The following is a 72,089-nucleotide window of genomic DNA, read 5'->3' as shown; positions in this document are numbered from 1 at the left end:
CTTACGACCAAGCGGCCGCAACGACCGACTCTGAATGAGGCCCACTGTGCTTCTCATACACACTGATGTACACTCTGTGCCTCTCATACACACTGATGTACACTCTGTGCCTCTCATACACACTGATGTACACTCTGTGCCTCTCATACACACTGATGTACACTCTGGGCCTGATTCAGAGCCGGACGCTATTTGCGCTCGATCAGTCAGAAAAAGGGGCCGGCTATTTAAATTGAGCGCTCGCTCTTTGCGGTCTGTTGACGCCTTTATGTCTGAGCGCGCGAACGAAACATGCGCTCGCTATTTTGTAAAGACACCCCCTGGCCGCTCGCATCCTACGTCATCTCCGCTATTTATTAGATTAATCGAGTACATCGAAAGGCACCTGAACTACTCGCAGTGCTTGTGGTAGGTTTATCCTACCGCAATCATGCGAACAGTTCAGGCTAAGAGACAACCAAGTGACATGGTCGATGACGCTTCTTTGTTAATTATGCACACCCTTAAAAAACCCGTTTTGACCGTTTGGCACGCCTGCGTTCGGATCTCCACTCCCCGTTTTCAAGCACCTTCCCCTGTTACCACCCACAAACGCCTCATCCTGTCACTCAAATTAGCAGGCACTCGCTATTTGGCGAGCGCTTGATTTCCGATGGCACTGACTGGTTGGCGCATGTGCATTACGACCCATATGCATGCGCAGTTGTGCGAACATCGCTCGGAGCAAACGAGCAGCCGCTTACGAGCGGCTCTGAATCAGGCCCTCTGTGCCTCTCATACACACTGATGTACACACTGGGCCTGATTCAGACCCTGTCGCAAGCGCTGAGCGCTCGTAACCGGGTTGATGGTGGCCCAGAGCACATGTACACGACGGAGCCGGCTCTGTTGCGCGCATGCGCGAGACCCGGATAGCGACGGGCACTCCAGGGGAGTGGCTGACTAAACGGAGGCATTCCCATGTGAACGCCTCCGTTTGGGGGCGGCCCCACTGACATCACGAGTGATGTCAGTGGGAGAGATTTCGGCTCTTTTAGAGCTGAAATCTCTCTGGGGCTTGCGGCCATGAGTCCCTACCACAAGGTCCAATGGTCGCGATGGTCTTGACCATCGTGACCATCATCCTGGCCGCTCGCAATAGCTGTGGGTTATACCTAGTTTGTTATCCCCGTCTTTTCTAACCACCATAAATATATTAATTTGGAAAGAGGATGACCACAGCAGTTTGGGATCTTCTGCCCCACATTTGCCTTTGTGGAATGGTATTGAAATGATGGCCACCGGTTCAAATACAGACTACGGAAGCCCGACAAGATGAAGATCCTGACTGGGGCAGGTAAGTACTATTACCCTCAACTTGTCCCCCCCTAATCCTCCCTTAGGGGTGCTTACCCCTAAAACTCCCAGGGTTTTCCTAACCCTAAATCCCCCCCAGGATGCCTAATTCTAAACCCCCCTTCCCGCTCCATAAACCTAACCCTCCCAGGGGGAGTCTAACCCTAACCTCCCCCCTGTGGTGCCTAACCCTCCCTTCCCCTAGCCTAACCCTCCCTGGGGGGGTGCCAAACCCCAAGTCCCCCAGGGATGCCTAAAGCTAACACCCCCCCCCCAACGGCTAACACTAAGGGCACCCTGGACTTACCTCGTTCGGTCCGGCGTCCTTCTGAGTTACGGCATCAGGATTAAGATATTCGTCAGCATTTCAACGCCTATCTTAAATCCCCCATCGGGCATTAGCCGTTGAGATTTTGACCAGCGGCATCACGGCTGCCGGTCATTTAACTACGTCCCGCCTGTGTAATACGGTACTGACATGTACTACATTCCCTTCTGCTGCAGATCATGCCATGAACACAAGTCCCTTATTATATCCCTCTATGTAGGTGGGTCATGACATGTCTTCATTTTCCCAGTACAAGTATCTTTGTAATATGGTAGATTGCTGGAATTAATTTTCTAGAATCGATTGAATACACTGTATGGTTGGAAGCAGTTGGCCCTGCATTTATATAGGAGCAGTTTTGAGTCTCTCTTTACAATGCCCATACAGACAAATTAGACTATCGATGCCGTGGGCAGGAGCACTGAGTGGGTGGGGGTACAAAGTATCCAGACCTGAGCTTGTCTCTGTGCCCAAAAGAGAGACGTTACCATTCTCAGGGGTATATATACCGAAGTGCGGGTTTTTAAAAGTGGAGTTGTTGCCCATAGCAACCGATCAGATTCAACTTATCATTTATCTAGCCCTTCTAGAAGATAATAGCTAGAATCTGATTGGTTGCTATGGGCAACAACTCTACTTCTAAAAACCCGCACTTTAGTAAATATACCTGCCAGAGGGTGGCGCGGTCACGCACCCCTCTGCAACATGCATTGGCCACGTTCCGCAATTTTTACCTATGGTGTGTGAGGATGTGCTCAGGTGTACTGGGAAATCACCAAACTTTTGCGTTTTCTTTGTTCTTTTATGTTATGTAGCTAAATTATTTTCTGATGCATGTGTAATCATATACACATTTCAGTTTCTTATTGTACTCCAGAAGTTGTTAAAAATCTTACAAAGAAATAATGTATTAATTTCAAATACAAAATAATTGATGCTGTTAGAGGTTGTTGTTTTTTTTTGCAAGTTAATGGGACATAATTAAGTATGGATTAATTACATTTATTACATTTAAATGTGATATATGATAAAATAGTAATTATCTTTGAAAAGTCAATTGAGATACATAAAGTGTAGCCATTAACCAGCATTATGGTTTATTCACATCTGTAATAATGATGTACATAATTTATTTATAGTTCTAATGCCGCGTATCCACTTGCAGATAGTGGAACGACAGTATGATTACAACATCGTAATCGTACAGTCGTTCCTCATCCCCTGCAGTGTCTATACTGTATAATATGTCATTCAGCGCAGACACCCCCCTCATCCCTGAACATGGCCGATCGGCAGCTTGACCGGCATGTTCAGGCGATAACTGATGTCGGAAACGACCAGCGGGAGCGCGCATCAAAGGTGGTTTCCAACATTAAACCGCCCGATATATGTACGATTAATGAGCAATTGAGCGATAACAATGTTGTTATCGCTCAATCACTCATTTATATATGCAAGTGGATACGCGGCTTTACACCAGCAGTTACATCTTTAATGACAATGTTGCTTTTGGATAATTAGATATTTGCTGTGATATTTGCTATGAGTTTCTACACGTTCATATCCTGCGCAACAGTTTTCATAAATATTACAGTGTACAGAAAACAATATTTTACTTACAGCTTCCAGATATCCCAAATATATTCTTTTTTTAAAACCTTCATTTGCTTAGCGCCAGTATACTCTGCATCTCTTTATAATTGAAAACAAACAGTAATAAAACATACCATGTATTACCAAACAGATATTGGAACAGTGGGCCTGATTCAGAGCCGGACGCTATTTGCGGACGGTCGTTCCTAAAAAGGGGCCGGCTATTTAAATTGAGTGCTCGCTCTTTGCGGTTTGTTGAAGCCTCTATTTCTGAGCGAGCGAACAAAAAATGCGCTCGCTATTTTGTAAAGACGCCCCTTTGCCATTCGCATCACACGTAATCTCCGGTATTTATTTGATTAATCGGGTACATCGAAAGGCGTCTGAACTGCTCGCAGTGCTTGTGGTAGGTTCATCCTACCGCAATCACTGCGAGCAGTTCAGGCTAAAAGACAACCGAGTGACGTGGCCGATGACGCTCCTTTACTAATTATAAATTCCCATTAAACGCCCGTTTTGACCGTTTGGCACGCCTGCGTTCGGATCTCCACTCCCCCGTTTTCAAGCACCTTCCCCTGTTACCACCCACAAACGGTACATTCATCACTCAAATTAGCAGCCCCTCGCTGTTTTGCGAGCGCTCGATTTCCGACCGCAATGACTGGTTTGCGCATGCGCATTATGACCCGTACTCATGCGCAGTTGTGCGAACATCGCTCAGAGCGAACGAGCGGCCGCTTACGAGCGGCCGCTTACGAGCGGCTCTGAATCAGGCCCAGTGCTCGAAGTCAGCCAGTATATGGCAGTATGCTTTACCGCCACCTCAGCCAGTGTCCTGCTTAGCAGTCGGCGCTGGGACAAAGTATAGGATCACAGCAACAAAAGAGCAGCGGCAGCATTGTGAGGAGATATGTCCTGCGAGCATCTGGTCCTGGCCCCGACGCAGATACGGCGACAGTAAACATAGTAACAGCGTGAATTAATCGTTGACTCTCGGCCAATCAAAAAGTGGCAGCGATAGCCTATTAAATTTGGCATCGGGCTGCTAGCCAATCATGGCTAGCAGACCAGCAGCTGTGCAACTGCTTCTGATTGGCTGCCAGTCCACGAGCCGTGATAGGTTCGCTGCCGTCGCCAAGTTTAAACTGCCTCCGCATCTGCCTTGGCGCTGGGACATGATGCTCTTACCCAGTGCCGATCAGAGACGTGTCTCTGCTGGTGCTGGAGCCTGAAGGATGCTGAGCCATCTGTGGAGTGCCCACTGCCGGCCAGGGATGGGGAGGAGGAGAAGCCGGTCTCTGTCAGTGCCAACTCTGGACATAGAGTGCGAGGTACAGGGGGTGAGAGTGGGAAGCAGTCAGTGAAAAGTGTAGGGAGTGAGAGAGGGAAGCAGACAGTGTGAGGTGCAGGAGGTGGGAGATGGAAGCAGGCAGTGTGAGGTGCAGGAGGTGGGAGAGGGAAGCAGGGAGTGTGAGGTGCAGGAGGTGGGAGAGGGAAGCAGGGAGTGTGAAGTGCAGGAGGTGGGAGAGGGAAGCAGACAGTGTGAGGTGCAGGAGGTGGGAGAGGGAAGCAGGCAGTGTGAGGTGCAGGAGGTGGGAGAGGGAAGCAGGGAGTGTGAGGTGCAGAAGGTGGGAGAGGGAAGCAGGGAGTGTGAGGTGCAGGAGGTGGGAGAGGGAAGCAGGCAGTGTGAGGTGCTGGAGGTGGGAGAGGGAAGCATGGAGTGTGAGGTGCAGGAGGTGGGAGAGGGAAGCAGGCAGTGTGAGGTGCAGGAGGTGGGAGAGGGAAGCAGGCAGTGTGAGGTGCAGGAGGTGGGAGAGGGAAGCATGGAGTGTGAGGTGCAGGAGGTGGGAGAGGGAAGCATGGAGTGTGAGGTGCAGGAGGTGGGAGAGGGAAGCATGGAGTGTGAGGTGCAGGAGGTGGGAGAGGGAAGCAGGCAATGTGAGGTGCAGGAGGTGGGAGAGGGAAGCATGGAGTGTGAGGTGCAGGAGGTGGGAGAGGGAAGCATGGAGTGTGAGGTGCAGGAGGTAGGAGAGGGAAGCAGGGAGTGTGAGGTGCAGGAAGTGGGAAAGGGAAGCATGGAGTGTGAGGTGCAGGAGGTGGGAGAGGGAAGCATTGAGTGTGAGGTGCAGGAGGTGGGAGAGGGAAGCAGGCAGTGTGAGGTGCAGGAGGTGGGAGAGGGAAGCAGGGAGTGTGAGGTGCAGGAGGTGGGAGAGGGAAGCAGGCAGTGTGAGGTGCAGGAGGTGTTAGAGGGAAGCAGGCAGTGTGAGGTGCAGGAGGTTGGAGAGGGAAGCATGGAGTGTGAGGTGCAGGCAGGACCATCCTTCCATTGGGCTTGTTGGGCAGTTGCCCAAGGGCCCGAAGTTTGTAGGGGCCCGGCAACCCGCCCCCAGCAGCCATGGCCATTTGGTAGATTCGTGACGTTTTTAGAAGCCAGCCGCCGGTGTACTGTATTCTGATCTACAGGAATATACAATAAAACAATTGCGATTCCGGTATTTTTTCTGTCAAATCTTTGGATGTAATCAAATGTAAATGGCCTCAAAGTCGCCAGAAACGCACAGCATGAAACATGTCTGGCCAGAAGTCGCCATCTCAAATTTCTCTAGTGTTAGACATACAATTTGTCGGAAATACTCCAGGAAAAGGCACCAACACCAATATATCTAATACTTAACATTTTAAAGTTGAAGTTTTTTAAGCTGCATAAAACAATTTCTGGCAAAATGTCCCCAAATGTCCCCAAAATCGTCGATTACTTTTTAAAATCATGCCGTCTGCGATTAGGCCTCGCCCCTCCTTCCCCCGGGCCCGGCACGGCACTTGGTGCCCCTGGACATTGCAACGCTATGCTGGTTATTGTGAAGCTCCAGGGTCGGATTAAAGGGAGTGACAGGGGCAGTCGCCCCCACACACTGAGGGGTCCTCACATGGTCAGCGTGAGGAGCATAGAGGGTAACAGGTGACTGTATTACACTCCCTTTATATTTGGGCATATCTCTCACTATCGTTGCTATCGACAGAGGATTTAGGACCTGATTCAGACCTGCTCGCTAGCAAGCGATCGCTCTTTGCTGGCGATGTTTGCAAATGTGCGCATACGTATGGTTCACAGTGCACGTGCACAAACTAGTATGAGCGAGCGGGATGCGCTCGCTAGCCCTGCAAAGACAGCCCAGTGGAATGAGTGACAGGAGAGGCCGTTTGTGGGTGGTAACAGGGGCAGGGCAGTAGTAAAGGGGGAGTGGAGGTGCGGACGCAGGTGTGCCTGGGTGTTTAAACGTCGTTTCAGAGGCATGCATAATTATCAGACTGCGTCATAGTACTCGTCACCTAGTTGAATTATACACTGAAGGGATCGCAGTGCTTACAGGCAGGTATAGTCAACCTTAAGTGCTGCGAGCACATCCGATGGTGCTCGATGTACCAATGTTTTCATGCACTTCCCGGAGATGACGTGCGCAAGTGGGCATCTTATGAATGGCTGGTGGGCGTCTACTTACGCAAAGTGATCGCTCGCCAAGACATAGTGGGCATGCTAATGCCTTGCCGAGCGATCGCCTGCCTTGCTGGGCATGTGCTAGATTTGCATACACTGGTAGCGAGCGAGCACATCTAGCGAGCGGCTCTGAATCAGGCCCTTAATCTTTATAACCCGAGGATATTCATTTCAGGGAGTGGACGATATAGTAGAGCCTGTTCTTAAGGACACATATACTGTAGGAGAGGGACCTATTCAGAGGTTCCGTATTCAGTATCATTGTGCTCCTTCATATCCGCATATACTGTATATTGTATCCATCTCATGAGTTAAAAGTGTATCCATGTGTTGCTAATGCATTTTATTTGACTCAATGTTATTTTAATAAATATTTCTACATTGGAAACATTGTGGTCACTTGATCAAACTAGCGCTCCTCATTTCTTTCTATCTTAATTGGTATAGCAGGTGCAGGTCCTGCTGTGTGAGCAGCCTGTTTGTTCAGGATATACAATCTGGCTAACCAGCGCACCTGATTTATTTCAGTGTGACCCTGACAACAATAGATGTGCAGTGACACCTGTTCTCAGCTGGGGGCTCAGTTGCCGCCGCTCTGTCTGAATGCAGAAGAAAAGGCAGCATTGCTGCATACAGCGCAGAGCGGCTCCCAAGTCCCCTCATCAGCGTCACGCGACACATCATGTCCGTGACACTGATCCTGATGGACCTCAGGAGCCACTCTGCGCTGACTGTGCTGCTGCATTCAGAAGATCACAGAGCCAGCCCAGAAGGTAAGAAATCAGGGGGGGTGGTAGGTGGGGGTAGGCTTCGTGTGGCTGGGGGGGGGGACTGTGGCTGGGTTTTAGTCCCCCACAATTTAGTTGCCCCAGGGCCCCCACAAGCTGCTGTTCTTTGATGCGCACGGTATGATCCTACAGCACTGGGTTCCCGGTGGACAGACAATTAATCGTGACAACTAAGCAAACGTCCTGAAAACCCATTTGAGTGGAGCCATGAGGAAGAAAAGACATTTGCTGAAGAAACAGTGGTTTTTGCTCCAAGACAATACCGACCACATGTTGCTGCTGTTGCATTGGCAGCACTGTCTGAAATTAATGGGACAGCACTGGAACACCATCCATATAGCCCGGACTTAGCGCCCTGTGAATCCTGGGCATTCCCAACCCTAAAAAAACAACTGCATGGAAATAAGGGCCTGATTCAGACACGGTCACAAGCGCTGAGCGCTCGCAACTGGGTCGATGGTGGCCCACAGCGCATGCGCACGACGGAGCCGGCTCCGTCGTGCGCATGCACGATACCCGGATAGCGACGGGCAATCCGTCGTTCCGGGTCTCGCACCAAAGGAGGTGAGCTGTCGATGTTGAGTGACAGCTCGCCCCCTTTGGTGGGCGGGCCGGGGGGGTGGCTGCCCAAACGGAGGCGTTCCCATCAGAACGCCTGCTGTTTGGGGGCGGCCCCACTGACATCACGAGTGATGTCAGTGGAGAGATTCCGGCTCTGTTAGAGCCGAAATCTTTCTGGGGCTTGCGGCCATGAGACCCTCCCACAAGGGTCTCGTCGTATGCCCGATGGTCGCTATGGTCTTGACCATCGCGACCATCATCATGGCCGCTCGCAATAGCAGTGGGTGGTCACCCTCAGCTATGCAACTGGTCAAGAGGCCGATCCAAAAAAAAAAAGCCGGGCCCTGATTCAGAGCGAGAGCTCTGTCAGAGCGAGCGGCTCTGAATCAGGCACTAAGGCCCTCATTCAGAGCCGCTCGTTAGCGGCAGTACGCTCGTTCCGAGCGATGTTTGCACATCTGCGCATGCGTACGGTTTTTAGTATGCATGCGCGAACCAGTCAGTGCGGCCAAAAATCGTTGGTACGCAATATAGCGAGTGCCTGCTATTTTGAATGACAGAATGAGGCGTATGTGGGTGGTAACAGGGGAAGGTGCTTGAAAATGGGGAGTGGAGATCCGAACGCAGGCGTGCTTAAAGGTCAAAACGGGCGTTTTATGGGTGTGTATATTTAAAACAGCAGCGTCATTGTTCACGTCACTGGGTTATTTTATAGCCAGAACTGCTCGCAAATTTGTGGTAGCAAACACCAACCACAAGAATAGCGAGCAGTTCATACGCTGGTCGATGTACTCGATTAATCTAATAAATAGCGGACATGACGTAGGATGCGAGCGGCCAGGGGGCGTTTTTAACAAATAAACGAGCGTATGTTTTGCTCGCTCGTTCAGACTTAGAGGTGTGAACAGACTACAATGTGCGTACGGATCATTTGAATAGCCACCCCTTGTTTTTAAACGAACGACCGCAAATAGCGAACGGCTCTGAATGAGGGCCTAAGTTCTCAAAAGATGATGAAGCGAAAATGCCAAAGCTGCAACTCTAAAGTGATGTCACAAAACCGTCTACTGCACGTCTTTGAATCATTGTTGAAACGCTGCTAAAAATTTATTGAATGTGAAGGACGCTACTTTGAAAAAGAAAACTGTTCAGATCCTGGTGAGCTGATTCTGAATAAAAAAATCAGTCTCATTACTTTTCAATCAGCCCTCATAGTTACATTTTATTGACAAATCTGCATATTTGTTGACAAAAAATTATACTTTATGACGTATAAATAGCTATTACTTACACAACTTGATCATTTAAAAAAATCGTAAATTTTTGGGGGAGTTTTTGGAAAAAATATATTAGCCAGTTAAGTGGTTAAGGAGGTAATGAAGTTGGTTTGGGAATTGGATATGGTTGTTTGCGAGGAAGTAGCTTTTTGTAAATAAAGAACATGATGGAGGATTATTAATGGGCTAGTATACTGAACCCGGGATTCAGCGGGTCGAGAGGTACCTCTTCCCCAACCCCATTCTCCCCCAACTTACCCCAAAAGCACCTTCCCATTGTAGAATGGGAGAGGTATTTCTGGGGATTAACATAGGATTTGTCACTTGTTCCTGCTGTATCCCCTGAATGCTGGATCTCAGGTACTGTACATAGACTTTGGGAAACAGAGCAAAAGCCATTCCACCCCAAACCAGAAGCATGGGTACAAGCATTTTCACTGTACACCAACAATTTATTATGTAGTAATAAGAACAATTGAAACACAAGCACAGATCATTCGATTATTTAGAATATTCCGTTTACAGAAAAAGTCATAACTAAACAGCAGATTCAACAGAGAGAGATGTGGCGTACTCAGAATAATGTTACATCTCACAACAAGTATCAGCCACTCAGAGGAGGGGACTGAGGGCCTGATTCAGAGCCAGACGCTATTTGCGCTCGCTCGATCAGAAAAAGGGACCGGATATTTAAATTGAGCGCTCGCTCTTTGCGGTCTGTTGACGCCTCTATGTCTGAGCGAGAGAACGAAACATGCGCTCGCTATTTTGTAAAGACGCCCCCTGGCCGCTCGCATCCTACGTCATCTCCGCTATTTATTAGATTAATCGAGTACATCGAAAGGCGTATGAACTGCTCGCTATTCTTGTGGTAGCATTTTCCTACCGCAATCATGCGAGCAGTTCAGGCTAAAAGACAACCAAGTGACGTGATCGATGACGCTGCTTTGTTAATTATGCACACCCTTAAAACGCCCGTTTTGACCGTTTGGCACGCCTGCGTTCGGATCTCCACTCCCCGTTTTCAAGCACCTTCCCCTGTTACCACCCACAAACGCCTCATCCTGTCTCTCAAATTAGCAGGCACTCGCTATCTTGCGAGCACACGATTTCCGACCACACTGACTGGTTGGCGCATGCGCATTATGACCCATATGCATGCGCAGATGTGTGAACATCGCTCGAAGCAAACGAGCAGCCGCTTACGAGCAGCTCTGAATCAGGCCCTGAGGACCTTATTTATCAACAAGTTTTATCATTCACAATGACCCGTTGCGTATGATAATGGTGATCCAGCCAATCAGTTCCTAACTGTCATATGTTTGAAAAATGACAGTTCAGAGCTGATTGGCTGGAGCACCATTTATCATTCGCAACAAGTTTTATCACTCATTGTGAACGATAAAACTCGTTGATAAATTAGGCCCTGAATTCTTAACGAATATACTGCAGTTCTATATCGGATAAAAGCATGCACAAGTTTACACTGGTGAAAGGAGAATGTAATTTGCAACATACAGTAATAATACTGATTATAGTGACATGGACAACCAGGACCTGAATAAGGAATGAGGCAAAGGATACAAAAATCAGAAAACTATTAAGGAAAAATATAGATTCACTGTGGTATATGAAAATGGTCTTCCTTAAAGAAAACTACATGACTTTGGAAGAAACATATACTATGCTAGCCTCAACAAATTTACAGTTGATACTGTAAATACTTAGTAATTTAGACAACCATGCATTATAAATCCCTTAATGCGAACCTGTCAAGCCCTGTCTTCCATTTGGGTGAGAAATGCAGTAAATGATTTATAGCAGCCTATTAGCACAGCACTTAGTCACCTAAAGATAAATGTGTAGGCTGTATGTTAGGATAATCTACAAATCTTCAGATAAAGAATCTCCATGGCAAAAAGTTGTCTGTTTGGAAAATTCAGGGCTGCTCTGTCCAAGCTGCTAACTTTGTCTAAGGAAGCCCAACTTAGATGCCCCTTACCTGGGACTGTATCTGTTTGGACCTCTCTATACATTTGTGTCCTCATACACATACAGTAGCCTCAATCTGCTATGTAGCACGAGACAGGTGTGATTGAGCTGCGCCGAGTGGTGTAGAGTATTTTTTGCATCTTTTTTTCGCTGGAATGTGCATCTTAGTCTCAACATGATGCAACAAATCTGATTCACTAGACTGTACTGATTCATTTGCTATGTAACACTTGTATATCTGTGTGCAACTGAGTCTGAATCTGTACAATGGAACCGGACGTGAAACAAAGCCGCGGCCACTGCATCATAGCGCTTAGTACATAGATTCAGAGTCGCACGCAGATATACAAGTGTTGCATATCAAATTATTAAGTGCAGTCTTCATAAAGTAGTTTTGTTGCATTGCATTGCAACTACGATGCGAAAGGCACAAAAAAGTCGCACGGGACATGAGTGCCAAGAAGGGCTGTTTGGCACAACTGTGGCAGTAGTGTATGAGGACACATCTGTATAGGGGATGTAGTCTGGAACCCGATGGTCTAAATGCCGACCGCCGGCTTCCAGACTGCTTTATCCCGACTAGGGACGAATGACAAGCATCTAAATCTAGACACCTGTCATTTGCCGATGTAGGGAGACCGGCGCCCGGCATCTCTATCTAGCGGATGCCGGTTCCGCAGGGGACAGCCGCGGGGGGAGGGTTAGGTTTAGGGCTCCCGGGGGGTACTTAGGGTTAGGCACCCCCCCGGGAGGTTAGGGTTAGGCTAGGGGGAGGGAGGGTTAGGGTTAGGCAGCAGGGAAGGGGGGGTAGGTTTAGACACTTAGAGGAGGTTAGGGTTAGGCACCCCTAAGGAGGGTTAGGGTTAGGATGGTTAGGTTAGGTTAGTAAATACTTACCATTAGGACGATCGGGATATCCTCCTTTGTCGGGCAGCCGCTGTCGGGAATTGAACCGCCGGCCATGCAGCCAACCATCAATCTGACTTGTTCCAACACATACCACAGATGCGCAATTGTATTCAAATTTGCTGAATTTGCATGCCAGCGCAACATCTTGAACAATCCATGCAGTGCAGCAGGGCGCATTATCGGAATTGGATTTTATTGTAATGTCCACATCATTGACCCAGGATAGCCTTCAATGGGCAGTATTAAAATTGTTTTTGCAGTCCGGATCAAGTGACAGGAGATTGCAGGGAGCTATTCAATTGATGTCAATTTTCGCACCCATAGTGGTCTGGTTTAGCCGCGTAAAATGGCTACCTCCGACCAAAGTGCTGGGCCCAATCATGAAAAGTGCTGTTTGGGCGCCCAGACAGGTCACTTTTCGCCCATTTCAGCTCGCATCCCATTGGGGCTGCGAGCTGAAATGGTACGCCGGCATCTGATCACGCCCGACAGGAGAAACGATTGAATAGCTCCTGTGGGGCGCATAAGGGGGCGAAATAAAGCAGCTTGTGGTTTTTTAGCCTCGTGCCACTATCATTAGGCACTCACCACGGCTGACAATGAGCACTGCACAAGCCCCGTGTTTAAAAAATACCCAGTTTTTCTGGCCATAACGATTTGGCTCTTATCAAAGTCACTTAGGTCTAGACACTTGCCCATATCTTCTGTATACTATGAGTACCTAATGTCAACTTACCATCTAATATAGCCCTGACCTTGACATCCACCATTGTTATGACATTGGTGATGTCATTTGCTTAGTGGTCATGATGTTTTAGCTCATCAGTGTATATTGCAAGCTCCATAGGGACAGTGCCAAAAAAATCTGATCAAAAAAATATTCAGTGTACAGTTCTGAATAATATGTCAGTGCCATACAAATGACAGATAATAATAGTAATACATCTATTATCAATCTTTAAATTTTTTGTTACTTCTCCTTTAACATTTATTGAAGTACAGTATACTCTATAAAAAGGCAATTTGAAGATTTTTGTTGTTTACCCTGTCTTTCTGGAATACATCTAGATTAGAGTAGCAAAGTGTCCTTGAACATTTTGGCAACTATATTGAAGTGCCTAAGTGATGATAGATGATTTAGTATATTTTATTTATTAACAGTTTCTTATATAGCTCAGCATATTCCGTTGCACTTTACAATTGGAAACATAAATAGAACAAAACTGGGTAATAACAGACAGACATATAGGTAGGAAGGCCCTGCTCATAATCTTACAATCTATAGGGAAATAGGCATTGATACACAAGGATAGGTGCTATATATTGCAATTTTGGTCCAGCCAGAATGGAGAGTTTCTTGGTGGGCTGCATGATCCAGTCACACAGGAATGTTGGCCAAATATCAGGAGGATGTAAGAGAAAGACAATGTGTGAGGTAATGTGTGGACTGTGAAAGGGGATGTAATTAGATATGGAAGCTATGAATGTTATGTGGGCGGTTCTGGAATCTGATAAGCTTGCCTGAAGAGGTGAGTTTTTAGGGAACGCTTGAAGGATTGGAGACTAGAGGAAAGTCTTATTGTGCGTAGATGATATAGATGATAGATGATCCTAAGGTTTATAACTTTGTGCCGCATGCAATAGAATACTGCAGACTAATTATTGGTTATATGTTGTGGTGGTAGTTTCAGGCTCCACACAGTGGGTTCTACATAGAGACCAAGTTAATAGTATACGCTATAGGCTTTTATGAATGTGACTATGGAAATGAAACTCAAATTTAAATTTGATTTAAGGTTTTACTTTTTATACTGCATTATAGGTTGTGGTTGGTATTGTCATTGTTTTGCTTGCTTGCTTATTTCATAGCTAAAATCTCATAAATCTATTTTCATTTGATCAGTGATTGATCAGTACTATTATTTTTCTCCATTACATACTCTACAAGATACACTAAAAAAGAAAAATAGGCATATAATCGTATTATACTCATAGATTAATCATATTTGCTGTCAAACACTGTTCAGCATAGGAATAGATTATAAATTTGGTTTGGTTTGTTTGATCTGATGATCTAGATGTGCTTAAATGGATATTCACAATTACAGGCAGGTACTCATATGGCATATAGAAACATGCAATCTGGGATAGAAAAACTAGCTCCGATATAAAGTTTACTGTATCTTATTAGAGTTTTAACTTCCTAAGTTGTTAAGGCAGTAAGTGATAATAAACTCCAGATCATATTCTGGAATATCAGTTTACTCTAGGGCCAAATCATAGGATTGCATGTTTTTACAGCCATACATTTGGTGACCAGAATCAATTATTTTCATTCCCAAGATACACACATTCTTACTAGCCAAGGCAGGGGGATTTATGGATGTGCTGCAATTGTAGGATGTCAATGGAAGTATACCATTAATAACCATTGTAAAAAATATCTTTACAGATCGGCAGGGCTTATTCCTTTATGGCACTTATGCTGCATCAGCTCTCGTATTGAAATACAATGGTATAATGAAAGATGAACTGCGTAATAAGATAATGTGGTGGTTTATGGAAGCACGAAAAAATGAATGAAAATATGAATGTCAGCTTGTTGTGACATTAAGGGACAGGTAAGTAATTGGATAGATATGGCCAGGCTGTTTGGAAATCAGGTGCCATTAGTAGTAGAGATAAGCGGTTCGGTTTTACTAGGTTATGCTTGGATCTCAAAAAGGGCATTTTATTGGCTATCCAGCTCTCACGTGTTTTGGATAGCGAATAAAATAAATCCGGAACTTGTGCTAATTTGGCGAAAAATTACAAGGAGGCATGAGCAAGGATTTAGGGCATGGTCTCGCCTCATTGGGAATACCGGAGCCCTATTTACATGCTATGTTGCCAGCTGAAGTAGTTGTGGTCTTGCTTTTGTGGGGGGCATCGCTGTGCTTCATCAGCAGCCCACGCCAATGACTGTATCCCTTTCCCTCTCAATGCCCCTTTAAATGACTTTAGCCTTAGACATCCAAGCTGCACTCACTTCAACACTAGTTCAACAAATTTTTAGATGAGTCTATACATTAAGCACAGGGGCGTAGAGAGCCACGCGGGGCCCTGGTAAAGAGGGGGCTTGGCCTAATCACGGGAGGCGTGACCACACCCCCTTGAAAAAATGAGCCCCTCAGCCCGGTGCAAAGCTAGAAGGGGGCGCGATCAGTGTGATCGCTCCCCCCTTCAGGCATAGGAGATTGCTGTGGCTGCTGCTTAGGGCTGCTTGCAGAGGGAGGGAGGAGGGAGGAAGTGAGGGGGGCGGCACCGGGCCCCTCTGGAAGCCCTGGCCTGGGTAAACTGTGCCCGCTCCCCCCCCCTCTCGGCGCCCCTGATTATGCAGGGGATGTAGTTACCAGACTAGTGGAAGGCATGCTGCCGGTCTGAATCCCGACGGTGGAAGCCCGACATCATCGAAATACCGACGCCTATCTTAACCCCATCGCCGGAATACAGGCAAGACACCAGCCCGAACGAGGTAAGCCATATACCTGAAGTTCATTGTACTACTACGACAGCTACTGAAAACACTAATGTAATCAGGTCCAGTGCTGCCTACTCCGTAAAGTAGTGTTTATTGCTATGGGGCGTGAGGCATGGTCTGTACCATTTTACAAATGGATTTGGTTTTTGCACCAGCTCTCAGCAGGTGAAGATTGTGTCTTGATGACAATTCATCTTGCACTTTCCAAATGCCTCTGGACAGAGACACATGATAAATGGGGCTAAACTGCACAATATTTTAGAAGACTAAGGGTCGTATTCAATTAGAAGCGAAAAGTCAGTTGCCGTCTTTGCCGCTTTTCTGCGCGAAAAAGTATCGCGCTCGTCCCCGCATATCCCTGTATTCAATTCCAAATCGGCGAGAAACAGGACCTGGCAAAGAGCAAATGAGAGAAAAAGTGCTGTCCTTTTTGGGAAAATCAGCCTGACACCCCCCCAAAAGATGCTCTGGCATTGGGGATCACTATGGGTACCCCCGAACTGCCCTGCTGAAGGTATTTGGGTTTTTTAAATGGGCTCAATAGGTGCTAAATAGCGTCTTTGCATAAGTGGTGAAGAATAGCATTTTGGAGTTTTTTTTGGTGAAAATAACAACTCCCATCAAATTTGGGGTACATGAAAATGGGTGCAAGCATGTTTTTAATTGGCTAAAGTGAAGTGTTAAAAACGCACCTTCAGCAATCAGCTAAAACAATAAATAAACCTGGGGCATACTTGGGGACCCCCCCAGATTCAAATTTTTTAATTTGTACCCCCACTTTGATTTTTTTTTTGCCCACTTTTTCAAAGTGCTTTTTTGGGGTGTCCTTTGTGGGGTTTTTTGCATTTTTTGATGCAGTTAGCGTCAGGGGGGTGTCCAAAGGGTGCAGGGTGGTTCCCGCAACATTGCACCCCAAAACCCCATTTCTGCACTTTTTTCCGCCGGGTCTTCATAGGCGAAACTATTTCTACTTGTCACAAGGCGCAAACTTTTCGCAGCGGCGAAAAGTCAGACTAATTGAATACGGGAAAAAGTGAAATCGGTGAAAATTACGTCACTGGCGAAAAAGTATCGCTGAAACTGACTTTTCGCTTCTAATTGAATATGGCCCCAATTAGGAAGATTAGACATGTGCACTGACCCCCCATGTTTTGGTTTTGGATCTGGATTAATCTTTGTGTTTTAGTTTTGGTTTTGCAAAACCACCCTCAAGTGTTTGGTTTTGATTTTGGATCTGTTTTTTTTTTTTTTTTTTTAAATGGTAAAATTTAAAATAAAACAGCTAAAATCATGTAATTTTTGCAAACCAAAACCCGAAATTCCCATTTAAAATCTGAACCACAGGAAGATCAGAACCGCAACTTGGATCTGTCTAGATCTCTTCAGGAGATTAGAACCGCGACTCTGGCCCTCATTCAGAGCCGTACGCTCTGAGCAGAGCGCACGCTCTGAATGAGGGCCGCCCTCCATAAAAATGGAACGTCCTCCTGGACGCTCGTATAGCTGTGGGTCACCACCCACAGCCTATACCAGCGTGCAGTTTGATGGCCGCGATGGTCGTGACCATCGCGACCATCGAAACTGCGAGCCGGAGCCTGCGGTTGAGGTTTTCAACCGCAAGCTCCGGAGTGATTTTAGCTCTATCAGAGCCCAAATCACTCCCACTGACATCACTAGTGATGTCAGTGGGCCGGCTTCTGACAGGAGGCGTTCCCGTGGGAACGCCCCCGTCAGGGAGGCACGCCCCCGGCACGCCCACCAAAGGGGGCGTGCTGTCAATCAACATCGACAGCACGCCCCCTTTGATCAGACACAACGAGCGAAGGACTTTCCTTCGCTCGTCGCGTCTGGCGCATGCGCACGACGGAGCTCCCTCCGTCGTGCGCATGCTCAGTGCAGAACATCGACCCACTTGCGAGCGGACAGCCGCTCGCGAGTGGGTCTGAATCAGGGCCTCTGTCCGGATTCATGAAATTCAAGTGGATTCGGATTTCTGGAGAACCAAACCGCACATCTCTAAAAAAAGGTTACTGTATATTTAATGATAGCGGTGGTTCTAAGGCCCTCATTCAGACTAACTCACGAGCGGCTGTCCGCTCGCAAGTGGGTCGATGGTCTGCACTGCGCATGCGCACGACGGAGGGAGCTCCGTCGTGCGCATGGGCGAGATGCGCCGAGCGAAGGACTTTCCTTCGCTCGGAGTGTCTCATCAAAGGGGGCGTGCTGTCGATGTTGACTGACAGCATGCCCCCTTTGGAGGGCGTGCCGGGGGCGTGCCTGCCAGACGGAGGCGTTCCCAAGGGAACGCCTACCGTCTGAAGCCGGCCCCACTGACATCACTAGTGATGTCAGTGGGAGTGATTTTGGCTCTGATAGAGCCAAAATCACTCCTGGCCTTGCGGTTGAAAACCTCAACCGCAGGCTGTTGCTCGCAGTGGCGATGGTCGCGATGGTCAAGACCATCGCGACCATCATCCTGCACGCTCGTATATGCTGTGGGACCCACAGCTATACGAGCGTCCAGGAGGACGCTCCATTTTAATGGAGGTGGGCCCTGATTCAGAGCGAGCGCTCTGGTCAGAGCGTCCGGCTCTGAATCAGGGCCTAAATTTGTTGGTAATTTGAGACAGGAGGTTGGATTTTTGAAGTGATTTTCAATTTAGACTTTATGGACAAGCACCTTAAAAAAGACCATTATAGAAAGACAGATTGAATGGGCCCCACATTATTTGAATCATAAAGCAGAAAGGAGGGACTCATTTCATAATTTAGTCATTTAGTAACTTAACCAATACCTGAAGGTGCTGATGAATGCTCTGCTGCAACTAACACTAAAGTCACAAGACAATTTATAGAATTCAGACCTGTTAGGTCCAACATTTATAGCGGAAGTGTAATCACCTAAAAAGCCCAGTAGGTTTTTTGCAGATCTGAAAATGGATAATAAACCATCCAGGAATGACGAATGTATGAAGAGTTTCATCATTATCAGCGCACAATTACACATGCCCTATAGCTGGTGCAAGAGAGGTGTCTGACACCAGATGGACCTCTGTGTATATACAGCTCTATATAGCCCACAAATACATCTACACCAGCATTTTTCAACCATTGTGCTGGGAGTAGTGTACAAATGTGCCGCAACACAACTGGTTCTGGACACAAGCTAGATCCACCCGCCATGCACCTCAGCACATACATATACTGGTCGTGTTGTGCGACGCATATATGCATACTTGTGCAGAGTTCATCAGCTGATAATGCACAGTCCGTACACACACAGTTGGACAGTAAGGGCTATATTTACTAAAATGAGAGTTTTTAGAAGTGAAGATGTTGCCCATAGCAACCAATCAGATTCTACTTAACATTTAACAAACACCTTCTAGGAGATAATAGCTAGAATCTAATTGGTTGCTATGGGCAACATCTCCACTTCTAAAAACTCTGACTTTAGTAAATATACCCCTAAGGCTCCGCGCAATTGAGGAGCACCAGTACAAGCTGCAGGAACCTACCAAAGCATGGCGGCCATTTACCCACTACACGTGCACAAATTGCCAGGAAAATGGCCGCCACTCCATTTATATAGTGATTTCTGCAGCGCTGTTGCTTCTGATGCAGGACTCCGGAGAGATAAGTATTTAGGAACATGGGTGCAGGGGTCTCACAACCAGCACCCATTATACAGTAGATACGCCACTGTGTCCTGAGAAAAACAGCATCAAAATTTTACTATTTGAAAGACATTCATTAAAAAAATAACAGGGAATTTCATAGCTACAGTATGGCATGGAGGTTTGTAATACCAATGTTTTATACTATACAAAATAATATGAATGTGAGTATAATATAGTTAAATTAGATTTTTAGACAATAACCATTTTCAACCCAAAACAACATAATTGTACTCTGTTGTATATTATGACTAATAAAACCCAGTCTATCTAATCATTAGCAGTAGAGCATTATAATCACATATCAATTAGGACTACTTACAAAGGAAAGAATAATTGTTTTGCTCACTTGGGAGTGAAATTATAAAACACATATTACAATTTAATTGGTGATTGCTCCTAAAGTTGTTTAGCAAAATGAATATAACAACTTCTTACATCAATTTACTTTAATAGATTCTAATACTGAGCAAAAAAGATTCTTTTTTAATTAAACATAAATGTGCTTGGCATGATTCCTGTAACTTTCATGCTCATAAACTTTAAATACTCTGCACCCTTATATCTCCAACTAGCGCTAGCTTCCTCCTCCCGAGAACGTATAGCCTTAATAATTCACCATCACCCTGGTTCAGTGCAACCAAGACGTGCGGACAAACCAAGCTGCAACCCCTTCCCCATAGATGGAGGTGGTGACCCCTTCCCCTCATGGTGTGGCAACTTTGTGGGATCCTAGTAGTGTGGTGCTCAGGGGCGTAGAGAGCCACGCCAGGCCCCGGTAAAGAGGGTGTGTGGCCTAATCGCAGGAGGCGTGACCACACCCCCTTGGGAAAAAAAAATATTGTTTTGCAGCGCCGCGAAGGGGGCGCTGTGAGCCTCTCAGCCCGGCGCAAAGCCAGAGGGGGGTGCAATCAGTGTGATCATTTCCCCCTTCAGGCATAGGAGACTGCTGTGGCTACTGCTTAGCAGCCGCAAGCAATCTCCCACTGCAGCCCAGCACACGGCTGCTGCAGAGGGAGGGAGGAGGGAGGAAGTGAGGGGGGGGCAGCACCGGACCCGGGCCCCCACTGGGCCCCTCTGGAAGCCCGGGTAAACTGTACCCGCTCCCCCCCCTCTCGGCGCCCCTGGTGGTGCTTGGCATCTCCTTGTCAGTGCTCTGAACTCTCGGTGAGGAATGACAGGGGCAGTTATAAACACTGGATGAGTGACATTATGTTACTCATTCAGGGCCTGACTTGGAGTTACATGGAATTCTGAGTGCAGAAGGATCTCATGAATATAGCAAACTGCATTCATCGCGGGCCGGCCTGCATGCGCTACTTAGAGCATTTATGGTTGGGCGCCTCTGGGTGGCAATGGAGTATTCACACCTGGAGGAAGCAACCATTGGGTGTGCAGACAGAGTTGTGGGCTATTCGGAGGTGAGTGTATGCAGTGATCCATCCTTCACCAAGGATGGTACAAATGCAGATAATAGTAACGATGGCTGCTCTCACAAGCGGAGGGCTGGGGGCGATGTGGTTGCATAGCTGAGGTCATCTCAGAATACAGATGGATATTCACATCGATTTCCAATCGCTGGAAGTGCGACTCAAAGCCAGACCCTCCTAAACATGGGTGCCATAGGAAGAGCAAGAGTCTACGGCAAGATATAAGAAGTTCTATCACAGGTGCAAGGAAGCCACTAACCAGGCAAGCTGAGAAGTCCACTGGAAGACAATATGCCTGATGGTTCTACCACCAATTAATGAAACCCCTATTTGAACACAAAGTTCCTGTGACCACTGCAGAGTCCATAACATTCTAACAGGATAGCACCTCCACTCCATGAAAATGAGACACCTCAAATTCCAAAAGCTTTCAGGCATTTCTCTTCTTCTTAACTCTTTAAAAAAAACAGAAAATGTTGTTCTATGAAGACAGAATACAAGGGACAGTTGGGTATTTGCTGGGTTGCTAATTCACTAATGCACAATAATAAACTTATTGTCATCATCTCTATCAGAATCTAAGTCTAAAGACCACTTAGAGACCACTTAGGTCTTACAAGGAGACAACTATGTAGTCAGACATGGTATAAAAGCCAGATATCAGGACAGGTGCCTGCCATACTTGATCAGGTGTAAAAGAGATTTGTCTTTCTTCTTCTGCTAATTTTCCTATTGGGAGAGAAACGTTGCTTAACCAGGACTGAACATAGAGGTAATTTGTAAGCAGAACAGCCAGACAATCAGGTGATTGAATAGACTTTAGTTGTGGAGATAGAAACTGTAGGAGGACCATACAATGGTAGGAATGGCAGGGGAGCGAACCTCTCAAATGAATGCTTTTATAAAAGCACAAACATCATATAATATGGGGTCTCGGGACTAAATAAAAAGACTTTGGGGGAATTGTACTAAGCAATAGAGAGTGATATAGTGGAGATAAAGTACCAACCAATCAGCTCCTAACTGTCATTTTTCAAACACAGCCTGTAACATGGCAGTTAGAAGCTGATTGGCTGGTACTTTATCTCCCTCCACTTTATCACTCTCTGGTCTTTGCAAGGTTTTTCCTGTAAACCTCATCAGCACGTAGGCCGATTGCTCAAATGGATTTGCAGAAGGAAAGTGGGTTACTGAATGTGCTTCATCAAAAGTGGTCAGCTAGAATTCATGCGAGGATCGTCTCAATGGGTTCAGCCAAGGGAGGAGTCTTGGATGTAGCAATACGAATCTCACCCAAAGTGGCACCTGAAGCCTCGGACAGGGTGGTTGTCTTAGAAACCTTTGTCAAGAAACTCTTCTCAGTTGAGACAGTTGACTCAAGGGGCAAAATTTACTAAGCGGTGGTTTGACGATGGTTTCTATTCTATTCTAAAGCCCCGGTGGTTTGGTGGCGGGTTCTATTCTAGTCTAAACCCCGGGGGTTTGGTGGCGGTTTTGCAGCGGTTTCTAAATGACAGCCCTGTTCTGTTCTATTCTAAAATGTGTTTTGACTGTGGTTTGGTGGCGGTTTTGCTATCTGCAGATTTACTAAGGACAAAACCGCTGCAAAACCGCCATCAAAACACATTTTAGAATAGATTAGAATAGGGCTGTCATTTAGAAACCACTGCAAAACCGCCACCAAACCCACGGGGCTTAGAACAGAATAGAACTCGCCACCAAACCGCCGCTTAGTAAATTTTGCCCAAGGTCTGTAACCCACAATCATAGTTATCCCGATGGCAGCCCTAATGGCAGAACAAACTGTTGTTTTATAAGTGTAGAAAGTGTTCCCTGCCAGAATTACAGCTTTGCTATATGAGTACAGTTATTTTATGTTTTTGAATATTGCAGTTTCCTGAAAGTGGTTACTTGTGCAACAAACCATACAAGATAGTACAGAATCTTTATATTTATGTTGTTATAGTTCATTATCACTGGATGTAATGGGAACAGTAGATCATACAGAATTGTTGCATCCTGTTCTGCAACATAAAGTGCACATTGTCGCAGAGGGATTTTATGACTGCAGATTCTGCTCTCATTGTTTCTCTGGTAAATGATTGCACCACAGAGAGCTCATTTCTATCATGCAGTGATGATATGTCCTATTTAAGAGTAAGGCTTTATGTTTAAGTATAAGCATATGGGCAGAATTTATCCTGCACAAAGAACCACATCAGCATATTTTGATTTATTAATATATGAAAACAAAGAGGCAGGTGCACGCTGTTGCCTCTGTACGTCTTTGTGACAGCCCTGTGTTTGTCTGATGTATGTTTGTTTTGATTTACTGTAATGCTTTGAGGTACAGTAGAATTATGTACCGTAAAAAAAACACCTCATAGATCCTATTCTATCGTTCAGAAGGTTTTTATTATTATCTTTTATTTCTAAGATGCCACAAGGATTCCTTTGAGCTGTAGAAGGGGATAAAATTGACAATAAATAATATAAGTACAGAAAGTACAGTATATATATTCACATAGATACAGTGAGCCTATAGCATATTTATTTAAAGAAGATAATTGGGAGAGGGCCCTGGAGCTTACAATCTATGGGGATAAGGGTGGACACAATGGAGAGAAGAGGATAGAGACTGCAGAGTTACAGTAGTTAGGAGGATGTGTTGTAAGCTAAAATTAAAAACATGAAATTTAAGGGCACGCTTTAAGGGAGGGAGAAGCACTGAGGTTGAGACCATTGTAGGTGAGAGGCATTTGAATGTAATTCTCAGTGGTATACAGGAGCCAGTGGAGTAAAACAAGCAATAAACAATTTACCTTGGCGCACGGTAAGTGTCACGCGGACACATAAACGCATTAGGAGACAAGTGTAAGGGGTCTATTTACTAAGCAGTGTTAGGAGACAGAGTGAAAAGTGATGAGGTGCCAGCCAATCAGCTCCCAACTGTCATCTCACAGGCTGTGTTTGAAAAATGGCTGTTAGGAGCTGATTGGCTGGCACCTTATCACTTTTCACTCTGTCTCCTAACACTACTTAGTAAATAGACATTATGGGTTTGAAAAATGACAGTTGGGAGCTGATTGGCTGGTACCTTATCAATTTCTTATCACTTTTCACTCTGTCTCCTAACACTGCTTAGTAAATAGACCCCTTAGTGTTATTTATAACTATGGGAAGATAGAACCCTATCTCCTAGCATTGTGATTTATAACCTATGTCAGACACACTGCAGGGCGCTTCCGCGCACACAACTGAACGGGATAAGCCTTGTGAATGATAGTATGTAACTGGGGTCAAGCCTGGATTATTTGGCTTATTCATAATAAGGAACAAGAGAATAGACTTATATATGCAAAAGATTTATTAATAGAATTGACAAGACATACACTACTGAGAGCACATTTATATCCCTTTATAATCTATAGGGACATATATAGGCAGAGTAGAAGTGAAATTACCTACTAATATGAGCAGATGTTTCAGGTGATACTGGGAAAAAAAACATTGATGGTTATAGTCGCTACAAAGTATTCTATGTAGAGTTACTTTTGTGCCTAATTGTTTGATACAAATCTGCAGAAGACACAGACAATTAAGTCCATATATCTATATATTTATAATTACCATCAATCCACACTCTGGAATTTTTACTAACACCTTGCCTTGGGAACTCAGGTTCATAAAATTAAAGAGACCAATACCGGCACACAGTGTATTTTAAAACACTATTTCACATATCTGCACCTTTATTTTGTAATTATTTTTGTCACATATTTCGCTTTATTATTACATCTATTTTAACAGAATTAATAAAAGTTAGATTTTAATTTAGTGCGCCCTATACAGATTCTTTTTCCTCTCCTTCTTTATATTAACTATTTATCTGTGGCAGCACCCCCTACATACATACGTAATTCATGGAATAGGTACCGTGGTTAGTTACAAATTGTTCGTTTTGGGGTCTTTCCTTTTTTTAATAAATTATCACTATTTCCAGCACAATAGAAACTTCCTTCCTATTTACTTTAGTAAATAGACCCGTAAGTCTCCTAACTATTTGCTGGTACTCTTTGCAAGCTCGTGAACGTTCACCTACACTGAACTAACAGCCTGAGGTACTGTCTGGATGGTTATTGACTCTGGCTGCTGACTTGCATGAGTCACAGATTGGATACACAGGAGGGACTCAGAAACCTATGGGAGGCTGCATACAGCTGGGTGTTGGGATGCCACTGGTCAGAATACCAACAGCGGCATCCAGGGCCGGATTAAGGGCAGGGTGACAGGGGCGGTCATCCTGGGGCCCCCACACACTGTTCCCGTTCCCCGGCCGCTACTACTTACATTTAACTGTCCCCGCTGCCGAGGAGACTCTCTACACTGTGACAGTCTCATGAGATTATTATGTAAAATCTCGCGAGACTGTGGTTGGCCAGTCTCAGAGAGAAGAGCCCAGACTGTTTGTCCTGCAGAGCGTGGCGTGTGGGGCATAGCAGCTTAGTCGGGCGCTCAAGGAACAATTCAACCTGCTTCAGCGTTTCCCCAGGTGGCGGGCCGTGGAGCTGAGGAGCTGAAGGAGCTGAAGGAAAGGAGCTGAGGACCCATGGAGCTGAAGGAAAGGTAGCCCGCTGTCCCACCACCGCACAAATTATTATAAAAAGATTAAATGAGCGTATGTATGCATGTGTATATATATATATATATATATATATATATATACACACACACTGTATACATACACATACTGTCTGTATGTATATAAATGTGTGTGTATGTGTGTGTATGTGTATATATATATATATATATAGTATAAATTAGGGGTGTGCACCGGCCACTTTTCGTGTTTTGGTTTTGGATCTGGATCTTTCTTCGTGTTTTGGATCTGGATTGGTTTTGCCAAAACCACCCTTCCGTGTTTTGGGTTCTGGGTTTTGTGTTTTGGATCTGTATTTTTTTTTAAAAAAGAATAAAAACAGCTAAAATCACAGAATTTTTTGTTTTTCTGCTCATATGCTATTACTAACCTCAATATGCTTAATTTCCACTCATATCCAGTCTATTCTGAACACCTCACACCTCACAATAGTGTTTTTATGTCCAAAAGGCTATGCTAAGCGACACGAGTGGGCGGCACAAACACGTGGCCCATCTAGGAGTGGCACTGCAGTGGCAGACAGGATGGCAGTTTGAAAAAGTAGGCCCCAAACAGTACATAATGCAAAGAAAAAAAAGAGGTGCAAGATGGAATTGTCCTTGGGCCCTCCCACCCACCCTTTTGTTTTATAAACAGGACATGCACACTTTAACAAACCAATCATTTCAGCGCCAGGGTCTGCCACACGACTGTGGCTGAAATGATTGGTTCGTTTGGGCCCCCACAAAACAAGCTGGCAATTAATCTGTCCCTGCACAAACTCGCACTACGGAGGCATGATGTCGTCCTCATCCTCCTCATCCACCGATTCCTCACCCTCTTCAGTGTTGTGTACATCCTCATCCTCACAGACTATTAACTCGTCCCCGCTGGAATCCACCACCACAGGTCCCTCTGTACGTTCTGGAGGCTGGTCTCCTTGGAAGAGTTGGTAATTCATTTTTATGAACATCATCTTCTCCACATTTTGTGGAAGCAGCCTCCTACGCCTTTCGCTGACAAGGTTCCCGGCTGCACTAAACACTCTTTCGGAGTACACACTGGAGGGTGGGCAACTCAGGTAAAATAGAGCCAGTTTGTACAGGGGCCTCCAAATTGCCTCTTTTTCCTACCAGTACAGGTACAGACTGTCTGACAAGCCTACTTGGATGCTGTCAACGATGTAATCCTCCACCATTCTGTCAATGGTGACAGTATCATATGCAGTGACAGTAGACATGTCAGAAATTGTTGCCAGGTCCTTCAGTCCGGACCAGATGTCCAAACTTGGTCCTGCCTGCCCTGCATCACCGCCAGTGGGTTGCTTAGAATACCTAAGTTTTTTCCTGGCAGCCCCAGTTGCAGGAGAAAATGAAGAAGGAGCTATTGACATGTCATGTTCCACTTCAGCTGACAGTGTTTTCACCAGCAGGTCTTTGCACCTCTTCAGGCTTTTTTCGGCCGGAAAGAGAGACACCACATAGGCTTTAAACCTAGGATCGAGCACGGTGGCCAAAATGTAGTGGTCTGATTTCAACAGAATGACCACCCTGGAATCCTGGCAAAGCGAATGAAGGGCTTCATCCACAAGTCCCACATGCCGAGCGGAATCGCTCCGTCTTAGCTCCTCCTTCACTTTCTCCAGCTGCTTCTGCAAAAGCCTGAAGAGGGGAATGACCTGACTCAAGCTGGCAGTGTCTGAACTGACTTCACGTGTGGCAAGTTCGAAGGGTTGGAGAACCTTGCACAACACGGAAATCATTCTCCACTGCGCTTGAGTCAGGTGCATACCCACTCCTTTACCTATGTCATAGGTGGATATATAGGCTTCAATGGCCTTTTGCTGCTCCTCCATCCTCTGAAGCATATAGAGGGTGGAGTTTCACCGCGTCACAACCTCTTGCTTCAGGTGATGGCGGGGCTGGTTCAAGAGTGTTTGCTGGTGCTCCAGTCTTCGGCACGCAGTCGCTGAATGGCGAAAGTGGGCTGAATTTTTTCGGGCCACCCAAAGCGTCTCCTGCACACCCATGTCGCTTTTCAGAAAATTCTGCACCACCAAGTTTATTGTGTGAGCAAAACATGGGACGTGCTGGAATTTGCCATGATGTAATGCCCGCACAATATTGGTGGCGTTGTCAGATATCACAAATCCCCAGGAGAGTCTAAGTGGGGTAAGCCACTGGGCGATGATTTCCCTCAGTTTCTCTAAGAGGCTGTCGACAGTGTGCCTCTTACTGAAACCGGTGATACACAGCGTGGCCTGCCTTGGAACGAGCTGGCAATTCTGAGATGCTGCTACTGGTGACGCTGCAGTTGTTGCTGCGTAAGGTGATACATCTACCAAGTGGGCTGTCATAGTCATATAGTCCTTAGTCTGCCCTGTTCCACTTGTCCACATGTCCGTGGTTAAGTGGACATTGGGTACAACTGCATTTTTCAGGACACTGAGGACACTTTTTCTGACGTTTCTGTACAGTCTCGGTATCGCCTGCCTAGTGAAGTGGAATCTAGACGGGATTTGGAACCGGGGACACACTACCTCCATCAATTGTCTAAATCCCACTGCACTAATGGCGGATACCGGACGCACGTCTAACACCAACATAGCAGTCAAGGCCTCAGTTATACGTTTTGCTTCAGGATGACTTCTGTCGTACTTCATCCTCCTCGCTAAGGACTGTTGGAGGGTCAATTGTTTAGTAAAAGTAGTGGAGTTCCTACTTCCTATCTGGGATGATGAACGACTCCCAGCAGCAGCAACAGCAGCAGCGGCAGCAGGAGGCGTAGCAATGCAGGATCCTCCGGAGGAATCCCGGATAGGAGAGTCAGTCATGCCAGAGACATGGCCTGCAGGACTACTTCCGATCCTGACTAAGGAGGAAATTGATGAGTAGGGAGTTGATGGTGTGATTTGCAGGTGCTTGGATACAACAGGACAATGGGATTTAGGTGTCCCTGGACTGCTTACGGTCTTAGCCAAAGTTTCTGAACTTGACAGTAACTTTTTATGAACGCGCTGCAGGTGCCGTATAAGGGAGGATGTTCCTAGGTGGTTAACGTCCCTACCCCTACTTATTTCACCTTTACATATGGTACATATGGCAAGACAGTTGTTGTCCGGATTTGGATAGAAATATTGCCAGACCAAAGAGGTGGAATGTTTGGTCTTCTGCCCAGTCATGACCGTGATGGGATTTTTCATCCCACGGACAACAACTGTCTCCTCCGGAGCCTGATTTAAACAAACCACATCACCATCAGAATCCTCCTCGCCAACTTCCTCCTCAGCACCAGCTACACCAGTATCCTCATCCTGTTGTACTTCAACAGTGACATCTTCAATTTGCATATCAGCAAGTGGACTGTGGGTGCTCCTTTCAGCACTTGCAGGGGGCGTGCAAATGGTGGAAAGAGCCACCTCTTCCCGTCCAGTGCTGGGAAGGTCAGGCATCGCAACCGCCACCACACTTGGACTCTCCTTGGGGATTTGTGATATCTTCTTAGAATGCACAGTTCTTCGCTGTGCTTTTGCCAGCTTAACTCGTTTGATTTTTTTAGCGGGAGGAGGGCTTCCATCGTCATGTGAAGCTGAACCACTAGTCATGAACATAGGGAAAGACCTTAGCCGTTCCTTGCCACTCCGTGTCATAAATGGCATATTGGCAAGTTTACGTTTCTCTTCAGATGATTTAAATGTTTTTTTTAAGGTCATTTTCCTGAACTTTGTCATTTGGGATTGTATGTGCCCTCTACTATGACATTGGGCATCGGCCTTGGCAGATGACGTTGATGGCATGTTATCGTCTATGTCATGACTAGTGGCAGCAGCTTCAGCACTAGGAGGAAGTGGTTCTTGATCTTTCCCTATTTTATTTTTTTCGGAGAAAGTTTGGTCCTCCATTTATGTTATATTGATTTGATATATAAGTGTGGCTAAGGCGCACACAAACACAGAAAATATTTTTTTATTTTTGCTGGAGACTAATGCACTTTGTGGGTTACACCACCCTTTAAGAAATGAGCCAGTTGGCTCTTTACTTACGGGGCACAGGTGCACGCTTGGCGCTGCTCCTTTGTTGATGCACGTGCAGCCACAGTGCACACAATTCACAAACACAGAAAATATTTATTTATTTTGTTTGGAGTGTACTTTGGGGGTTACAGCACCCTTTTACGGACAAGCCAGCTTGCCCTTTACTAATGGGAAACAGGCGCAAGCTTGGCGCTGCTCCTTTGTTGATGCACATGCAGCCACAGTGCACACAATTCACAAACACAGAAAATATTTTTTTATTTTGTTTGGAGTGTACTTTGGGGGTTACAGCACCCTTTAACGGACAAGTCAGCCGGACCTTTACTAATGGGACACAGGCGCACGCTTGGCACTGCTCCTTTGTTGATGCACGTGCAGCCACAGTGCACACAATTCACAAACACAGAAAATATTTTTTTATTTTGTTTGGAGTGCACTTTGGGGGTTACAGCACCCTTTAACGGTCAAGCCAGATGGCCCTTTACCTATGACACAGGTGCACGCTTGGCGCTACTTTGTTGATGCATGTGCGGCTACAGTGCACACAATTCACAAACACAGAAAATATATTTTTTTGTGTTTGGAGTGTACTTTGGGGGTTACAGCACCCTTTATCTGACAAGCCAGCCGGCCCTTTACTTATGGGATACAGGCGCACGCTTGGCGCTGCTCCTTTGTTGATGCACGTGCAGCCACAGTGCACACAATTCACAAACACAGAAAATATTTTTTATTTTGTTTGGAGTGCACTTTGGGGGTTACAGCACCCTTTAACGGTCAAGCCAGACGGCCCTTTACTTATGACACAGGCGCACGCTTGGCACTACTTTGTTGATGCACGTGCGGCTACAGTGCACACAATTCACAAACACTGAAAAAATATATATATTTTTGCACTTGGGGATAGCACCCCTGATGGACAGAGCACCCCCTGGACAACACTAAAGCACCCCTTTAGGACTGGAACACTGCACAGGACTTTGGAGTGGACACATCCCCTATGGACAACTGACTGCACAACACAGTCCAGCCAGCCCCTATGGACTTGGGAGGAGTGGACACAGCCCCTATGGACAACAGCAGCACAGCGCAGCACAACACAACACTGCACTACACTACACTACATAGCCCAGCCAGCTCTAACTCCCACCCTCCCTCTTCACTGTCCACAGCCGAGTGAGAAAATGGCGCCGACGTGGGTACCTTATATAGAATCCAAAACCCGTGAGACCCGGAAGGCGGGATGATGACGTTTTGCCTCGATTTCAGATCCGAGTCAGGCGGGAAAAGTCGAGCCTGTCTCGAATCGGCCTCGGATCGGGGGGGCTCGGGGGGGTTCGGATTTCAAAAATCCGAACCTGCTCACCCCTAGTATAAATGTATGTGTATGTATAGAAATATATATACTCTATATATACACACATAGATTTATAGTGTATGTTTATATATATATATATATATATACTGTATATATAATATATACATATATATATATAAACACACATACTGTACATACACACATAAACTATCTATATATATATATATATTTATATATGTGTGTGTGTGTAAATATATATATATATATATATATATATATTGTATACACACGCATATACTGTCTGAATGTGTGTATGTGTATATATATATGTGTATCAATGGTATAAGTGGCGCACAAAGCTCAATAAAACACAAATAGATATATATATATATATATATATATATATATATATAAATATATATATATAGAAATAACGCCGGCACTCCACAGTGTAGTCAGTACCTGCCCGGGTGCCCTCTAATGGTGTATGAACCAAGTATATAGGGAAAAACAGCGGCACTCTCAGGACTTGAAAAATAAATGAGACTCACGACTCCAAGAGATCAGCGTCCAACGTTTCAGTCGGTGTGACTTTTATCAAGAACGGCAGTGAAGTACAACACATCTTACCTAAATACCCAGTGACATCCCATAATGTCCATGCCCATCTCATCTGCCGCCCGCCCGTGAAACTACGTCATAGGGGCGGGGCCGGCGCTACCTTGATGATGCGGCCGTCTGGAGCTCCAGGCGCTGCATATAGGTTGCCGTGGCAACCCAGCTAGTGGAGCTGTCGCGTAACTATCGTGTAACGCGCCTGCGTCATACGTCTCCACGGGTTACCATGGCAACCCTGGGGCATCTGAGTACTGCGTGGGATAAAAAGATGAAATGCAGGCTAAGTGAAAAGATAGTATCTGGTAGGTAACATGATGTTTAAGCTGTAAAAGCTATATGGACAATAGAAAATGACAGAAAATAGGGTAAAAGCTCCAAGATGTGCGGAGATGCCATGCAGGTAATATGGGCAGGACAAGATGTGATAAACATATACATAATACATATAAGTGAAATCAATCTGGTGCAGAAACACGAGACAAATGTGCAGTGTATACTGTATATGTAAACATGAAAATAGAAACAAATTATGAAAGTAAAAAATTAAAAATAAAAGATAACTCATTCAGTAAACAAACAAGAGCTGTGGAGAGACAGGATGAGAGATTAATGTCACCATGGATACAATCCATGAAACAACCATTGGAGATGAGTGATACTGGTACAATCCTTTAGTTAAATACATGCTTGTTTGCGAGTTAAATTACTACTGAAACTCTTCAATGGTGGATGTATTACTATAACTAAACACATATCGGTATATAGGTTGAACATCTGTCAGTAATAGAGACATCCGTGTGACTACATAAACAGAGCCGATAGTGAGGTCACAGAGTAAGTAAGCTAGCTGCTGTACAGTTCAACAATGCAGAGCTATACAGGTAACCAATCGAAAAATGAATAAAAAATGAGTCAAATGGGGAAAAATATAAGGAACAGAAATGAGGGAGTGTGGATGTGCTGTCTCAAATTGAAACCATGGATATTGCCTTGTTACAGTACCAGGTATTCCAAGGAGGTCTCCCATCCCTGTACTGACCTGGCCTACACTGCTTAGCTTCAAAGATCAGACGGTATAAGGCGTTTCCAGTGTAGAATGACTGTAGTCACGATATATGTTATCCAGAATATAGGTCAAGCCCATAAGGGCCAGTTGAGACAAAAAACATTCACTGGGAATGGGAACAAAGGGATAGGAATAACAAAAGGATGATGGAGAAACAACGTAAACATGAGGAAAAACATGAGAATATGGAAAACAAAAGGATGATGCTTAGAATAATGATATATGATCATATAAAACAATATAAGGGTAAATTATACCCAGTGTGTATTGTGGATGTTCAACTGTAAAAAAATACAACTGTTACTTTAGTAAAAGCATGAAAAGGACAATTGTTCGTTGAGTCCGAGAGGGGACACAGTGTTCATTCTGTGGATCCAATAGGTTTCTAATTGGAGAAGTCTTTTCTCTCTGTCCCCGCCCCTCTTGTTTGGAGGGATGTGGTCAATTATTTTATAGACCAAGGTAGATAAGGAGTGGCGTAGATTCTTGAAATGTCATGCCACTGGTTAGTCTACTTCTTTTCCTTCCAACGATTGTCTTATTGCAGTGCGGTGCTGGGCCATTCGAATACGTGCTGTGCAGGTGGTTTTGCCTATGTAGACTAGTCCACAAGGGCATCGAATCATGTAAATGATGTATTTAGAGGTGCATGACAGGACATGTTTGATAGGTATGCGTTTTCCTGAATGTGGATGTACAACATCCGGACCCATTTCTAGGTAGCCACAAGTGGTGCAACCAGTGTAGCGGTAGCAACCTGGTTTTTTGGTTAAGAAATGTTCAGTGTTGGCGGTCCCACTGTTAACATCGTTGTGGACCAACCAATCTTTTAAATTTCTCCCTCGTTTGTAGCCAATCATGATTTTTGAGTTGATGAGAGGTTTTATGGTGTTGTCCGTATTGATAATTGGCCATAGGCGTTTGGTGGTACTATTGATAAATTTACTGGCGACGTTATGTTGATTGACAAATATCATGGTGTTAGTATTCTTGGGTGTTTGGTCAGTTGAACTTGTGACCTGTTGAACGGATTCTAATGCTCTTTGTTTTGCCCGAAGAACGTCCTTGTGTCTGTATCCCCGTTGTTGGAATTTGTCTATCATGTTGTCAATTTCAATTGTTGCCAATTAGGGTCACTGGTTATCCTAATGGCTTGTAGGAACTGGGAGTACGGCAGGCTCCTTTTCAATGAAACTGGATGGTGACTCTGTGCGTGTAGTAAAGTGTTACTGTCAGTTGGTTTGTGATAAACAGTGGTACTGAACTTGGTACCAGACAAATGGATATTGATGTCCAAGTAATGTACTTGTTTCGGACTTTGTTCATGTGTAAAGGTAATATAATTGTGCATAGAGTTGATTCTTAACATAGCATCGATAAATTCATCCTCTGTCCCCGACCAGAGTACCAAAATGTCGTCAATACAGCGAATGAAAAATAAAAGATGTTGGTTAAATTCCGGATTGTTCAAAAAGAGTTCTTTTTCTACCGTGAACATGTAGACATTCGCGAAGGATGGTGCAACATGAGATCCCATCGCACATCCTTTTTTCTGAAGAAAAAACTTATTATCGAATAAAAAATAGTTGTTCCATAGAGTTTGTTGTAACAAGCATATGTAGAAATCCACGTTTGGTCCCTGGTAATCCGGTCGAGATTTTAAAAACGATTCCATATATTCACAACCCTCTTTATGAGGTATGCTGGTGTACAATGAGTTGACATCTATCGTACACATGATCAGATTTGATGGGAGGTTGCTTAAAGAATGTAGTTTGACTAAAAGTGAATTAGAGTCTAATAAAAAAGTGGGTTCTTGTGAAATCAGTGGTTGTATGTAAAAATCAAGAAATTTGGAGGTTTTGCTATACAATCCTTCCCTGGCAGAAATGATCGGGCGTCCTGGGGGTGCAGTTAGAGATTTGTGTATTTTGGGTACTGTGTAAAGTAATGGGGCCATGGGTTTGTCAACTGTCAAGTATTGCAGGATGTCGGAAGTGATGTAGCCTTGTTGTAAGGCTTCGGATAAACTGTCATCCAATTCTTTTTTGAAAATAGAGACCGGGTCCTTGCTAAGGGATGAATATGTGTTAGTGTCACTCAGTTGCCGTAACACTTCGGTCATGTATTGTTCCCTATCCTGAATGACTATAGACCTTTATCTGCTGGACGGATAACAATTGAGGAGTCATTGCTAAGTGCTTTCAGGGCTGTAAATTCGTCCTTTGAAATGTTATGGTTTAGAGAACTTGGACCTTTGAAGTGTGTGGTCACCTCTTGGTCCAAGATTCTAACGAAGCTTTTGATGGATGCATTATTGGAGGGTGGTTCAAATGTGGAGATCTTTTTGAATGGAACAGTGGGTGTATTGGGAGAGATGTCCGATGAATTACTGAAGTATTCCTTCAGTTTTAAACTCCTATTTAGTCTCCATAGGTCTCGCTTCCAATGGAAGCTATTGAAAGGGCAAGTGGGGGTAAATGAAAGGCAGTTGGGACATCTTCCTCGGATGAATTATTCATCCAATTACTTAGGTTGAAGAAAAAAGAAATTGATTATCACCTACATGGTGTGACACTCTCTGATTACCACAGAGAAAGAAAAATTCCCAGAGGCTTTAGGATCAGGAACATCCCCACCATTGGTAGAAACAGTGTTGATTTCTGCCGAAGGTGGGTAGCTGTTCTTAACAAATGTTCCCTAGACCTCATATTATTAGTTATAGAGGAATCGGCTAGGGAACTAAACAGCATTCGAGAAAAAATCAAAACATTCGAAACCGCACACAAACACAGTCTTTCCAAAGACAACACTGATAATTGGGTGGACAAACTCAATACCCAGATAGAGGAATATAGAAAAGACCTTATACAATACAAAACAGAAAAATTGATCAAGGTTAATACCGATTACCAGGAACAGAGGGTATACTCGTGGGCCTCAGGGAGAACACTCAACCCTAGGTTTCAGAGAAACCGCTACAGAACCACGAGACATCCATTAGACACAGACGGTTCTAGTGGTGCCAACTCATCACACAGTGATCAGGATTTTCAGTCCACTTCCCAACCCATCACACAACGCCCCCCTTTAGGGGTAGCTACACGAGCCCGCAAAGGAAGCGGCCTCACACTAGGCGTGGGAAACAGTACACGTGGAAAAAGAGTGTACAAAAACAAAACGTAGTAGTGAACCTATCATCTAAAATACTCAACATGGCGGAATCCAAATTATTACAGCGGGGCCTTTCATTTACCCCCACTTGCCCTTTCAATAGCTTCCATTGGAAGCGAGACTTATGGAGACTAAATAGGAGTTTAAAACTGAAGGAATACTTCAGTAATTCATCTGACATCTCTCCCAATACACCCACTGTTCCATTCAAAAAGGTCTCCACATTTGAACCACCCTCCAATAATGCGTCCATCAAAAGCTTCGTTAGAATCTTGGACCAAGAGGTGACCACACACTTCAAAGGTCCAAGTTCTCTAAACCATAACATTTTAAAGGACGAATTTACAGCCCTGAAAGCACTTAGCAATGACTCCTCAATTGTTATCCGTCCAGCAGATAAAGGAGGGTCTATAGTAGGGGTGAGCGGGTTCGGATTTCTGAAATCCGAACCCCCCCGAGCCCCCCCGATCCGAGTCCGATCCGAATCAGGCTCGACTTTTCCTGCCTGACTCGGATCTGAAATCGAGGCAAAACGTCATCATCCCGCCTTCCGAGTCTCGCGGGTTTTGGATCCTATATAAGGTACCCACGTCGGCGCCATTTTCTCACTCGGCTGTGGACAGTGAAGAGGGAGGGTGGGAGTTAGGGCTGTGTAGTGTAGTGTAGTGTAGTGCTGCTGTTGTCCACTACTTCAAAGTCCATAGGGGCTGGCTGTGTTGTGCTGTGCTGCTGTTGTTAATAGGGGCTGTGTCCACTACTTCAAAGTCCATAGGGGCTGGCTGGACTGTGTTGTGCAGTCAGTTCTCCATAGGGGCTGTGTCCACTCCAAAGTCCTGTGCAGTGTCCCAGTCCTAAAGAGGTGCTGTAGTGTTGTCCAGGGGGTGCTCTGTCCATCAGGGGTGCTCCCCCCAAGTGCTAAAAAAATAATATATTTTCTGTGTTTGTGAATTGTGTGTGCAGTAGCCGCACGTGCATCAACAAAGTAGTGCCAAGCGTGCGCCTGTGTCATAAGTAAAGGGCCGGCTGGCTTGACCGTTAAAGGGTGCTGTAACCCCCGAAAGTACACTCCAGTCCAAACCAAAAAAAAATTATTTTCTGTGTTTGTGAATTGTGTGCGCAGTAGCCGCACGTGCATCAACAAAGTAGTGCCAAGCGTGCGCCTGTGTCATAAGTAAAGGGCCGGCTGGCTTGACCGTTAAGGGTGCTGTAACCCCCGAAAGTACACTCCAGTCCAAACCAAAAAAAAAATTATTTTCTGTGTTTGTGAATTGTGTGCGCAGTAGCCGCACGTGCATCAACAAAGTAGTGCCAAGCGTGCGCCTGTGTCATAAGTAAAGGGCCGGCTGGCTTGACCGTTAAGGGTGCTGTAACCCCCGAAAGTACACTCCAGTCCAAACCAAAAAAAAAATTATTTTCTGTGTTTGTGAATTGTGTGCGCAGTAGCCGCACGTGCATCAACAAAGTAGTGCCAAGCGTGCGCCTGTGTCATAAGTAAAGGGCCGGCTGGCTTGACCGTTAAGGGTGCTGTAACCCCCGAAAGTACACTCCAGTCCAAACCAAAAAAAAAATTATTTTCTGTGTTTGTGAATTGTGTGCGCAGTAGCCGCACGTGCATCAACAAAGTAGTGCCAAGCGTGCGCCTGTGTCATAAGTAAAGGGCCGGCTGGCTTGACCGTTAAAGGGTGCTGTAACCCCCAAAGTACACTCCAGTCCAAACCAAAAAAAAATTTATTTTCTGTGTTTGTGAATTGTGTGCGCAGTAGCCGCACGTGCATCAACAAATTAGTGCCAAGCGTGCGCCTGTGTCATAAGTAAAGGGCCGGCTGGCTTGACCGTTAAAGGGTGCTGTAACCCCCAAAGTACACTCCAGTCCAAACCAAAAAAAAATTTATTTTCTGTGTTTGTGAATTGTGTGCGCAGTAGCCGCACGTGCATCAACAAAGTAGTGCCAAGCGTGCGCCTGTGTCATAAGTAAAGGGCCGGCTGGCTTGACCGTTAAAGGGTGCTGTAACCCCCGAAAGTACACTCCAGTCCAAACCAAAAAAAAAATTATTTTCTGTGTTTGTGAATTGTGTGCGCAGTAGCCGCACGTGCATCAACAAAGTAGTGCCAAGCGTGCGCCTGTGTCATAAGTAAAGGGCCGGCTGGCTTGACCGTTAAAGGGTGCTGTAACCCCCGAAAGTACACTCCAGTCCAAACCAAAAAAAAAAATTATTTTCTGTGTTTGTGAATTGTGTGCGCAGTAGCCGCACGTGCATCAACAAAGTAGTGCCAAGCGTGCACCTGTGTCATAAGTAAAGGGCCAGCTGGCTTGACCGTTAAAGGGTTCTGTAACCCCCAAAGTACACTCCAAACCAAAAAAATATATATTTTCTGTGTTTGTGACTTGTGTGCACTGTGGCTGCACGTGCATCAACAAAGGAGCAGCGCCAAGCGTGCGCCTGTGTCCCATAAGTAAAGAGCCGGCTGGCTCATTTCTTAAAGGGTGGTGTAACCCACAAAGTGCACTACTCTCCAGCAAAAATAAAAAAATATTTTCTGTGTTTGTGTGCGCTTTAGCCGCACGTATATATATCAATATAACATAAATGGAGGACCAAACTTTCTCTGATAAAAATAAAATAGGGAAAGATCAAGAACCACTTCCTACTAGTGCTGTTGCTGCTGCTGGGAGTTGTTCATCATCCCAGAGAGGAAGTAGGAACATCACTACTTTTACTAAACAATTGACCCTCCAACAGTCCCTAGCGATGAGGATGAAGTACGACAGCAGTCATCCTGAAGCAAAACGTATAACTGAGGCCTTGACTGCTATGTTGGTGTTAGACGTGCGTCCGGTATCCGACATTAGTGCAGTGGGATTTAGACAATTGATGGAGGTAGTGTGTCCTCGGTTCCAAATCCTGTCTAGATTCCACCTGCATCCTCAAAGCAGCAGCGACAAGCGTGCGTCTGTCTGTTAAAGGGTGGTGACACCCTCAAAGTGTGCTACACAAACAATTAAAATATTGTTCTTTTTTTTTCTGTCTTTGTGAAATGTGTGGGCTGTAGCCGCACCTGCATCCTTAAAGCAGCAGCGACAAGCGTGCGTCTGTCTGTTAAAGGGTGGTGACACCCTCAAAGTGTGCTACACAAACAATTAAAATATTGTTCTTTTTTTTTCTGTCTTTGTGAATTGTGTGGGCTGTAGCCGCACTTGCATCCTCAAAGCAGCAGCGACAAGCGTGCGTCTGTCTGTTAAAGGGTGTTGTAACTCTCAAAGTGCTCCAAAAAATCAAAAAATTTTTTTTAATGTGTTTGTGACTTGTGTGCGATGTAGCCACACTTGCATCCTCAAAGCAGCAGCGACAAGCGTGCGTCTGTCTGTTAAAGGGTGGTGACACCCTCAAAGTGTGCTACACAAACAATAAAAATATTCTTCATCTTTTTTCTGTCTTTGTGAATTGTGTGGGCTGTAGCCGCACCTGCATCCTTAAAGCAGCAGCGACAAGCGTGCGTCTGTCTGTTAAAGGGTGGTGTAACTCACGAAGTGCTCCAAAAAATAAAAAACTATTTTTTTAATGTTTGTGACTTGTGTGCGATGTAGCCGCACTTGCATCCTCAAAGCAGCAGCGACAAGCGTGCGTCTGTCTGTTAAAGGGTGGTGACACCCTCAAAGTGTGCTATACAAACGATTAAAATATTCTTCTTTTTTCTGTCTTTGTGAATTGTGTGGGCTGTAGCCGCACCTGCATCCTTAAAGCAGCAGCGACAAGCGTGCGTCTGTCTGTTAAAGGGTGGTGACACCCTCAAAGTGTGCTACACAAACAATTAAAATATTGTTCTTTTTTCTGTCTTTGTGAATTGTGTGGGCTGTAGCCGCACCTGCATCCTTAAAGCAGCAGCGACAAGCGTGCGTCTGTCTGTTAAAGGGTGGTGACACCCTCAAAGTGTGCTACACAAACAATTAAAATATTGTTCTTTTTTTTTCGGTCTTTGTGAAATGTGTGGGCTGTAGCCGCACCTGCATCCTTAAAGCAGCAGCGACAAGCGTGCGTCTGTCTGTTAAAGGGTGGTGACACCCTCAAAGTGTGCTACACAAAGAATAAAAATATTCTTCTTTTATCTGTCTATGTGAATTGTGTGGGCTGTAGCCGCACCTGCATCCTTAAAGCAGCAGCGACAAGCGTGCGTCTGTCTGTTAAAGGGTGGTGACACCCTCAAAGTGTTCTACACAAACAATTAAAATATTGTTCTTTTTTTTCGGTCTTTGTGAAATGTGTGGGCTGTAGCCGCACCTGCATCCTTAAAGCAGCAGCGACAAGCGTGCGTCTGTCTGTTAAAGGGTGGTGTAACTCTCAAAGTGCTCCAAAAAATAAAAAACTATTTTTTTTATGTGTTTGTGACTTGTGTGCGATGTAGCCGCACTTGCATCCTCAAAGCAGCAGCGACAAGCGTGCGTCTGTCTGTTAAAGGGTGGTGACACCCTCAAAGTGTGCTACACAAACAATAAAAATATTCTTCTTTTTTCTGTCTTTGTGAATTGTGTGGGCTGTAGCCGCACCTGCATCCTTAAAGCAGCAGCGACAAACGTGCGTCTGTCTGTTAAAGGGTGGTGACACCCTCAAAGTGTGCTACACAAACAATTAAAATATTGTTCTTTTTTTTTCGGTCTTTGTGAAATGTGTGGGCTGTAGCCGCACCTGCATCCTTAAAGCAGCAGCGACAAGCGTGCGTCTGTCTGTTAAAGGGTGGTGACACCCTCAAAGTGTGCTACACAAAGAATAAAAATATTCTTCTTCTTTTTTCTGTCTTTGTGAATTGTGTGGGCTGTAGCCGCACTTGCATCCTCAAAGCAGCAGCGACAAGCATGCGTCTGTCTGTTAGAGGGTGGTGTAACCCTCAAAGTGTGCTCCACAAACAATAAAAATATTCTTTTTTTTTTTCTGTCTTTGTGAATTGTGTGGGCTGTAGCCGCACTTGAATCCTCAAAGCAGCAGCGACAAGCGTGCGTCTGTCTGTTAAAGGATTACATCGGTGACAGCATCCAAGTAGGCATGTCAGACAGTCCGTACCTGTACTGGCAGGAAAAAGAAGCAATTTGGAGGTCCCTGTACAAACTGGCTCTATTTTACCTGAGTTGCCCCCCCTCCAGTGTGTACTCCGAAAGAGTGTTTAGTGCAGCCGGGAACCTTGTTAGCGAAAGGCGTAGGAGGTTGCTTCCACAAAATGTGGAGAAGATGATGTTCATAAAATGAATGATCAACTCTTCCAGGGAGACCAGCCTCCAGAACGTACAGAGGGACCTGTGGTTCCAGCAGGGACGAATTAATACTCTGTGAGGATGAGGATGTACATAACACTGAAGAGGGTGAGGAATCTGTGGATGAGGAGGATGAGGACGACTTCTTGCCTCCGTAGAGCCAGTTTGTGCAGGGACAGATTAATTGCCAGCTTGTTTTGTGGGGGCCCAAACGAACCAATCATTTCAGCCACAGTTGTGTGGCAGACCCTGGCGCTGAAATGATTGGTTTGTTAAAGTGTGCATGTCCTGTTTATACAACATAAGGGTGGGTGGGAGGGCCCAAGGACAATTCCATCTTGCACCTCTTTTTTTTCTTTGCATTATGTACAGTTTGGGGCCTAGTTTTTCAATGCCATCCTGTCTGCCACTGCAGTTTCACGCCTAGATGGGTCACGTGTTTGTGCCGCCCACTCGTGTCGCTTAGCATAGTCATCCAGCTACCTCGGTGCAACCTTTTGGACATAAAAACACTATTGTGAGGTGTGAGGTATTCAGAATAGACTGGAAATGAGTGGAAATTAAGGTTATTGAGGTTAATAATAGCATAGGAGCAGAAAAACCTACAAATTCTGTGATTTTAGCTGTTTTTATGCTTTTTTTCAAAAAAATACAGATCCAAAACACAAAACCCAGAACCCAAAACACGGAAGGGTGGTTTTGGCAAAACCAATCCAGATCCAAAACACGAAGAAAGATCCAGATCCAAAACCAAAACACAAAACACGAAAAGTGGCCGGTGCACACCCCTAGTCTATAGTCATTCAGGATAGGGAACAATACATGACCGAAGTGTTACGGCAACTGAGTGACACTAACACATATTCATCCCTTAGCAAGGACCCGGTCTCTATTTTCAAAAAAGAATTGGATGACAGTTTATCCGAAGCCTTACAACAAGGCTACATCACTTCCGACATCCTGCAATACTTGACAGTTGACAAACCCATGGCCCCATTACTTTACACAGTACCCAAAATACACAAATCTCTAACTGCACCCCCAGGACGCCCGATCATTTCTGCCAGGGAAGGATTGTATAGCAAAACCTCCAAATTTCTTGATTTTTACATACAACCACTGATTTCGCAAGAACCCACTTTTTTATTAGACTCTAATTCACTTTTAGTCAAACTACATTCTTTAAGCAACCTCCCATCAAATCTGATCATGTGTACGATAGATGTCAACTCATTGTACACCAGCATACCTCATAAAGAGGGTTGTGAATATATGGAATCATTTTTAAAATCTCGACCGGATTACCAGGGACCAAACGTGTGTTACAACAAACTCTAAGGAACAACTATTTTTTATTCGATAATAAGTTTTTTCTTCAGAAAAAAGGATGTGTGATGGGATCTCATGTTGCACCATCCTTCCCGAATGTCTACATGTTCACGGTAGAAAAAGAACTCTTTTTGAACAATCCGGAATTTAACCAACATCTTTAATTTTTATTCGCTATATCGACGACATTTTGGTACTCTGGTCGGGGACAGAGGATGAATTTATCGATGCTATGTTAAGAATCAACTCTATGCACAATTATATTACCTTTACACATGAACAAAGTCCAAAACAAGTACATTACTTGGACATCAATATCCATTGGTCTGGTACCAAGTTCAGTACCGCTGTTTATCACAAACCAACTGACAGTAACACTTTACTACACGCACAGAGTCACCATCCAGTTTCATTGAAAAGGAGCCTGCCGTACTCCCAGTTCCTACGAGCCATTAGGATAACCAGTGATCCTAAATTGGCAACAATTGAATTTGACAACATGATAGACAAATTCCAACAACGGGGATACAGACACAAGGACGTTCTTCGGGCAAAACAAAGAGCATTAGAATCCGTTCAACAGGTCACAAGTTCAACTGACCAAACACCCAAGAATACTAACACCATGATATTTGTCAATCAACATAACGTCGCCAGTAAATTTATCAATAGTACCACCAAACGCCTATGGCCAATTATCAATACGGACAACACCATAAAACCTCTCATCAACTCAAAAATCATGATTGGCTACAAACGAGGGAGAAATTTAAAAGATTGGTTGGTCCACAACGATGTTAACAGTGGGACCGCCAACACTGAACATTTCTTAACCAAAAAACCAGGTTGCTACCGCTGCACTGGTTGCACCACTTGTGGCTACCTAGAAACGGGTCCGGATGTTGTACATCCACATTCAGGAAAACGCATACCTATCAAACATGTCCTGTCATGCACCTCTAAATACATCATTTACATGATTCGATGCACTTGTGGACTAGTCTACATAGGCAAAACCACCTGCACAGCACGTATTCGAATGGCCCAGCACCGCACTGCAATAAGACAATCGTTGGAAGGAAATGAAGTAGACCAACCAGTGGCACGACATTTCAAGAATCTACGCCACTCCTTATCTACCTTGGTCTATAAAATAATTGACCACATCCCTCCAAACAAGAGGGGCGGGGACAGAGAGAAAAGACTTCTCCAATTAGAAACCTATTGGATCCACAGAATGAACACTGTGTCCCCTCTCGGACTCAACGAACAATTGTCCTTTTCATGCTTTTACTAAAGTAACAGTTGTATTTTTTACAGTTGAACATCCACAATACACACTGGGTATAATTTACCCTTATATTGTTTTATATGATCATATATCATTATTCTAAGCATCATCCTTTTGTTTTTCATATTCTCAAGTTTTTCCTCGTGTTTACGTTGTTTCTCCGTCATCCTTTTGTTATTCCTATCCCTTTGTTCCCATTCCCAGTGAATGTTTTTTGTCTCAACTGGTCCCTTATGGGCATGACCTATATTCTGGATAACATATACCGTGACTACAGTCATTCTACACTGGAAACGCCTTATACCGTCTGATCTTTGAAGCTAAGCAGGTCAGTACAGGGATGGGAGACCTCCTTGGAATACCTGGTACTGTAACAAGGCATTTGTGGTCAGCTGTAGCATGTCTCAATCAGACTTTCTTTAAGTTTAGAATCAGTATAGAGGCAGCCGTGGATGTCGATGGCAGCCGTGTATTATAAGCACTAAGTATGTTACCCATTCTACAAGCTGCATAGTCTAACTAGTGCTTTGCAATCACTCAGATCAGCTGTTTGGATTTTAAAAAGTATGTTACCCATTCTACAAGCTGCATAGTCTAACTAGTGCTTTGCAATCACTCAGATCAGCTGTTTGGATTTTAAAAAGTATGTTACCCATTCTACAAGCTGCATAGTCTAACTAGTGCTTTGCAATCACTCAGATCAGCTGTTTGGATTTTAAAAAGTATGTTACCCATTCTACAAGCTGCATAGTCTAACTAGTGCTTTGCAATCACTCAGATCAGCTGTTTGGATTTTAAAAAGTATGTTACCCATTCTACAAGCTGCATAGTCTAACTAGTGCTTTGCAATCACTCAGATCAGCTGTTTGGATTTTAAAAAGTATGTTACCCATTCTACAAGCTGCATAGTCTAACTAGTGCTTTGCAATCACTCAGATCAGCTGTTTGGATTTTAAAAAGTATGTTACCCATTCTACAAGCTGCATAGTCTAACTAGTGCTTTGCAATCACTCAGATCAGCTGTTTGGATTTTAAAAAGTATGTTACCCATTCTACAAGCTGCATAGTCTAACTAGTGCTTTGCAATCACTCAGATCAGCTGTTTGGATTTTAAAAAGTATGTTACCCATTCTACAAGCTGCATAGTCTAACTAGTGCTTTGCAATCACTCAGATCAGCTGTTTGGATTTTAAAAAGTATGTTACCCATTCTACAAGCTGCATAGTCTAACTAGTGCTTTGCAATCACTCAGATCAGCTGTTTGGATTTTAAAAAGTATGTTACCCATTCTAATCTAGCAAGCAACATATTGCTCTTACATTTCTGCATAATGGATTTTATTTCTGTTAGCAAAGATATAGATGTAATGACTTGATTGTATTTTGTATTACCTGGGCGGGGGATGTTGTTCAGTGATGCCTAGTTTATGGTAGGATACTGCTTGTGTTTACACAAACCCAGTGCCAAATTTCTTCATTGATTAGTTAGCATTTGTGGTCAGCTGTAGCATGTCTCAATCAGACTTTCTTTAAGTTTAGAATCAGTATAGAGGCAGCCGTGGATGTCGATGGCAGCCGTGTATTATAAGCACTAAGTGTGTTATAACACAAAGTGTAATTATATAACAGTTAAAAAAAAACAATTGAACAAACAATGAACAACATCTACAACAAGGTAATTACAATATCATTCCTTACCAGTAGTTTGTGTGTTGTGCATTATTGATTGTATTGCAAAAATGTATCAAAAACTTCTATTAATGATCTCACTCCATGGAATCATCTCTAAGACTACTACATCCTTTACTCTCCCTGCAGCTCATCCTTTTGTACATATTGCTGCCTCAGTACTTTCCTCTTCTCTTACAAACACATATGAGCTTTTAACTTATCTAAACACATTGACAATAACATCCACAACCTCTCGCCATAACAAACATTCTGTCAAATCCCACAAATATATTTATATCTCGCTCCTGTTGCTTCTATTAGCTGGTGACATATCTCCAAATCCAGGCCCAACTCACATGCCACACCCACAACAAACTATAAATCCAGCTAACCTCATAAATATTGCATGCCTCCCTTCACCATCCAAGTCACTAAAATGTGCATTATGGAATGCACGCTCTGTCTGCAACAAACTAACATCCATCCATGACCTCTTTATTTCAACCAACCTCAACCTTCTGGCAATAACAGAAACATGGCTAACACAATCAGACACTGTCTCCCCTGCTGCACTTTCACATGGTAACCTACACTTCTCACACACCTCCAGGCCTGGCAATTGTAAAGGAGGTGGGGTAGGAATATTACTCTCCCAATCTTTCACATTCACAGTTCTCCCACAGGTACCTTCACTCACATTTACATCATTTGAAGTACATTCTATCAGGACTTTCACCCCTTTCTCTCTGCGAGTTGCTGTTATCTATCGCCCGCCTGGGCCACCGCACCAATTTCTGGAACATTTTTCAGCCTGGCTCCCTCACTTCCTATCCTCAGACATCTCCACCATCATTATGGGTGATTTCAATATCCCCATTGACAGTCCACAATCTCCTCATGCCACCAAACTATTCTCTCTAACCTCCTCTCTTGGCCTCTCCCAATGGACTGACTCCTCTACTCATAAGGAGGGCCACTGCCTTGATCTTGTATTTACCAGACTATGCTCAGTTTCTGATTTCACTAATGCTCCTTTCCCTCTCTCAGATCACAATCTTATCACCTGCACACTTTCCTCCATTACATCAACCTCAATGTCAGTGAAATCAACCAAACCTACTAAAACCCGCAGAAATATTAATGTGATTAACTTTCAACAACTATCTACCTCTCTACAACAACAACTCTCACCAATTTCAGCACTCACTTCTCCTGAGAATGCTGCATCACAGCTAAACCAGATTTTAGTAAAAGCCCTCGATGAAGTAGCTCCAGCTACCCATCACACTCCGCGTAGACTCAGACGTCAACCGTGGCATTCTAACTTAACAAGGCATCTACAAAAACTCTCACGTAAAGTAGAACGTCAGTGGCGAAAGTCTCGCACTCCAAGTGACTTCCTCACATATAAGTCTATCTACAACTCTTATCGTACTGCTCTGGACACTGCCAAGCAAATATATTTCCAATCTCTAATCTCTGCTCAAGCCTCTAACCCCAAGCGACTTTTTAATACATTTAAACTGCTTCTTACCCCTCCCTCACCCAAGCCACCTGCTACTATCTGTGCACAAGATCTTGCTTCCTATTTCAAGGACAAGATTGATAATATCCGAAATGAAATGTTATTCTCTTCCTCAGCTAGTGACCTACTCAATTCCCTACCTGAACCCTCTGGCACATTCTCTTCATTTGACCCCACAAATGAAGATGAAGTATCTACACTCTTCTCATCCTCCTACTCTATTACCTCTCCTCTAGATCCTATACCCTCACAAATTAGTAAAGCTCTGTCTCCTGTGCTCATCCCAACCCTAACTAAAATCTGTAATCTCTCTCTTTCTACTGGCATCTTTCCATCACTGTTCAAGCATGCAGTGATTACTCCCATTCTGAAAAAACAAAATTCTGACCCTAACACTCTCTCTAATTACCGTCCTATCTCCCAGCTCCCATGCCCCTCCAAGCTACTGGAGAGACTTGTCTACACCCGCCTCACACACTTTCTTAACACCCACAACTTATTGGACCCACTTCAGTCTGGCTTCCGTTCCCAGCACTCCACAGAGACAGCACTGACTAAGGTAGTAAATGATTTGGTCACTGCCAAGGCTAAAGGCCATTACTCACTTCTAATTCTTCTAGATCTCTCTGCTGCTTTTGACACTGTTGACCACTCTCTTCTCGTACAAACATTACAATCCCTAGGTCTTAAGGACACAGCCCTTTCTTGGTTCTCTTCCTACCTATCTGATCGCTCTTTTTCTGTTCGTTTTTCTGATTCTGCCTCCTCTTCGCTACCTCTATCAGTTGGAGTACCGCAAGGCTCTGTCTTAGGTCCTTTGCTATTCTCAATCTATACCACCTCTCTTGGCAAACTAATCCGCTCTTTTGGATTTCAGTACCATCTGTATGCGGATGATACTCAAATCTACCTATCCTCTCCAGATTTATCACCATCTGTATTGGTCCGTGTCACTGAATGTATTTCTGCCATTTCATCTTGGATGTCATCTCGCTACCTGAAACTTAATATTTCTAAAACAGAATTAATTATATTTCCACCGGCCAATAACAGTTACCAATCTGATCTCTTTATCACTGTTGATAACTCAACAATCCACCCCACCCCACAAGCTCGCTGCCTTGGTGTCATCCTTGATTCTGAATTGTCCTTTGTTCCCCACATTCAATCTGTCTCAAAATCATGTTACATACATCTAAAAAACATATACAAAATTCGACCATATCTCACACAAGACACTGCAAAAACTCTAATCCATGCACTCATTATTTCCCGCATTGACTATTGCAATAGTCTCCTTACTGGTCTTCCCAAAAACAGGCTATCGCCATTACAATCCATTATGAATGCAGCTGCGAGGCTTATCTTCCTTGCCAAACGTTCATCATCTGCTGCCCCGCTCTGTCAGTCCCTCCATTGGTTGCCAGTTTTCTACCGTATTCAATACAAAATACTGTTACTTACACATAAGGCCATTAACCGAATTACACCAACATACATCTCTTCACTCATCTCAAAATATCTCCCAACCCGACCTCTCCGCTCAGCACAAGAACTGCGTCTCTCATCCCCACGCATTACTTGCTCCCATTTACGGTTACAGGACTTTCTTCGGGCTGCACCTACTCTATGGAATGCCTTACCACACACAATAAGACTTACCTCTACTCTTCAATCCTTCAAGCGTTCCCTGAAAACTCACCTCTTCAGACAAGCTTATCAGATTCCAGAACCGACCACATAACCTTCATAGCTTCCATGTCTTATCACATCCCCTCTCACAGTCCATACATAACCTCACATATTGTCTTTCTTTCACATACTCCTGACATTTTGCCGACATTCCTATGTGACTGGATCAAGCAGCCCACCAAGAAACTCTGCATTCTGGCCAGACCAAATTGCAATATATATAGCACCTATCCTTGTGTATCAATGCCTGTTTCCCTATAGATTGTAAGCTTGCAAGCAGGGCCCTCTTACCTCTATGTCTGTCTGTTATTACCCTGTTTTGTTCTATCAATGTTTCCAATTGTAAAGCGCAACGGAATATGCTGCGCTATATAAGAAACTGTTAATAAATAAATAAATAAATAAATATCCATGGTTTCAATTTGAGACAGCACATCCACACTCCCTCATTTCTGTTCCTTATATTTTTCCCCATTTGACTCATTTTTTATTCATTTTTCGATTGGTTACCTGTATAGCTCTGCATTGTTGAACTGTACAGCAGCTAGCTTACTTACTCTGTGACCTCACTATCGGCTCTGTTTATGTAGTCACACGGATGTCTCTATTACTGACAGATGTTCAACCTATATACCGATATGTGTTTAGTTATAGTAATACATCCACCATTGAAGAGTTTCAATAGTAATTTAACTCGCAAACAAGCATGTATTTAACTAAAGGATTGTACCAGTATCACTCATCTCCAATGGTTGTTTCATGGATTGTATCCATGGTGACATTAATCTCTCATCCTGTCTCTCCACAGCTCTTGTTTGTTTACTGAATGAGTTATCTTTTATTTTTAATTTTTTACTTTCATTATTTGTTTCTATTTTCATGTTTACATATACAGTATACACTGCACATTTGTCTCGTGTTTCTGCACCAGATTGATTTCACTTATATGTATTATGTATATGTTTATCACATCTTGTCCTGCCCATATTACCTGCATGGCATCTCCGCGCATCTTGGAGCTTTTACCCTATTTTCTGTCATTTTCTATTGTCCATATAGCTTTTACAGCTTAAACATCATGTTACCTACCAGATACTATCTTTTCACTTAGCCTGCATTTCATCTTTTTATCCCACGCAGTACTCAGACGCCCCAGGGTTGCCATGGTAACCCGTGGAGACGTCTGACGCAGTCCTGAGAGTGCCGCTGTTTTTCCCTATATATATATATATATATATATATAAATACAGTGCAATGAATTAGTATAAATACAACAATTTAAACACTCCCAAAATTGAGGTGGCAGCCGATAACTTCCCTGTGATAGTTAAATCAGTAAACCATCAGAATGTGAATGTGAGAAAGTTTGTGGAAGACAGGCGCCTTCAGTGTACCGGTCAGTTGGACAAAGTTCACAGAGGATTTTTAGATCACAGGATCCTTTGGGAAAATTCCTGAAGTGTCCTCACATAACGACCTTCTTGATGTGCAACTCAAAATAAACAGACAAAAAGAAAAAAAACGTAGTGTAGCTGGTAATATATGTGTAAACGGTGCTCATTCACACTGGAAATAGTGAAAATGCATTTCAGTGAAAAAGCACTTCAAACGTGCTCACAACAAGCCAGTTTCCCGCACCAATAATATCAAAAACTCGTACCGACTATCTGTCTTTGTACTTAGCAAATATCAAATTCTTTAGTTATCCTGGACTTCCTTCAATTCCATATATATAGAGCGCTGATGGATGTATGAGAAGCTCCCAGCTCGTGTCAGCAATAATCAGGGGCAGGTGTGTGTCTGTGAGAGGCCACTCCTTATCTACCTTGGTCTATAAAATAATTGACCACATCCCTCCAAACAAGAGGGGCGGGGACAGAGAGAAAAGACTTCTCCAATTAGAAACCTATTGGATCCACAGAATGAACACTGTGTCCCCTCTCGGACTCAACGAACAATTGTCCTTTTCATGCTTTTACTAAAGTAACAGTTGTATTTTTTTACAGTTGAACATCCACAATACACACTGGGTATAATTTACCCTTATATTGTTTTATATGATCATATATCATTATTCTAAGCATCATCCTTTTGTTTTTCATATTCTCATGTTTTTCCTCGTGTTTACGTTGTTTCTCCATCATCCTTTTGTTATTCCTATCCCTTTGTTCCCATTCCCAGTGAATGTTTTTTGTCTCAACTGGTCCCTTATGGGCATGACCTATATTCTGGATAACATATACCGTGACTACAGTCATTCTACACTGGAAACGCCTTATACCGTCTGATCTTTGAAGCTAAGCAGGTCAGTACAGGGATGGGAGACCTCCTTGGAATACCTGGTACTGTAACAAGGCAATATCCATGGTTTCAATTTGAGACAGCACATCCACACTCCCTCATTTCTGTTCCTTATATTTTTCCCCATTTGACTCATTTTTTATTCATTTTTCGATTGGTTACCTGTATAGCTCTGCATTGTTGAATTGTACAGCAGCTAGCTTACTTACTCTGTGACCTCACTATCGGCTCTGTTTATGTAGTCACACGGATGTCTCTATTACTGACAGATGTTCAACCTATATACCGATATGTGTTTAGTTATAGTAATACATCCACCATTGAAGAGTTTCAATAGTAATTTAACTCGCAAACAAGCATGTATTTAACTAAAGGATTGTACCAGTATCACTCATCTCCAATGGTTGTTTCATGGATTGTATCCATGGTGACATTAATCTCTCATCCTGTCTCTCCACAGCTCTTGTTTGTTTACTGAATGAGTTATCTTTTATTTTTAATTTTTTACTTTCATTATTTGTTTCTATTTTCATGTTTACATCTACAGTATACACTGCACATTTGTCTCGTGTTTCTGCACCAGATTGATTTCACTTATATGTATTATGTATATGTTTATCACATCTTGTCCTGCCCATATTACCTGCATGGCATCTCCGCGCATCTTGGAGCTTTTACCCTATTTTCTGTCATTTTCTATTGTCCATATAGCTTTTACAGCTTAAACATCATGTTACCTACCAGATACTATCTTTTCACTTAGCCTGCATTTCATCTTTTTATCCCACGCAGTACTCAGACGCCCCAGGGTTGCCATGGTAACCCGTGGAGACGTCTGACGCAGTCCTGAGAGTGCCGCTGTTTTTCCCTATATATATATATATATATATATATAAATACAGTGCAATGAATTAGTATAAATACAACAATTTAAACACTCCCAAAATTGAGGTGGCAGCCGATAACTTCCCTGTGATAGTTAAATCAGTAAACCATCAGAATGTGAATGTGAGAAAGTTTGTGGAAGACAGGCGCCTTCAGTGTACCGGTCAGTTGGACAAAGTTCACAGAGGATTTTTAGATCACAGGATCCTTTGGGAAAATTCCTGAAGTGTCCTCACATAACGACCTTCTTGATGTGCAACTCAAAATAAACAGACAAAAAGAAAAAAAACGTAGTGTAGCTGGTAATATATGTGTAAACGGTGCTCATTCACACTGGAAATAGTGAAAATGCATTTCAGTGAAAAAGCACTTCAAACGTGCTCACAACAAGCCAGTTTCCCGCACCAATAATATCAAAAACTCGTACCGACTATCTGTCTTTGTACTTAGCAAATATCAAATTCTTTAGTTATCCTGGACTTCCTTCAATTCCATATATATAGAGCGCTGATGGATGTATGAGAAGCTCCCAGCTCGTGTCAGCAATAATCAGGGGCAGGTGTGTGTCTGTGAGAGGCCACTCCTTATCTACCTTGGTCTATAAAATAATTGACCACATCCCTCCAAACAAGAGGGGCGGGGACAGAGAGAAAAGACTTCTCCAATTAGAAACCTATTGGATCCACAGAATGAACACTGTGTCCCCTCTCGGACTCAACGAACAATTGTCCTTTTCATGCTTTTACTAAAGTAACAGTTGTATTTTTTTACAGTTGAACATCCACAATACACACTGGGTATAATTTACCCTTATATTGTTTTATATGATCATATATCATTATTCTAAGCATCATCCTTTTGTTTTTCATATTCTCATGTTTTTCCTCGTGTTTACGTTGTTTCTCCATCATCCTTTTGTTATTCCTATCCCTTTGTTCCCATTCCCAGTGAATGTTTTTTGTCTCAACTGGTCCCTTATGGGCATGACCTATATTCTGGATAACATATACCGTGACTACAGTCATTCTACACTGGAAACGCCTTATACCGTCTGATCTTTGAAGCTAAGCAGGTCAGTACAGGGATGGGAGACCTCCTTGGAATACCTGGTACTGTAACAAGGCAATATCCATGGTTTCAATTTGAGACAGCACATCCACACTCCCTCATTTCTGTTCCTTATATTTTTCCCCATTTGACTCATTTTTTATTCATTTTTCGATTGGTTACCTGTATAGCTCTGCATTGTTGAATTGTACAGCAGCTAGCTTACTTACTCTGTGACCTCACTATCGGCTCTGTTTATGTAGTCACACGGATGTCTCTATTACTGACAGATGTTCAACCTATATACCGATATGTGTTTAGTTATAGTAATACATCCACCATTGAAGAGTTTCAATAGTAATTTAACTCGCAAACAAGCATGTATTTAACTAAAGGATTGTACCAGTATCACTCATCTCCAATGGTTGTTTCATGGATTGTATCCATGGTGACATTAATCTCTCATCCTGTCTCTCCACAGCTCTTGTTTGTTTACTGAATGAGTTATCTTTTATTTTTAATTTTTTACTTTCATTATTTGTTTCTATTTTCATGTTTACATCTACAGTATACACTGCACATTTGTCTCGTGTTTCTGCACCAGATTGATTTCACTTATATGTATTATGTATATGTTTATCACATCTTGTCCTGCCCATATTACCTGCATGGCATCTCCGCGCATCTTGGAGCTTTTACCCTATTTTCTGTCATTTTCTATTGTCCATATAGCTTTTACAGCTTAAACATCATGTTACCTACCAGATACTATCTTTTCACTTAGCCTGCATTTCATCTTTTTATCCCACGCAGTACTCAGACGCCCCAGGGTTGCCATGGTAACCCGTGGAGACGTCTGACGCAGTCCTGAGAGTGCCGCTGTTTTTCCCTATATATATATATATATATATAAATACAGTGCAATGAATTAGTATAAATACAACAATTTAAACACTCCCAAAATTGAGGTGGCAGCCGATAACTTCCCTGTGATAGTTAAATCAGTAAACCATCAGAATGTGAATGTGAGAAAGTTTGTGGAAGACAGGCGCCTTCAGTGTACCGGTCAGTTGGACAAAGTTCACAGAGGATTTTTAGATCACAGGATCCTTTGGGAAAATTCCTGAAGTGTCCTCACATAACGACCTTCTTGATGTGTAACTCAAAATAAACAGACAAAAAGAAAAAAAACGTAGTGTAGCTGGTAATATATGTGTAAACGGTGCTCATTCACACTGGAAATAGTGAAAATGCATTTCAGTGAAAAAGCACTTCAAACGTGCTCACAACAAGCCAGTTTCCCGCACCAATAATATCAAAAACTCGTACCGACTATCTGTCTTTGTACTTAGCAAATATCAAATTCTTTAGTTATCCTGGACTTCCTTCAATTCCATATATATAGAGCGCTGATGGATGTATGAGAAGCTCCCAGCTCGTGTCAGCAATAATCAGGGGCAGGTGTGTGTCTGTGAGAGGTGGTCACAGCCGGCTGGCTGACCTGGATCACACACATGTGCTGCTGGCTGTGACCACCTCTCACAGACACACACCTGCCCCTGAATGAGCACCGTTTACACATATATTACCAGCTACACTACGGTTTTTTTCTTTTTGTCTGTTTATTTTGAGTCACACATCAAGAAGGTCGTTATGTGAGGACACTTCAGGAATTTTCCCAAAGGATCCTGTGATCTAAAAATCCTCTGTGAACTTTGTCCAACTGACCGGTACACTGAAGGTGTATATACATATTTATATAACAATAGACCACACACTTGGTCCAAACAATATCCATCCATGGGGTGCTCCCATATAGACTGTAAGTCCTTTATATATAAATGCAAGAAAAAAGGCAATCATCAACACCAAGGTTTATTTCACAAAGAAGCCACACTGTATATTGTCATGTCGACGTTTCGGTTCCTGGAGACCTTTTTCAAGACACTTTGATCTGATTTTTGAGGTGGTGGATTTTGTACTTATATATGTGTGTGATGTCATATATCTATATATATATATATACATATATATATATATATCGTGTGTGTGTATATATGTATATATATATATATATTATATACATATATATATATCGTGTGTGTGTATATATGTATATATATTAGGGGTGTGCACCGGCCACTTTTCGGGTTTTGTGTTTTGGTTTTGGATCTGGATCTTTCTTCGTGTTTTGGATCTGGATTGGTTTTGCCAAAACCACCCTTCCGTGTTTTGGGTTCTGGGTTTTGTGTTTTGGATCTGTATTTTTTTGAAAAAAAGCATAAAAACAGCTAAAATCACAGAATTTGTAGGTTTTTCTGCTCCTATGCTATTATTAACCTCAATAACCTTAATTTCCACTCATTTCCAGTCTATTCTGAACACCTCACACCTCACAATAGTGTTTTTATGTCCAAAAGGTTGCACCGAGGTAGCTGGATGACTATGCTAAGCGACACGAGTGGGCGGCACAAACACGTGACCCATCTAGGAGTGACACTGCAGTGGCAGGCAGGATGGCAGTTAGAAAAACTAGGCCCCAAACTGTACATAATGCAAAGAAAAAAAGAGGTGCAAGATGGAATTGTCCTTGGGCCCTCCCACCCACCCTTATGTTGTATAAACAGGACATGCACACTTTAACAAATCAATCATTTCAGCGCCAGGGTCTGCCACACAACTGTGGCTGAAATGATTGGTTCGTTTGGGCCCCCACAAAACAAGCTGGCAATTAATGTGTCCCTGCACAAACTGGCTCTACGGAGGCAAGATGTCATCCTCATCCTCCTCATCCACCGATTCCTCACCCTCTTCAGTGTGTACATCCTCATCCTCACAAAGTATTAACTCGTCCCCACTTGAATCCACCACCACAGGTCCCTCTGTACCTTCTGGAGGCTGGTCTCCCTGGAAGAGCTGATAATTCATTTTGATGAACATCATCTTCTCCACATTCTGTGGAAGCAACCTCCTACGCCTTTCGCTGACAAGGTTCCCGGCTGCACTAAACACTCTTTCGGAGTACACACTGGAGGGGGGGCAACTCAGGTAAAATAGAGCCAGTTTGTACAGGGGCCTCCAAATTGCCTCTTTTTCCTGCCAGTACAGGTATGGACTGTCTGACATGCCTACTTGGATGCTGTCACCGATGTAATCCTCCACCATTCTGTCAATGGTGACAGTATCATATGCAGTGACAGTAGACATGTCAGAAATTGTTGCCAGGTCCTTCAGTCCGGACCAGATGTCCAAACTTGGTCCTGCCTGCCCTGCATCACCGCCAGCGGGTTGCTTAGGATACCTAAGTTTTTTCCTGGCAGCCCCAGTTGCGGGAGAAAATGAAGAAGGAGCCGTTGACGTGTCACGTTCCGCTTCAGCTGACAGTGTGTTCACCAGCAGGTCTTTGCACCTCTGCAGGCTTGTGTCGGCCGGAAAGAGAGACACCACATAGGCTTTAAACCTAGGATCGAGCACGGTGGCCAAAATGTAGTGGTCTGATTTCAACAGATTGACCACCCTGGAATCCTGGCAAAGCGAATGAAGGGCTTCATCCACAAGTCCCACATGCCGAGCGGAATCGCTCCGTCTTAGCTCCTCCTTCACTTTCTCCAGCTGCTTCTGCAAAAGCCTGATGAGGGGAATGACCTGACTCAAGCTGGCAGTGTCTGAACTGACTTCACGTGTGGCAAGTTCGAAGGGCTGAAGAACCTTGCACAACACGGAAATCATTCTCCACTGCGCTTGAGTCAGGTGCATACCCCCTCCTTTGCCTATGTCATAGGTGGATGTATAGGCTTGTATGGCCTTTTGCTACTCCTCCATCCTCTGAAGCATATAGAGGGTTGAGTTCCACCGCGTCACAACCTCTTGCTTCAGGTGATGGCGGGGCAGGTTCAAGAGTGTTTGCTGGCGCTCCAGTCTTCGGCACGCAGTCGCTGAATGGCGAAAGTGGCCAGAAATTTTTCGGGCCACCCAAAGCGTCTCCTGCACGCCCCTGTCGCTTTTCAGAAAATTCTGCACCACCAAGTTTATTGTGTGAGCAAAACATGGGACGTGCTGGAATTTGCCCAGATGTAATGCCCGCACAATATTGGTGGCGTTGTCAGATATCACAAATCCCCAGGAGAGTCTAAGTGGGGTAAGCCACTGGGCGATGATTTCCCTCAGTTTCTCTAAGAGGTTGTCGGCGGTGTGCCTCTTACTGAAACCGGTGATACACAGCGTAGCCTGCCTTGTAACGAGCTGGCGTTTCTGAGATGCTGCTACTGGTGACGCTGCTGCTGTTGCTGCGTAAGGTGATACATCTACCCAGTGGGCTGTCACAGTCATATAGTCCTTAGTCTGCCCTGTTCCACTTGTCCACATGTCCGTGGTTAAGTGGACATTGTGTACAACGGCATTTTTCAGGACACTGAGGACACTTTTTCTGACGTTTCTGTACAGTCTCGGTATCGCCTGCCTAGTGAAGTGGAATCTAGACGGGATTTGGAACCGGGGACACACTACCTCCATCAATTGTCTAAATCCCACTGCACTAATGGCGGATACCGGACGCACGTCTAACACCAACATAGCAGTCAAGGCCTCAGTTATACGTTTTGCTTCAGGATGACTGCTGTCGTACTTCATCCTCCTCGCTAAGGACTGTTGGAGGGTCAATTGTTTAGTAAAAGTAGTGGTGTTCCTACTTCCTCTCTGGGATGATGAACGACTCCCAGCAGCAGCAGCAACAGCAGCAGCGGCAGCAGTAGGCGTAGCAATGCAGGATCCTCCGGAGGAATCCCGGATAGGAGAGTCAGTCATGCCAGTGATATGGCCTGCAGGACTACTTCCGATCCTGACTAAGGAGGAAATTGACGAGGAGGGAGTTGACGGTGTGGTTTGCAGGCGCTTGGATACAACAGGACAACGGGATTTAGGTGTCCCTGGACTGCTTACGGTCTGAGCCAAAGTTTCTGAACTTGACAGTAACTTTTTATGAACGCGCTGCAGGTGCCGTATAAGGGAGGATGTTCCTAGGTGGTTGACGTCCCTACCCCTACTTATTTCACCTTTACATATGGTACATATGGCAAGACAGTTGTTGTCCGGATTTGGATAGAAATATTGCCAGACCAAAGAGGTGGAATGTTTGGTCTTCTGCCCAGGCATGACCGTGATGGGCTTTTTCATCCCACGGACAACAACTGTCTCCCCCGGAGCCTGATTTAAACAAACCACATCACCATCAGAATCCTCCTCGCCAACTTCCTCCTCAGCGCCAGCTACACCAGTATCCTCATCCTGTTGTACTTCAACAGTGACATCTTCAATTTGCATATCAGCAAGTGGACTGTGGGTGCTCCTTTCAGCACTTGCAGGGGGCGTGCAAATGGTGGAAAGAGCCACCTCTTCCCGTCCAGTGCTGGGAAGGTCAGGCATCGCAACCACCACCACACTTGGACTCTCTTTGGGGATTTGTGATATCTTCTTAGAAAGCACAGTTCTTCGCTGTGCTTTTGCCAGCTTAACTCTTTTGATTTTTTTAGTGGGAGGAGGGCTTCCATCGTCATGTGAAGCTGAACCACTAGTCATGAACATACTAGGGATCGACCTTAGCCGTTCCTTGCCACTCCGTGTCGTAAATGGCATATTGGCAAGTTTACGTTTCTCTTCAGCTGATTTAAATGTCTTTTTCAAGGTCATTTTCCTGAACTTTGCATTTGGGATTGTATGTGCCCTCTACTATGACATTGGGCATCGGCCTTGGCAGACGACGTTGATGGCATGTTATCGTCTATGTCATGACTAGTGGCAGCAGCTTCAGCACTAGGAGGAAGTGGTTCTTGATCTTTCTCTATTTTATTTTTATCGGAGAAAGTTTGGTCCTCCATTTATGTTATATCGATTTGATATATACGTGCGGCTAAACACAGAAAATAAATTTTTTTTTGGTTCGGACTGGAGTGTACTTTGTGGGTTACAGCACCCTTTAACGGTCAAGCCAGCCGGCCCTTTACTTATGACACAGGCGCACTCTTGGCACTACTTTGTTGATGCACGTGCGGCTACTGCGCACACAATTCACAAACACAGAAAATAATTTTTTTTTGGTTTGGCTTTGGACTGGAGTGTACTTTCGGGGGTTACAGCACCCTTTAACGGTCAAGCCAGCCGGCCCTTTACTTATGACACAGGCGCACTCTTGGCACTACTTTGTTGATGCACGTGCGGCTACTGCGCACACAATTCACAAACACAGAAAATAATTTTTTTTTAGGTTTGGACTGGAGTGTACTTTCGGGGGTTACAGCACCCTTAACGGTCAAGCCAGCCGGCCCTTTACTTATGACACAGGCGCACGCTTGGCACTACTTTGTTGATGCACGTGCGGCTACTGCGCACACAATTCACAAACACAGAAAATAATTTTTTTTTGGTTTGGACTGGAGTGTACTTTCGGGGGTTACAGCACCCTTTAACGGTCAAGCCAGCCGGCCCTTTACTTATGACACAGGCGCACGCTTGGCACTACTTTGTTGATGCACGTGCGGCTACTGCGCACACAATTCACAAACACAGAAAATAATTTTTTTTTAGGTTTGGACTGGAGTGTACTTTCGGGGGTTACAGCACCCTTAACGGTCAAGCCAGCCGGCCCTTTACTTATGACACAGGCGCACGCTTGGCACTACTTTGTTGATGCACGTGCGGCTACTGCGCACACAATTCACAAACACAGAAAATAATTTTTTTTTTGGTTTGGACTGGAGTGTACTTTCGGGGGTTACAGCACCCTTAACGGTCAAGCCAGCCGGCCCTTTACTTATGACACAGGCGCACGCTTGGCACTACTTTGTTGATGCACGTGCGGCTACTGCGCACACAATTCACAAACACAGAAAATAATTTTTTTTTTGGTTTGGACTGGAGTGTACTTTCGGGGGTTACAGCACCCTTAACGGTCAAGCCAGCCGGCCCTTTACTTATGACACAGGCGAACGCTTGACACTACTTTGTTGATGCACGTGCGGCTACTGCGCACACAATTCACAAACACAGAAAATAATTTTTTTTTGGTTTGGACTGGAGTGTACTTTCAGGGGTTACAGCACCCTTTAACGGTCAAGCCAGCCGGCCCTTTACTTATGACACAGGCGCACGCTTGGCACTACTTTGTTGATGCACGTGCGGCTACTGCGCACACAATTCACAAACACAGAAAATAATTTTTTTTTGGTTTGGACTGGAGTGTACTTTGGGGGTTACAGCACCCTTTAACGGTCAAGCCAGCCGGCCCTTTACTTATGACACAGGCGCACGCTTGGCACTACTTTGTTGATGCACGTGCGGCTACTGCGCACACAATTCACAAACACAGAAAATAATTTTTTTTTTGGTTTGGACTGGAGTGTACTTTCGGGGGTTACAGCACCCTTAACGGTCAAGCCAGCCGGCCCTTTACTTATGACACAGGCGCACGCTTGGCACTACTTTGTTGATGCACGTGCGGCTACTGCGCACACAATTCACAAACACAGAAAATAATTTTTTTTTTGGTTTGGACTGGAGTGTACTTTCGGGGGTTACAGCACCCTTAACGGTCAAGCCAGCCGGCCCTTTACTTATGACACAGGCGCACGCTTGGCACTACTTTGTTGATGCACGTGCGGCTACTGCGCACAATTCACAAACACAGAAAATAATTTTTTTTTTGGTTTGGACTGGAGTGTACTTTCGGGGGTTACAGCACCCTTAACGGTCAAGCCAGCCGGCCCTTTACTTATGACACAGGCGCACTCTTGGCACTACTTTGTTGATGCACGTGCGGCTACTGCGCACACAATTCACAAACACAGAAAATAATTTTTTTTTGGTTAGGACTGGAGTGTACTTTCGGGGGTTACAGCACCCTTTAACGGTCAAGCCAGCCGGCCCTTTACTTATGAAACAGGCGCACGCTTGGCACTACTTTGTTGATGCACGTGCGGCTACTGCGCACACAATTCACAAACACAGAAAATAATTTTTTTTTTGGTTTGGACTGGAGTGTACTTTCGGGGGTTACAGCACCCTTAACGGTCAAGCCAGCCGGCCCTTTACTTATGACACAGGCGCACGCTTGGCACTACTTTGTTGATGCACGTGCGGCTACTGCGCACACAATTCACAAACACAGAAAATAATTTTTTTTTTGGTTTGGACTGGAGTGTACTTTGGGGGTTACAGCACCCTTTAACGGTCAAGCCAGCCGGCCCTTTACTTATGACACAGGCGCACGCTTGGCACTACTTTGTTGATGCACGTGCGACTACTGCGCACACAATTCACAAACACAGAAAATAATATTTTTTTTGGTTTGGACTGGAGTGTACTTTCGGGGGTTACAGCACCCTTAACGGTCAAGCCAGCCGGCCCTTTACTTATGACACAGGCGCACGCTTGGCACTACTTTGTTGATGCACGTGCGGCTACTGCGCACACAATTCACAAACACAGAAAATAATTTTTTTTTTGGTTTGGACTGGAGTGTACTTTCGGGGGTTACAGCACCCTTAACGGTCAAGCCAGCCGGCCCTTTACTTATGACACAGGCGCACGCTTGGCACTACTTTGTTGATGCACGTGCGGCTACTGCGCACACAATTCACAAACACAGAAAATAATTTTTTTTTTGGTTTGGACTGGAGTGTACTTTCGGGGGTTACAGCACCCTTAACGGTCAAGCCAGCCGGCCCTTTACTTATGACACAGGCGCACGCTTGGCACTACTTTGTTGATGCACGTGCGGCTACTGCGCACACAATTCACAAACACAGAAAATAATTTTTTTTTTGGTTTGGACTGGAGTGTACTTTGGGGGTTACAGCACCCTTTAACGGTCAAGCCAGCCGGCCCTTTACTTATGACACAGGCGCACGCTTGGCACTACTTTGTTGATGCACGTGCGACTACTGCGCACACAATTCACAAACACAGAAAATAATATTTTTTTTGGTTTGGACTGGAATGTACTTTCGGGGGTTACAGCACCCTTAACGGTCAAGCCAGCCGGCCCTTTACTTATGACACAGGCGCACGCTTGGCACTACTTTGTTGATGCACGTGCGGCTACTGCGCACACAATTCACAAACACAGAAAATAATTTTTTTTTTGGTTTGGACTGGAGTGTACTTTCGGGGGTTACAGCACCCTTAACGGTCAAGCCAGCCGGCCCTTTACTTATGACACAGGCGCACGCTTGGCACTACTTTGTTGATGCACGTGCGGCTACTGCGCACACAATTCACAAACACAGAAAATAATTTTTTTTTTGGTTTGGACTGGAGTGTACTTTCGGGGGTTACAGCACCCTTAACGGTCAAGCCAGCCGGCCCTTTACTTATGACACAGGCGCACGCTTGGCACTACTTTGTTGATGCACGTGCGGCTACTGCGCACACAATTCACAAACACAGAAAATAATTTTTTTTTTGGTTTGGACTGGAGTGTACTTTGGGGGTTACAGCACCCTTTAACGGTCAAGCCAGCCGGCCCTTTACTTATGACACAGGCGCACGCTTGGCACTACTTTGTTGATGCACGTGCGACTACTGCGCACACAATTCACAAACACAGAAAATAATATTTTTTTTGGTTTGGACTGGAGTGTACTTTCGGGGGTTACAGCACCCTTAACGGTCAAGCCAGCCGGCCCTTTACTTATGACACAGGCGCACGCTTGGCACTACTTTGTTGATGCACGTGCGGCTACTGCGCACACAATTCACAAACACAGAAAATAATTTTTTTTTTGGTTTGGACTGGAGTGTACTTTCGGGGGTTACAGCACCCTTAACGGTCAAGCCAGCCGGCCCTTTACTTATGACACAGGCGCACGCTTGGCACTACTTTGTTGATGCACGTGCGGCTACTGCGCACACAATTCACAAACACAGAAAATAATTTTTTTTTTGGTTTGGACTGGAGTGTACTTTCGGGGGTTACAGCACCCTTAACGGTCAAGCCAGCCGGCCCTTTACTTATGACACAGGCGCACGCTTGGCACTACTTTGTTGATGCACGTGCGGCTACTGCGCACACAATTCACAAACACAGAAAATAATTTTTTTTTTGGTTTGGACTGGAGTGTACTTTCGGGGGTTACAGCACCCTTAACGGTCAAGCCAGCCGGCCCTTTACTTATGACACAGGCGCACTCTTGGCACTACTTTGTTGATGCACGTGCGGCTACTGCGCACACAATTCACAAACACAGAAAATAATTTTTTTTTGGTTAGGACTGGAGTGTACTTTCGGGGGTTACAGCACCCTTTAACGGTCAAGCCAGCCGGCCCTTTACTTATGACACAGGCGCACGCTTGGCACTACTTTGTTGATGCACGTGCGGCTACTGCGCACACAATTCACAAACACAGAAAATAATTTTTTTTTTGGTTTGGACTGGAGTGTACTTTCGGGGGTTACAGCACCCTTAACGGTCAAGCCAGCCGGCCCTTTACTTATGACACAGGCGCACGCTTGGCACTACTTTGTTGATGCACGTGCGGCTACTGCGCACACAATTCACAAACACAGAAAATAATTTTTTTTTTGGTTTGGACTGGAGTGTACTTTGGGGGTTACAGCACCCTTTAACGGTCAAGCCAGCCGGCCCTTTACTTATGACACAGGCGCACGCTTGGCACTACTTTGTTGATGCACGTGCGACTACTGCGCACACAATTCACAAACACAGAAAATAATATTTTTTTTGGTTTGGACTGGAGTGTACTTTCGGGGGTTACAGCACCCTTAACGGTCAAGCCAGCCGGCCCTTTACTTATGACACAGGCGCACGCTTGGCACTACTTTGTTGATGCACGTGCGGCTACTGCGCACACAATTCACAAACACAGAAAATAATTTTTTTTTTGGTTTGGACTGGAGTGTACTTTCGGGGGTTACAGCACCCTTAACGGTCAAGCCAGCCGGCCCTTTACTTATGACACAGGCGCACGCTTGGCACTACTTTGTTGATGCACGTGCGGCTACTGCGCACACAATTCACAAACACAGAAAATAATTTTTTTTTTGGTTTGGACTGGAGTGTACTTTGGGGGTTACAGCACCCTTTAACGGTCAAGCCAGCCGGCCCTTTACTTATGACACAGGCGCACGCTTGGCACTACTTTGTTGATGCACGTGCGACTACTGCGCACACAATTCACAAACACAGAAAATAATTTTTTTTTTGGTTTGGACTGGAGTGTACTTTCGGGGGTTGCAGCACCCTTAACGGTCAAGCCAGCCGGCCCTTTACTTATGACACAGGCGCACGCTTGGCACTACTTTGTTGATGCACGTGCGGCTACTGCGCACACAATTCACAAACACAGAAAATAATTTTTTTTTTGGTTTGGACTGGAGTGTACTTTCGGGGGTTACAGCACCCTTAACGGTCAAGCCAGCCGGCCCTTTACTTATGACACAGGCGCACGCTTGGCACTACTTTGTTGATGCACGTGCGGCTACTGCGCACACAATTCACAAACACAGAAAATAATTTTTTTTTGGTTTGGACTGGAGTGTACTTTCGGGGGTTACAGCACCCTTAACGGTCAAGCCAGCCGGCCCTTTACTTATGACACAGGCGCACGCTTGGCACTACTTTGTTGATGCACGTGCGGCTACTGCGCACACAATTCACAAACACAGAAAATATATTATTTTTTTAGCACTTGGGGGGAGCACCCCTGATGGACAGAGCACCCCCTGGACAACACTACAGCACTCCTTTAGGACTGGGACACTGCACAGGACTTTGGAGTGGACACAGCCCCTATGGAGAACTGACTGCACAACACAGTCCAGCCAGCCCCTATGGACTTTGAAGTAGTGGACACAGCCCCTATTAACAACAGCAGCACAGCACAACACAGCCAGCCCCTATGGACTTTGAAGTAGTGGACAACAGCAGCACTACACTACACTACACTACACAGCCCTAACTCCCACCCTCCCTCTTCACTGTCCACAGCCGAGTGAGAAAATGGCGCCGACGTGTGTACCTTATATAGGATCCAAAACCCGCGAGACTCGGAAGGCGGGAAGATGACGTTTTGCCTCGATTTCAGATCCGAGTCAGGCGGGAAAAGTCGAGCCTGACTCGGATCGGACTCGGATCGGGGGGGCTCGGGGGGGTTCGGATTTCAGAAATCCGAACCCGCTCACCCCTAATATATATATATATATATATATATATATATAAAAACAATGCTGGTTGATACATTATACTTTTTTATAACATCGCCCATATAATCACTTTGATTTTATAGACTGGGGCCCCCACAAGTTTGTTGCCCAGGGGCCCCCACATACCTTAATCCGGCCCTGGCAGCATCCCATCAGCCCGAATCCAACACCCATAGGTAGGACAGATAAGTGTTTTCCTAACCCCTACCCTAACCCTCCCTTCCCGGTGCCTAACCCTAACCTCCCCCCCTAGTGCCTAGGCCTAACCTCCCAGTCCCCGCACCCTAAACCAAACACTCTTTCGACGGTGCCTAAACCTAACCTCCCCCTAGTGCCTAAACCTAACCTCCCCTTCCCCGCACCCTAATCCTAACCCTCCCTCCCTGGTGCCTAACCCTAACCCTCCCCTTAGTGCCTAACCCTAACCCCGCACCCTAACCTCCAACTAACACCCCGATACTTACCTTCGGGATGCCGGCAGTCGGGATACTGGTGCCGGGATCACGACCATACTGACTACATCCCGCTGTAGGAGTTACACAAGAAAGGTCTAATCATATGAGCAAGTAACTGCTTCTCTTTTCATCATAAAAACAAAATATTTTCAACTTCAAGGTCCACATGGATTATGTCCTTGGCTATGTATCATATCTCATAAATGGGATAATTAATCAAACACAATATTGGAAGGGTTTACAATAACCTAAACACTAATTACTCCACAGAGGATTCCAGGCATACAAGTGAGAGTACCTATATGATTTACCCAGCATGTCATTTCTATATAAGTGGTTGATACATTTTACAGTATTTATTTATAAAAATGTATTTGAGTTTAATTATAGTTGTTTATATATATATATATATATATATATATATACATATATACATATATATATATATATATATATATATAAAAATATTTGTATGATTATTATAATGCATCTGCGGCATTATTGATAATATGTGATGTCGTTTAACTGATATTAAATTGCCATTATATTTTGGCACTTCTGAGCTTTTCTGGTTATTGTTTGGCCTATATAGCGCAGGTTTATATCATTATCCTGGGACTGGGCGAGAAATGAGAGGGACAGCAGAGTTCAGCATAGATTAGAGAGGGCGAGAAGAGAGTTAGGGAGGTTAGAGAGAAGCAGATTACAGTGATCACAGTGGGAAATGATGAGGGCATTAAATGAGAGTTTTAGTTGTCTACAGTGTGAGGAAGGTCTGATTCTAGGACTCAGATTGAGTTTGCTTCCCTTGCTTTGCATATGCATCTAAAACAAGAGCAATAAAAGATACAATAGTGGCCAAAAATGTGGAAACCTTTTGCAAAATGTGTGCTTTTAGGGTTTAATTGCGTATAACTGCATTATTTGAAGTATGAAGGTATATATCACTGGAAAGATAATTTTATACACAATATAAATATAATGCATTTCACCGCAATGAATTATCATTATTGCATAAAAAGTTATAGCTAAATAAAGATAGGGAGCACATTTGTTGCTACTAGAATTGTTAGTAAATCATCTTATTTATTTATTTATTTGTTTGATTATCTCTAAATTGGTTGCTGTTTTTTATGGGGTTTTTTACTTTAATTTCTTGAAGTAAGCTGTGTAACTTATGTAGGATGTCAAGCAAAGTAAAAAGAGTTGACTATTTTATGTGAAGAAGGTAACCAAAGGAGGAATTTCAAAACTCTGAATAAAGTATCAACAGACTCAGTCGATTTAAAACCAAACTGGTAAGAAAAGAGCCACAACACCACGCTGTGATAGAAGAATGAAAAAACTGTGCTTGAGTGACAGAAGAAAATCGTCTGAGGCAAACCACAATGATTTACGTGAATGTGGTACAAACATCAGTGCCAGGACTGTTCAACGCAGACTTCAATATTTTAGATTAAACGCCAAAATTCCAAGGAAAAATCTGCTTTTATCTCTCAAACAGACAGAAAAGATTAGAATGGGCTTAAAAGCATATTAATTGGTCAGAAGAACAATGAAACAGAGAACAAAACCAGAATATCCATATTTGGCAGTGATGGAATGAAATATGGGCCTGATTCAGAGACAGACGCTCTGAAAGAGCGCTCGCTCTGAATCAGGGCGTTTTGGGGTTTTTTGTGCGGCCTCCAGGCCGCTCGCTTAGCTGTGGGTGACCACCCACAGCTATTGCAAGCGGCCAGGATGATGGTAGGGATGGTCAAGACCATCGCGACCATCGGGGCTTGCGACAAAACCCTTGTGGTAGTGTCTCGTGGCCGCAAACCCCAGAGAGCTTGTGGCTCTAATAGAGCCGGAAGCTCTCCCACTGACATCATTGGTGATGTCAGTGGGGCCGCCCACAAACGGCAGGCATTCGCTTGGGAACGCCTCTATTTGTGAAGCCGCCCCCCCCGGCCACGTCTATAAAACGGGCGAGCTGTCGATCAACATCAACAGCCGCCCCTTTTGTAGTGAGCCACGGAGCGAGGGAATTTCTCTCTCACTCCGGGGCTTGCGCACACACAGTGCGGCCGCTGTGCATGCGCAGAGCCCACCATCGACACGCTTGCGAGCGGGTCTGAATCAGGCCCTATATCCACAGAAGAATTGGAGATTTGCTACCTGAGTGCACAACACGTACTGTGAAGCATCCAGTTAGTATTATGCTGTGGGGATGTGTGACAGCAAAAGGTGTGAGACAAATTTGTATGATCAATGACACTTTAAATAGCAGCAAACACATCAGTGTCCCACAGTGGGTGGGGGGGCAGTTGGGGTTATCACACGCCGCTGCTCTGCATAGCAGAGCGTTGGGTAAGCAGTGGGTGTATAGATGCTGGGCACACCCCCCACAGTGACTGAAACGGGGGTGCTGCGAGGCTACGCCCCTGATCCCTAGGCTCCACCTCCTTTCCTGACGTGTGCCACGCCTTAGACACGCCAAGGGTCCCGACCCGCTGGCCACCAATGTTGGGAGGTATGTAATTGCAGCAAAAGGCTTCCAAACTAAGTACTAATGGATATTTTGCAAAACTAAGAAATTTATTTTCCCACAGTTCAGTATGTATAACTGCTTTCAAAATGTAAAATTTTGTTATAAAGTTCATTGTATTATGTAGTATTATGTTCTAAATGAATTTGCCCTAGTAATGATGTATGCTTTTTGGTATAATGCTAAAATATATTAGTGCTATAAGCTGCTAAAGTTCAAAAATGCACATTTTTCCAAAGGTTTCCATAATTTTGGCCCCTAGTTTGTATATAGACTGTCATGTTCACCGACATTCAGTATGTGTGGCCCTATATCACCACCATCTGTACAGAGAAAGGCTTTTTGTTTATTGATGATGAGTGTAGAGTGTGTTATTTCTTCAAGTTAAAGGTCTCCCTTTTTTAAATTGTGTCTTGTATCCTTTTTCCATTATAGTGCGACCCCCAAGGTCAAATAATTGTCACTTCATGGGTTACATTTCTATATTAGGTTCTACTTACTTATTATTCATAGCCCAATAGAACCTGGACAATCCATTGTGCTTTTCTGCTTTTAGTTAATTGCTCTAACCAGTAGAGGGCGCCATTCACATTTTTCATGCTTCATTAACTACAGTAAGAGCAACCAGCTTTCTGCTGGCCAGCGGCAGGGGTGGTTAGCATTATTAGGAGGTACGCCAATGTATTTATTATGGCAGCCTGTTTGTTAGTAAGGTCATGTTTTATTTTTAAATTGCTCACACATTTGTGTAACAATAAAATTATGTGTAAAGGCCCCCATACATCAGCAATTGATTGCAGCAATTGTGCAATTTGCAATCGATTGTGTATAAAAATCTTTCCCTTTTTCAATCGATTGTGGCAATTCTGCAATCTGCCATCGATTGATAAAAGGAAAGATTTTTATACACAATCGATTGCAAATTGCACGATTGCTGCAATCAATCTCTAATGTATGGGGGCCTTAAGGGCCTGTATATATACTACCACAATCATTCTAGAACTTCCTACATATGTTAATATAAAAGGATCCAACTGCAGAACCAGATCATATACGCTGCTATGTAAAGTGATGAAGTCATCGTTTTGCTTCGTGTAAGCAAACGTGACACATTGTCTCTGATTTGTGCTATTTGCAGCCGTTAAACAGAACGTGAATTGAATCACTTCATCATTGTTGAGTGTGTTATTTCCTAAAGCAATTTACTTAAACTGCACACCAGCATTACATGTTAAATATAGAAACCCTAATAGAGTTTATTTCCAGTGAAGGATGTTTCTGATTTGTATCTAAACAGTAAATTACATGCGGAACATAAAACCGTTTTAAAGACTACTTGTCTTAATACACTACACAGTGTCTTTATTTCTGTTCATATGTAAGGTACAGTACTATATCTGTTCATATGTAAGGTACAGTACTATATCTGTTCATATGTAAGGTACAGTACTATATCTATTCAAAAAATAATAATCTAGTCAATTGGGAAGCATGCCGTTACTGTAGATGAGATATTATAGACCACTTCCAAGTGTCACAGATGTTGCAATTCATTGGGTAAGTGGACTGTACATTCATTAATTGAATTTAATGCTGTCGTTCAGAGTTGCACACATAGAACTAAATACGACATTCGCCCGGATACTGAGTTACACGTGTCTTTGTGACAGCACTTTCCCTATCCATCTGCTTCTTCAAACAGCCAGCGTATTATCTGGGGCGCTTGCCCCTGCCCTCAATTCCATCTACATATTGCGTGCTGCAATTTGGCTTATGTGAATGATAGTGGATAGAAGGCCTGATACAGCAAGGAACGCAGATGCTTATATGCACAAAATCGGTCGACTGTTTCATTCTGCGCATGTGTATGCATCGCGGTGTGCCTGCGAGAACTTGTCAGTGTGAGTGGGACTGCGATCGCATTGGCTACACAGACCCATGACAGAGTGATTGTGGGTGGTGATGGAGGGGTGGTCTGGCGAACGCAGGCGTGCCAGTGCATTGGGATGGCGTTGCAGGGGCATGCATAAATTATCCACAGCGATACCATACGCAGCCTGAGGCCTCATAGCGTGCGCTGGGGTAAGCAATTCCTGAGTGAGGTCTGACCTGACTTAACTGTGCGTATGGGTCTGATGTCACCGATTGTTTAACTATGTTGCCCAAGTAAACGGATGTAAGGGGAAGTGGGCGACCTTATGTCATGCTGCGATCGCAATGCGAAAGCAGACATTTGCATATCACCGCTGATATTCGCAACTGCGTTGCAAGCGTATAAGCAGAATAGCGATCCATGCTGAATCAGGCCCAGATCCCCTTCCGTAGATGTACCCTGATGTCATCAGTTACTGTCCAACGTCATTCCCTTCTATCCACATGGATATAGAGGGGGAATATAAACCTGTGGCAAGCGAAGCAATCCTGCGAGGGGACAAGTTTCTCCTGTTGGTGGTCTTTATGGGCTTGGAACCGCACTTCCGCCCACACGTCACGTCACTTCCAGGTACTTTTACTGAAGGGGATCTATACACTACCATGTGCGAATGACTCAATTAAACCCATCCAGCCACCAGTAGAGATGCCAGTGAGTTGTGCAGAAAGTGGAATCACCCGTAGAATCCCATTCTTGGCTGAGGAGCATGCGCAGTGCTACATATTGCAAGATCCATCTGCAAAATGGACTTGCATGTAACATCCTCAAAATGTACAATAAATATATATGTATTTTCCAATACTTTTGAACCTCATTAGTTTTTTCTATGTGTCCACACTCTTGTAACTAACGAGGCAATGTGACGCAGCGCCTCCAGTCGTCGATATGGAGATTACATTTAGTTTCTCAGGGGCCTATTCATCAACACTAAAATAAAGTTTTTAAAGACATTTTCATTAATTAATGTTATTTTAGTATTCATGAAGAGACTTAACACAGGAGATATCACTGATATCTCCTGGTTAAGTCCTCCTGCGTTCATTTTCACACTCCCCATACATTAGTATGGAGATATAGAAATTATGGTATTCATCAAATTCCGAAAATTATGTCTTTTCAGAATTTGATGGAGTTACTATCCGCCACTGTGAGGTGGTGAATAGCAGGTGACACTTACACCGGAGCTGGAGGCGCTGCAGTGGGCAGGTAAGTTGGGGTCTGGGGGGAGGTATGGGAGGGGGAGGGGGGGGTTGGGGAGGGACACACAAAATTACCGCAGCTGTAGGTAGTGCTGTGGATGCGCTGGTTTTACAGATGTAACAGCGCATGCGCAGCACAGATTACAGCTGCGGTAAGGTAGGACTAGGCAGGGAAAACTATCTGATTTCCCGAAAAGCTGTAATCGCAAAAATGACAGCTTTTCGGAATAGCTAGTTATGGGGAGGAGGAATGCTGAATTCCTCCGGTAATTAGGTAGAACTCCCTGCGAGTTCTAACCCAAATTACCTCCATCGATTTTTTAGGTATGATGAATAGGCCCCTCAGTAGCACCAATCATATGGAAATCGGGCATAGATAACATTTTGCTGTTAGATAGTTGTGTAGTTGTTATGGCAAAAGTTTGGCTGTGGTAACATTTCCAGTTACTTAAAGATGAGGGTGCTAGTAGGAAATAGATGAAATAAGCAGATTTTCCAATAGGAGACAATTCTACACGAAGCTCAGTTTGTGGCTTAGGATACTATCAGTTACAGGATGAACTAAGCTAAGTGTTTTGCAACTGTGCCAAGTAGGTAAGTGCAGCTTACTCTGATAACAGACAAGGGTTCCCTAGTGCCTCAGACACACTTGTAGAAAGGAAACCAGCTGCAGTGTTATCTAAAGGGAAATTGCAAACCCCACAACAATACGTGAAAACTAAAGGATAAACAACCAATGTAAAAAGCAATCTCTAGTTTAATTATACCAATCTCATTATATCACAATATTTACTAGAAGCAGGGGCATTTTAAGAGAGGAGGGGGCCCGTGTGCGGGCCGCCTGCTCTCTCTAGCGATGCCGCGGTGGCTGGCGGGTGCAGTAGATTCTGGTTTAGTGCCAGAATCTATTGCGCATGCACCAGTAATGATGTCCCCTGGAAAACAACGCAGGCACCATTTTCCCGGGTACATCATTACTGCGCATGCGTGAGACACTGGGAAAATGGGCGCTGCCAGTT

This window comes from Taudactylus pleione, unplaced genomic scaffold (assembly GCF_031769625.1).
Source record: "Taudactylus pleione unplaced genomic scaffold, aTauple2 ptg001091l, whole genome shotgun sequence".
Taxonomy (NCBI): domain Eukaryota; kingdom Metazoa; phylum Chordata; class Amphibia; order Anura; family Myobatrachidae; genus Taudactylus; species Taudactylus pleione.
This window is presented reverse-complemented; position numbering follows the sequence as displayed.